Raw genomic sequence first — 57,865 nt, forward strand, 5'->3', positions numbered from 1 at the left:
TGGTTTATGATATCTGCTAAAATGCGGGCTAAGGGTTGCGGGCTTCTGGTTTCGGAATTATGGCTAGATGTCTAATATATGTAATATTGCATTTATTATAAGAAATAAAACCTTTTGAAGGTGTCTTTTATCAATAATCATGATCAGGTCTATCGTACACTATCTCTTTTCCTGCCAAGTCCATATTTATATTTCACCATCAGGTCAAGATGGTAAAAATTAATGAAACACAACATATTCCATATGGTGCATTTTAACATAATACTGTACATTTGAAGGCTGTTGAAAATATAAATGCTGTAAACTTGATTTTGTGGACTAAAGATGCTATAACAGACCAAACCAAGTGATTGAAAATACGTCATGTTTCCGAAAAAAATCAAAATCTGCTAAACTAAAAGCCTCGATTCCGAAGACCAATTTATTATTCCGAGCTGACTGGCCACTACAAATAAATTTCTTTCTTGTCATGGATGTGAGTGGGAAATAATACCAGACTGACAAAAAAATTCGCGCCTCAGAATTCGATATCGCCGGTTATCGCGGAATGAAAATTGTTACATTTCTAGTATCAGGCCATAGGAAGTAAATTCTTTGTAATGCATCCATTCACAATTCGGTTCTACGGTAACACATACACAAAATTAAACAAATGCCTACTTAGAAAAATAAAATGTGTAAGAAAAGTTTTGACTTAAAAAAGCGTAGAAGTGATGTGTATTTAAATGCCGTGTATTTTTCATGAAATCTTTAAAAAGAAAAAACGTACAACAAAGAACAAAGAACTTAGTATACTTTGCCGTTTCGGTTCACCCGAGTCGCGACCGCAGAGAACGACATTCTGCTAACACTTAACGCGAGAATTTCAGCGGGAAAAACACGCCGGTGCGGTGACTTATTTTGAGGTTTCGATCTAATAGGAACATTTTTGGATGAGTTTGTGTTCTGCAGCTCTCAATAATTGTGTATCTCCTAATATCATGCAGTATGATAGCCGCTCCATGCATTTGATCCAGCGTGACTATGAAAAGTTTCCTAGGACTATAGTCATGTTCACCACAATAAAATAATTTTAAACGGCATTGAAAACGATGTTAAAAATTGTGCTTTTATCGGCGGTTGAACTAATCTGAAGTGTGAGAAGAGCATGGCATTCTACGAAAAAGTAACAAATTTAGGCGTGTCGAGTTTCAACGAACTGAAGTTCATCTTCCAGTTCATCTGTGCTGTCAACAATCCAAAATTCAGCTTTAAACTATTCATCCTAATCATTACATATTTAAAAAGTTAAAATAGCGAATTGTTGTTAAATCTGTCTTGTGTTCATATTTACTCACCCGTGTTCAGTCATTTCGAAAGCTTCGATCGGCAGTGTATTCTGACGTTGGTGGCGCTTTACCAGATGTAAACTCAACTAACGGTATTATTCAAGAAGTTCACGGCTTTTATTCCATAAACAAATAAATAGATATTGTTTTAGCAGTCATTCTTCTTATAGCGAAAATGATACCAAAAAACCCACATTTTTACAGGCCCGCAGCCCGCAAAATATGCATCCGTCAGTTTGTGTACTAAATGTTACAGAAATCAAACATCGTACTGGCCAAGTGTTTGACTGGGAGGAGAACTCCACTAATGCGAGAACCCGGGATTGAAAATTACTGCTTTACTGTAATGACTACTGAATACCTTATGCTCCAACACTCAACAAACTTTCATGTATCTGACCTCTGGAGGGAGCTATAAACTCTGACAACCGAACCCTCTCTGACATGTAAATACACCAAGATAATATTTACTCTCTCATGTTGAAAATCATAAATAATAATCATTTCCCCTTCGTAACATAAGTGCACTGATCACAGTACAAAGTGTGTGCTCTGTATACTAAACTCAGAACTTGTAAACTCTGTGACATATGAACATTCGAAGCGCACTATCCAGTCAAATTATTCAAACAAAAAGTTCTCGACCTCACAGAAATTCTCTTCAGTCCTTGCAGTAACTGCAGGAAATTCCTTACAGTTCAGGTAACCTTAATCAATCGTTGTTCAGTCCCAGTGACATTCCTTTGACCTTTCTGTACCAAGAGACGATGACATCACACATGGAAAATTCTGGATCGCCCTTTCATGCAGATCCACACAAACAATGATCAGGGTGTCAAACTGACATACTCCCAGCAACTAAGTTTTGGAAGGGCTTCACATATATATATCATGAATAATTCAGGAAAAACTTAAGAAGAGTATAGTGGAGAAATGTTTTGTCACTTTGTATATGTGTGCTACATACCCTTACAAACGAGCCAAATATATTTTTTTCTACAATTTCTGTCTTCTCGGAGGTATGTTGAAATTCATATTATTGACAAATCAATCAGGCAAATAGATGACAGATTTAAAAAGCTAAGTGATAGATGTAGATATATCTGTGACAAATGTTTCAAGTTGGTGTATTTTTTGGTAAATAATTCTAGTTCCTTGTTCATACAACGTATGAAGTGTATATGTTGTCTATAGGAGCTATGAGAAAAAGCTTAACAGTACCAGTAATATTTTGTCATAATGTCCTGCGGGAATAGGAAAAATGCCGCCAAGGACGCTGTGCTCACATTCGGCTTGAATTGGTACATTCAAGAAATATTTAAACCAGAAAAACAAGAATGACAAAAACAAATAAGGTCTGCAACTTAGGTACTGGAGGTGGACTTTAGGAACATGCATATGAAAACACCTATTACCTGGTCATGAGGGCTATAGCATCTGTTTATTACCCTGAGGGGCCGTGTGTTACCAGAAACACATCGATATTACCCTAGGCCTACGGCCTCGAGGTATAGCAATGTGTTTCTTGTAACACACGGACACGAGGGGTAATAAATGACCAGTCCCTAAAGCCAGAATAAAGACCAATTTATGGGTGTTTTACAGCACACAACACACTAATGTTGCATTATGTTGTATGTATTATGTGGATCAAAATTTTACTCCCGAAAAATGATAGAGAAATGCACAACACAATATTAATATGGAATCTTGGCTTTGCTCCTTTACCCAGTATACAATTTTTGTAATGTATTTATATTTCTACTGTTGTCCATGAAATAGACATTCTAAAACATATAACAAAAATTTCAAGCTTTCGGCACTTTGTAAACAAGAAGAATGGAGATATTACCTGGCGGAACAACTATGTATCTACTTTCTGTTCACATTTTGTTGGCTTAAGATTTTGAGACATGTTAGTATAGTGCTATAGACTAGTACCTCACTACTTACGGGAGGGACTATGTACAGTGTACTACTATACTGTTTTACAAACACTGACGTACCTAAATTTGGCACGGAGTCGCTCACTTTAACACTTATAACGTCTGATCTTGCATCCACGTTGCCAAGGTGAAGATGAGGAGAATCTATGATCAATTCAAGGGTGATGGTCAGGAGGCCTGCAACTAGCGTCTTTTCATGATACAAATCAAACATTCTACAAGCTGATACAGAGACTTGAATATTTGAAATGAAACTGAATTTTTCTCCTTCCAAAGACACTTTAAAAGTATTTACACTGTGACAAAAATTTCAGCCTTGCGAGCATGCATGCTGAAGACAATCAATTCGTGATGAGTTAACTGAAGTTTATTTTTCCTCTACTGAAAAATTACTCTTTTTATATAAAAAATAGTTCATATCAATTTGAAACTATTGTAATTAATTATACATACACACCATCATTGCATATAAACATGAATCTTAAATCATAGAGTAAATAAATCATTGTCAAAATCGTCAAATTCAAAATTAAGCAGTGATTTGTTATCACAATAATTGCATTATCTCAACTTTCAACTGAAATTTCAGAGCACTTCAGCATCTAGTAGCCTCAGTGGTAAAAGATATGAATTAGGTGACTGAAGTTTACCTTTAGACTTCTTGGTCTGATTAACCCTCTGCATGTCAAAGTCAAATTTTGTTGCTTTTACAAAATCTAACCCAGACAATCATTTTTGCCAATTCGGACAGTTTTTTCAGATTTTCCCCTAAAATTTTGATTGAAAACTGTAGCCAAAGAAAAGTTATACAATTTTGGCCCAAAACTATTTAGAAAATTACTAAAAATTTAACAAAAGTTGATAAAATGTTGCACTAAAATTTTGGCGGGAAAAATTACAGAACACAAAGGGTAAACAAAAGAAAAAATCATGTCAGTAAAGGTGAGCTTGTTTTAATATACACACCAGAACTGTTTTGTATGGCAACTCAGCAACCACCTCTGAAATAGACAGGAAGATACAGAGACATTCATACCATTGCTTTGAAGCAAGTTTAGTACCCGCATACATTCTCTTCCTAATGTCTACACCTATATCTAATTCATTGTGCATGTATGAGGACGCTTCTACTTTTTTTTAATTTAGGAAAACAAAAGGACACTTCTACCCTTGTACCAATGCGATGTTAGGGCCCTCACATGATGGATTTTCAAATTAATCCCTTCATTAGATATTTAATTGACAGACCATGGCTACTTTACTCTTAGTAACCCTTTGAGTGCTGTAATTTCCCGCCAAAATTTTACTGCAATATTTTACCATATTTATGAATTTTTTCTGCAATTTTTTGGATAATTTTGGACCAAATGACTATAACATTTCATTGGCTACAATTATTTTACTAAGATTTTGTCAAAAATCTGAAAAAATTGACCGAGGTATATTTTATAAAGGCGACAAAAATTGACTGTTGCGCTCAAAGGGTTAAGTTCTGATGATAATGGATTCAGAGATATCACTGAATGCCACAAGCTTTTTATCATTCAGCCTGCCGATAAAATTTATTTCAAATATTAAGATGCGCAGCATGATTTAAAATAAACATACAGGTGCCATGCAGACAAGATTGGTATCAGAAATACCATTGGAAGTGTTAACATATTTGACAAAAAATTATTACAGTATTTGAATAAAAGGGTGCTGTATCTGTATATACACAGGACATAAATTATTAGTAAATAGAGAGAGACTGATGATATATCATACAAAAATAATTTGACAGGATGACAGTTTCTTTAATCATTTCCTAACGCTGTACAGACCACAACACCGAAACTTGTAAAGGATCATGAAAGTTTCTCAGACAATTCACAGATTCAAATGATTTTGTCGATGTTTGTCTATACACAATAAATAAAGTGTTATTGTGCATAACCAATTCTAAGTTTCAAATATGATCTTTTCCTTCATGCATGTACAACACCCTGAAAGTTCACCTAGACTATCCATGCAACTATAAGCTAAACTTAAACATGTAATGCTTACATGTTTCCGGAAATATTTACTTTTCTTGGACTAGTTGACACTTAATCCTGCCTGAATCCCTTTTGAAAGATTCTCGACAGATTCCAAATAAATGAGCAATTCTCCGACCACCACTCTATATTAATGATCAAATGGATTTACAATGCATACAGACATCCACATAAATCTAGCAATGCACAATTCTAACAAAATGACATGCCTCAAGCCTGAAAAATGGATAAAAAAATATCCCACAATGCAATAAATGGTTTCCATAGCAACATTACCATGACATGGTAATGCATGTTTCTAAGCAACTGTTGGGAGATTTCTAAATTGAGCAAATTTTGTAAAGTAGATTGGTTTGATTTGCAGATTCTGCAGTGAGATTTAAAAGATAAATTGATTAATTATGAGCATAACTTTTACATGTTCACGGGATATGCATTTTTCTTGGCTCTAGAGCCCATATTGCTGTCATTGTAGGAGTATTTATGACTTCAAAGTCGGCTAGCCCTGAAGATGAGTTAAATGATTTTTGTTTACTGATCTCAGAAATTCTAATCTACGTCTCCATTGGTTCAGTTTTTGGGGTAAAATAAAAGTCCTTTGTCAACATTGATACAGTGCACGGAATTTGTTTCTTCTGGTGCATCTTGATATTGTAGGTACTTGATTCAAAACTATACGCCACCATCTTGCTGACTCTGGTCATCATACGAAGCACATCCATGCTTTGACCATGGCGATCAAAAACTTGACATATGGCTTGAACAAACCAGGATCCGTTTTTAGGATTTCGCCACGAGTAGTAACCTAAAAATGACAACAAAGTAAGATTTTCCAAACAGTCTTTAGTAAGTGTTAGTTGAAGTAAACAATCTTTATACTTATTAAAACTTCATTTTGCATCATTCATACAGGATATTATTTGCGTGCATGCATTTGCTTAACCGACCAAAATTTTAGTGAAACATTTTACCAATTTTTATGTATTTTCTGTAATTTTTTTGATAATCTTGGACCATATGGACATCACATTTTATTGACTATATTTTTTTATCAAAATTTTGGCAAAACTGAAAAAAAATTGACTACGTAACTGTACATTTTATAAAGATGACAAAGACTGACTTTGGTGCTCAAAGGGTTAACAAGAACTCTGCTAACATCAGCTGTACAAACAATAAATGTCAACTCGTGAAGCTGTAGGGCAAACAGCAATATATTCGTTTGATAATTTATTGTGGTTTTCTGCTGGTGATCATTAAAGTAGGTGAAAGTGGACAAAACATGTACATCCACATACCAGGCACTGTTGAATAACAGATGAGGAAATCAGCTTCCACAGGAAGGCGCTGGGCGACAGGAGCAGCATCTGTTTGGTCAGCGGCTTTCAACAAAACACCATCATCAAATTCATTACCCCGACATGCCTATGGTGAAAAATGGAGAATGCTAAACATACATTGCTTGACTCCAGTCAGCACACAAGTTTTTAATCCCTGCCTCTCATTAGAGCGCCCTCAACGGTTTGGCTACAAGAGTCCCTCTAGTTAGGCTGAACCGGGCTACACTATAAAGTTACCGGGACATAGCCCCATCAACAGTAAGCTGTGAGAAATTGTAGTACACCAACTGCCCTGCGGTTTGCTAAATATTTCATTATGAAAGGAAAAAAACATGCATCAATTTCAATCTTTCATTTACCATTTTCATGTGAATTTTGTGAGGGGAGAACAAAATGCATTTAACTTGGGTTTTTTTGTTTGATTGGAGATTTAGTAGGAGACCATTTTGTTCAGAAGAATGAAAATATTTTAAGCAACTGCACTGCCTCTGTATGCATGAAAACTAAAGTCCACAACAAGTAATCATACAGTATAAGAACAAATTTTAAAGTACATGTTTTGCATTACATGCTTTATTTGGAATGCACAAGCAATTTTCCAATAATATTGCACTTACCTGAAGGAAGAAAAGTTTTGGTTTTCCAACTAGTGCTTCACACCTGTCTCCACGGAAGTACTTGGTGAGTTCTTCAACCGGTGTCGTACCGTCTATTCCATAGATGATGCCGTCATCTCCATGGCTAAGGATAGCCACCGCTACACAATCAGAATCTGAGTGATTTTCACGTGCGACTGGTCACAAGGAGAGAGAAACACAAGCTATGAACTTTTGGGCCAGTATAAAAATCTGTAGATGATTTACATGATCTAATTTTTTCTTGCCTCACAAAATTATTTCAATATGAATCATGAAATTATCAAAATTTTGGCTTTCAATACTGTGTATAAATCAAAACGAAACAACTAAATTTGTAAAATATTCTAATTAATTTTTTTATCAAAATCCTTAGAATTTTGTGTTTGATCTAGGTCCTGAGTAGGCATATTGCAGACAATTCAGTGGTACCCTTTATTTCTCTACTGTTACACTGCCATGTGTGTGTATTGTATGCATGTGTGTGTGTGCGTATGTGCCAGATATAGCCACTGTACCAGATGCCTTATAAAACTTAACTGAACTTAATCTCATCAGATTACATAATAATTATGATCATAAGTGGCCTGAACCGAAATGTCAATTACAATAGTACTTACGCAGTTTTAATACAGCATGCATTTTACCGACACTTAAGTTATCATATGCTTTGACCTCAAAGCCAAGTCTGTTGAAAGTCCTATTCAAATTATCTCTGTCTAGGTCCGTCCCATTCCGTACATTCATCCCAGTTTTGGGGTCAAAGTTCTTGTTATTGATGATGAGTGCCCGTCCTCTTTTAGGATATGTCTTGTACACATATTCCGCATCATGTGCTGCACTCTCCACAGCAGTCTCAGCCTTGACTGGTTCACTGGGTTTTGCTTCTCTGTAAAGGAAGAAGGTGAGTATTATCATAATCTTTGCTAAATACAGCTGATGTCTTGTTGGACAATTTTTCAACTTATCTGTAAAAGTATATGGTGCATTGTTGGTGACCAAATGAGAGTGAATGATCTGCTGCATGACAACATAATGCCAAAGGTCTGCACACTATATTTGATAATGTAAACAGCTTTCTTATTTCGATGGCCCAGCGCAAAAGGGGTGTATCCCCTGTGTTAAAGCATAGGAGAATGCTTCTTGCACTGGGCCATCAATTTGACACTTGGTAACTGTTCAAGAATTTCATTTTTCTAGTGATTATTAATTTACATGCAGGTTACAATGTCACGGCTCCTGATAATTTGACAGTAGCAGTGCTGTGATTGACTATCTACTGTCAATACACCATTGCTCAAAACATTTAAATTTGGGTACGCTGATTGAGCAAATGAGTGTACGGCAATCGTTGTATTGTAAGAAAGAGGTTGTTTCATTTTGATAACAGAGGTCCCCTTGGAAAGAATACACCAAAATGCACACGAGATTGATTTTGATGCAAGGAAGATAGCAGGTACGAATTGGGAGATGCATTGGAAGCCATCGATGCTGGTTTATTGAATAAATTGTGCCTTTTTTGTGAGGGAACTTTCTCTCTGAACTCAGCAATATATGTGTATCATGGACATTTTGTTTTCCCGTCTTTCTAATACGTACAGCAGCCTTTGCTGCGTACCAAACTACAAGTGACTCTAATGTCACAGATATTATTTGAGTTTATGGAGAATACTGGTGGCATAGAAAATAGTTACTACTAACACTTATTAATTATCATTTTTTGTCAAATACTGGTTTATTTCATTCACTATTTTCAATCATGTTTTGAAAGGAGCTTCGAGTCAAGATAAGGTAATTGATTGCATAATGTATCACAGCTGAAAAATTAAATAAGACATAAAAGTGTTAAAATTTTTTCTCCAGACTAACCGTGAAAAAATAGCATCAGTTTCTTCCGACGGTGACTCTGCCTTGTCTTGTGACCCATCAGTACTGGTTTCTTGCAAGTTGCGAGGTTTACGTCTTGTAGGAGCAGCGTCTACAGTTTCTTCTTCGCTATCACTGTCGTCTTCATCTCCAGGAGTTGCTAGCATGACCTTTTCTCCATCATTGACCTCTTCATTGTCTTTGATCTTTAGTTCATCGACGGAACTGGTGACATCTGCCGAAAGAAATCAAACATGCCATGTGATGATTGACTTTCTCTGTACACTGTACAAGCGTACAAAAAATTTGCTGGCTACCTGTAGCAAAGCATGTATATGTACAGTAGCTTTCTTTGCTTGAGTATCACTAGACTGGAAGTTCCGTCGCTAGAGGGCGCTCTCTACGCCCCTTCATCCATTCATGGCTTACCACAAATAATTCAACATTCAAAACGTAATTCTTCAAAGTCACCTACAAATCTACATCTGTCTTTAAGAACCATAGCCAGCAACCTAATTACCACTGGATGGTGTAGTGCATGTTTGGATTTTGATTAGCCTGTTTCCCTAGTATTCCACATGCTGTACTTTTTGATGGATTTTCCTGTAGTTTTTGTTGTTTATAGAAAGTAGATTTCGTTTTACTCACAAAACACGTCTGGTGTTCAACTTGGCAACATAGCCTGTACATGTGTAATGCCCACTGGTATTAGCCAAACTGAATTGTATTCTGTTGTCAAGGCAAGCATTCATTTGTCAACAATGGTGTATATTATGTACATGTACAGGGTTTTGTGTTGGCAAGGCATTCACTTTGTGTTTCAATATAGTTTATACGGAGAGGAATCAGAAAATGTGTTCTTGTTTAGAGAACAAAAATAATGAAAATATTATCAACACTTTAATACAGCACTTGTATCTTCAAGGAGATAAATACTGTCTTTCAGTGATATATCCTATCTGAATAAGGATTTAAGGTAGTATGTGCCTCAAAAATGAAAGACAACCTTTTGCTCAAACTTTCCTCAAGCAAACTTTCAATTGACCATTCTCTTTCAAAATCAAGAATAAAAATCGGGGTCACTGTGCAAATTTTAGTACTTGAGAAACAAATGACCCAATATTTACCGATATTTGAAATTCAAAATGGCCATCATACCTGTATAACCTCTATGGGGGAAATAAAATTCCTGATTTTCACAGCACTAACCTGGTGAAAACTTTTTTAATACATACGTATGCCTCAAAATGAGCCCCCACAAGTGGTAGACCAAAAGAACATTGTAAAAATTTGAGTCCAAACATTTGTCTCAAAGGTACCTTCTACCTTAATATCTTTCCATTAAAAGGCCCCATTAAACAGCTACTTTAAACAGTGCACCTCTTTAGCTCAGTGTTCAAATGCGAAGACAGGTACTCGGACTCTTTGAAAGAAGACCTGGAAGACAATTGTTCTCTGGTTCATTGATGTAGAGCTGTTTTCCCGAAGCACATTCATTTCTTAAGTTGCGATTTCAGTATGCAATGCATGTCCCACACTTTGTAAAATGCTTAGTTAAAAATAGCAAACACTACGTGAACAGCAAGTAAAGAAGAAAACACATACAATTTACTTCTACCCAGCTTTGTCAATTTTTGTTGTAAATCTTCATGAGTTTTTCCTAGGTTAGAGAGTGAATTTCACTGGCATTCATTAGGTTTTATTAAGGTAGAATGCGCCTCGCAGACAGATATTTAGACTCAAAATTCTACAATTGTTTTCTGATTTACCACATGTGGGGGCTCATTTTAAAGCTCTTGGAGAAAGAAAAACTTTCACATTCTTAGTTTTTCGAAAATCCAAAATTTAATTTTTCCCCTGTAGAGTTTACACAGGGATGTCGGCCATTTTGAATTTCAAATATCACAAAATGTTGGTTAATTTGTTTCTCTAGTTCAAACTTTGCACGATGATTTATTGTTGATTTGGTAAGAGAATGGTTGAAAGTTTCATTTGGGGAAAATTTCAGCAAAAGTTTAAGTTGTTCACTTTGAGGCGCATACTACCTTTACATTGCTAATTGTGCTAAAAAGAAGTATAAAAATAAAAGCGATAGTAATGAAAGTAACTTTAAAATATTTTTTTGTCTGTGTTGGTAATGTTTACAGTAACCACTTTGTCAATATGAGAGATTGCCAGATATTCAGTGTTTAGACACTTGTGAGTGATTTAGCAATTTATGTCTCAGCACAAAAAGACGGATCATTTCTCCTTTTGGTGAATTTACTGCTGTATCTAAAGGTACTCATGAAAACAATCGATCACATATTGTATAAAAAGTATGTTCTAGGATAAATATTAAATCAAAGTACAGCATTTTTTATGAATACAGAATATGGCATCAGTTTTAAAAATGTAAACTTCATCTTGGCGGCTATCAAGGGTGGCAAACAAACTGTACATACAAACACAAAATTTGAAATTCACCATGTTTTGAAAGTAGAACTACAACATCCCTAAATACCACAAAACCAGTGAAAAGCATCACAACCTTTATCTTGCTTTGATTTTCATGTTTAACTGAGAAAAGTTTCCTGAGTCCTTAAGGTTTGAAGAATGAAGTTTGAACATATATAGACCATCTTGAACCCTTCACTCCCCAACAACCCAGTATGGAAGTCCACCCACCTAGTGTATTGAAAATAATGAGAACATGTTGAAGTCTGGAATCCACGGGACAAAGCCTATAACAATTGACCAGTGTGGAAAGAATAGTTCTAACACATATTCATTTCACTTTCCTTTTAACACAAAGATTCCTTTGTTGGATCCAAAGACTCCGGACGTCATACTGTAGGTGTAGAATGAAGATGGTGATGCTAAATGGAAGATCACCATATTATCAGAGCTCTACTGAGGTTTCAATGTATACCATTCTGGTCAATAAAATAAATATCAATGGCAGTAATCAAGCCATTTTGATATTTCAATAAATTTCACTCAGTTTTGGTATCAGTACTGATATCATACAAAATATTTGGAAGAAACAATATCTTTGAGTCAACCTGCAACTTTGTAATTGTGACATGCACGCATACAAATTGGTAAGACTAAATCCTGAATAATATTTTTCAAATGCTGGTAATTTATAATTTTCCTATTTCATGAGAAGAGTCTCTTGTTGGCAACAGTGAACTTAATTTCTAACCTTGAAAGAAAGTATTTTTTATGGACTGGAGATTATTACGTGCTATTTTACAAGCAACTCTTTATAATATACATGTAAGTCCAGTTTGGTTTTTATAATCTCTGACAGTTGTGAAAGGTGTGGTTTGACCTATGGACAGAGAATGGTTCAACAGGATAACAAAGTATGGTTTTGAAGGGAAAAAAAATTAGTGTTCTAATAAAATGATCGCATGAAACAAAAATATGTGATGACCTTTGGTTGTTGTGAGCATTGTTAGCAAAGTCCCATATCATCCGCATTTGTGTTGTCACTTCTCTACACTTCAGTACTGGATCACAGCTGTGATGGCAGATTACCAAACTAAATTATTTAGCAGCAGGAAGCAACTTGACAGCCTGTCTTTTCTATTATGTGCCTTGAAGAGATTCTAAATTCTGTTGATTATTTCCAACGATGTGACATTAGTGATATCAGTTTAAGATGGCACTAATGACATGAAGGACAACTCTAAGACAGCATGAAAAATATTATTATCAATGTGGTAGTCTGGCTTTTGTTGATATTCTGATCCAGTGAAGTTGAATCACAGGTGTGGCCAAGCATGGGGCCTGGTTGCAGTAACTAATCTGCAGCATTCCCTTGGGCTAAGGTATTTCACTATTGTGTGAATGGGAAAGATATCTTGCCCCTCCATACCAACACCAAGGAAACAAGCTGGCTACATCCATCACTACAGCTAGGTTTTACCAATTTACATAGGTAAGGAGTAAAACGACAAATGCCTAAGTTATATCCCTGTTCTCTTTATCCAATTACCACTACAGACTTATCAATGACTTTCTGGCTTTTTATGTGAGTCACAGTTATTTTGACCCTATCCTGCCAAGTTCATATTTCACCATCATGTCAAGTGAGTTAGAACTAGTGAAGCAAAGCATATGTCACATACAGTCCCATACAGTGCATTTTAACAAGAAATTGAACATTTGAAGGCCCCTAAAATCATAGGGTAGAATCTCCTACTGTAAATATGCTTTCCATGGACAATGGCTGCTATAACATACCAAGCCAAGTGAGTGAAAATACAAATGGTTTTGGCTAAATACCGCTTTTTACTGACTTGGCAGAGGGGGAAGTGATGCTGTCTTGCAGGGTTAGGGTCACCGTATTTACATGTAACTTCTCTTGTAAATGCTCCTTATGTTGAGAAATGAATACTCTAGGTTAAATCACAGCTCTCAATTATCACTATTAAACACATCGTAAAAAACTTAAGAGCTATCATAGTAAGTGGATCTGCTATCATTTTGCACAGATAATTTGTCATAGAGATGGCTAGAAGATATCAATCATGGTACTGCACCGGTTGTGCACATGTTGCAGTCTTGTCAAGAAGGCATATACATGTTTTTGAAATTGGGAGAAAACTTTTCCAGTGAGTGAGTGCTGAATTGATGTGCCCCTGCCTCAAGAATGTTGTCTCTGGCACAAGATATTTTTTTCCCATTAGGTCAGAAAAAAATTATTGTTCCTCAGGTTTTTTTGCAAAGCTTTCCAAGTGACAAGCAAAATTTTTATCATCCGCATTTGTGTAGTCACTTCTCTACACTTCAGTACTGGATCACAGCTGTGATGGCAGATTACCAAACTAAATTATTTAGCAGCAGGAAGCAACTTGACAGTCTGTCTTTTCTATCATGTGCCTTGAAGAGATTCTAAATTCTGTTGATTATTTCCAACGATGTGACATTAGTGATATCAGTTTAAGATGGCACTAATGACATGAAGGACAACTCTAAGACAGCATGAAAAATATTATTATCAATGTGGTAGTCTGGCTTTTGTTGATATTCTGATCCAGTGAAGTTGAATCACAGGTGTGGCCAAGCATGGGGCCTGGTTGCAGTAAATAATCTGCAGCATTCCCTTGGGCTAAGGTATTTCACTATTTGTGTGAATGGGAAAGATGTCTTGCCCCTCCATACCAACACATCAAGGAAACAGCTGGCTACATCCATCACTACAGCTAGGTTTTATCAATTTACATAGATAAGAAGTAAAATGACAAATGCCTTTGTTATATCCCTATTCTCTTTATCCAATTACCACTGCAGACTTATCCATGACTTTTGGGCTTTTCATGTGAGTCACAGCTATCTTGACCCCTATCCTGCCAAGTTCATATTTCACCATCATGTCAAGTTAGTTAGAACTAGTGAAGCAAAGCATCTGTCACATACAGTCCCATACAGTGCATTTTAACAAGAAATTGAACATTTGAAGGCCCCTAAAAACATAGGGTAGAATCTCCTACTGTAAATATGATTTCCATGGACAATGGCTGCTATAACATACCAAGCCAAGTGAGTGAAAATACAAATGGTTTTGGCTAAATACCGCTTTTTACTGACTTGGCAGATGGGGAAGTGATACTGTCTTGCAGGGTTAAGGGTCACCGTATTTACAAGTAACTTCTCTTGTAAATGCTCCTTAAATATGTTGAGAAATGAATACTCTAGGTTAAATCACAGCTCTCAATTATCACTATTAAACACATCGTAAAAAACTTAAGAGCTATCACAGTAAGTGGATCTGCTATCATTTTGCAAAGATTATTTGTCATAGAGATGGGTTGAACATATCGATTATGGTACTGCACTGGTTGTGCACATGTTGCAGTCTTGTCAAGAAGGCATATACATGTTTTTGAAATTGGGAGAAAAACTTATGATCAGTGAGTGCTGAATTGATGTGCCCCTGCCTCAAGAATGTTGTCTCTGGCACAAGATTTTTTTTCCAATTAGGCCAGAAAAAAAAATGTTGTTCCTCAGATTTTTTTGCAAAGCTTTCCAGGTGACGAGCAAAATTTTTATTATTCATTTTTTTATGAACCAGCAAAATCTCTCTTTAGTTATATTGTTACTGATTAATGACTTGGAGTCTAGATTTTACAAACTGTCCACAATAATAGAGGCACATGTACAGACAGTTTTGATGTAAGAAATTCTGAGCATTTCCACATGCTCCAACAAGAAGAAAAAAAAAACTAAAAATATGCACAACAAAAGTGCCCTCAAAGTTGCAATATGGAAGTATACATTTGCAGCAATTTAAAAAATAAAAATTGGTTAAAGTGGAAGCGGCAATTTGGAAAAACAAATTTAATGATTCTTTCTGGCCTTACACATACTAGTATGGAGCTGACATGAGATTTCCAGAATTATAAAACTGACTGAGAGAATTTATTAGTCAGCAGGTGCATTTCTCATGATGTCAAAGCTTTACTTGTTCATACACAAACACACATGACAAACTAAAATTTACCGCTTTGTCGCATATTGTTTGAAGGAGTATTTCGTACAAAGTCGGCCATTTTTCATGAATTTTGTTTGATGCAAGATATTACTTATATTGTTTGACATGTTGAAAGATACTGAATAAATGGGAGACCATGCATATATTCGACCCCGGTTTTAGACAAATTAAATGAAACCATGGCGAAAATGAATTAATGGTCATGACCATTAATTCATTTTCACAATGGTTTCATGCATCGAGTCTGAAACCGGGGTTGAATATATGCATGGTCACCCATTCATTCACATCTTTCAACATGTCAAACAATATGCGTAGTATCTCGTTACAAAATTCATGAAAAATGGCCGACTTTGTCCCTTTAAATTAATACAAGGCCCACTGACTGACACGCCATCATCATTCTATTTGCACATTCACATGTTACTTATTAACTCTTGACATAAATTACTGCATTTATCCAGGAAATTGAGCATTACATGAAAGCTGGATTTTCTCAACCAATAAAGTATTTCAAAACCCATTTCCTTGCTGACAACATTACATACACACAGTTACTGTCAACTGCTATTTTTCATACTGTCTAAATTTCCATTGGTAAAGATACTGAGTACAAGTACCAGTATATTATACCAATTCAAGTGTTTTTCAATTCAAGTGTTTTTCACCATTCAAGATTAGGTCAAATTTTTAACCATCATATATAACATGTTCTTATTAAACTTGGAGAATTGCAAGTATTGTGATATTTTGCAACTACTAGTAGTTGAACAGCTAACCTGAAAAACCGAAAAGAAACCTTTCCATAATTCAAAAATGTTTATTGTATAACCATGTATGACCCCTGTACCATAACTGTAGTTTCGATAGTGCAATTTTATGAGGGTTATAAAAGTTTTCCAACGTAAACATGCTCTATGTTGTATGTCATGTACAGTGACTGATATGTTTCTAGGTTCTATCTGAAAGAAACATACTTTAACAACACAGATACCGGTATTTTTGTTTACCAGAATGACCTCCGAACGTGAATATTCATATGAATGTGCAGACTTAAGTCTGCTGCTGGAGTGAAAATCTCAAGTACTCCTTGGAAAATCAGCCGACGTAAATGAAACCTAGATTTTGTTCAAAAAAGAAGTAGGGAATGAGCAATAATCAGAGTTCAGGCAGGTATAGGTCATTTTACTGAATTACACTCACTTTGATTTATTTTGTCATTCAAAGTTCTGACCCAAGTTGGGTCGTAGTAATTTACCCATTTTCCCTACAAGGTGGCCCGCAGTTATCCCATGAAGGCGCGACATAGGCTTTTTCTTCATTATTGGATAATATCGTTTAAAATGTCTAAGTTAGAGAGTTCCAGGAACATGAGACCAAAGTGATCTAATAGGGATAATATTATCGACATTATCCGTTAAGTTAGATGATATTATCGATTTTATTGGATATTATCCGATAAAACTGCATATCGAGCATCTGCCTCTTCCCCACTCGTCTAATATTAGACTCTAACTTAGATTTTAGACGATATTATCGATTTTATCTGACATTATCCGATAAAACAGCATGTCGGGCATCTGCCTCTTCTCCACTCATCTATTATTAGATTCTAACTTAGAATTTAGACAATATTATCGATTTTATTGGATATTATCTGATAAAACAGCATGTCGGGCATCTGCCTCTTCCTCACTCGTCTAATATTAGACTCTAACTTAGATTTTAGATGATATTATCGATTTTATTGGATATTATCCGATAAAACAGCATGTCGGGCATCTGCCTCTTCCCCACTTGTCTAATATTAGACTCTAACTTAGATAACTTAGATAATATTATCCCATAATGCCTATAGTGCCAATGTCGCGGTATCCTCAGTTATCCATGGTGGGGTTGACCTGTTGATGACCCAAATACTAGACAAAGCCTACCCTACCACAGATAGCTGCGTTTCCACAGCTAAGCTGGGCCCAAACCCATTGTTACAAATGGTGGGCATGCCTGGACCTGTTAATGGTTAACTTGGATGAATAGATTATTAAAAGGAAAGGGCATTCTTGCCTTGGTATTCCTATACTGTTCTATGTTAGCTTAAAGTACCAATCTTATTCACACTTTTATATTTCATTGAATTATAAGTCAGTGAAATTAATTTGCTATCTGTTTAATATGCATCTTTTATTATTATACATAATTCTAGATACATCGAAAATGTTGATTTCAAAAGTTTGCAAAAAGGCAGAATATTATGTAGCTTTGTGTGCTACGTGGTAATTGGCATCATATAATTATTGTGAAAAATCTGACATATTTGACCGTCAGGAAACAGAAAATGTTGCTGATGCCCTAAAAACCCTCCCTTTTTTGGAGGGTCTATGTGATGTCTAGATGTGGACATTAAAAAAAGGGGGTTTGAAATCATTTTCTGCTCTATCCTGTATTTTGGGAAACAGTCATGGGTAGGAAGGAGGCTTATTAGCCAACTACAATAATACCTTGGGTTGAAGTTCTTTCTTTGAAGGGTCTGTTGCTCAAATTTTCATTAGACAACATGTTTATTAAATCAGGTAAACAGGGTAGTTACTGTAAAGTATAGCCACAAGAAATAAAGCTTGTGAGAAAGTTTTGACCTGACAGGCACATATGTCATTGCAACCATAGAGCCTGGAGTCCTGACCCTGTGCTCTCGCTGTCACTCGTAACTTTCGTAAATTACGAACAAAAATGAAAATTTACGAAAAAAATGAATGCCCGATCGGCCATTTACGAACGATTTTGTTATTTTTGAAGCCTGATTTTCGGTCAAGATTGTGAATTCTGGGGAAATACTGTCATATCTCGTCTTTCAAACCCTACGCTGCCCCTATCATCGGCGCATCGACACATGGTGATAGCTGGCTTTGGACTTTGACCTGTGATAACATGAGCATGCGCGAAAAGGTTTCAAGATCCCCGGTCTTGTAATCTCATAGTGGTGTGTCATACATTACCACCCCATTACGGTAGTTTTGAGACACCCAAACACTCACATGCTGTCAACTTTCCGAATGGACTGTTGAAGCGGATCGAGGGAAGCGGGCAGTTACAAATACTTTGGATTGATAGTATCCAGTTGGGAAAGAAAGTTGGGCATAAAAACGGCAACTGATATGAAAAAAATACGAAACAATGAAACCGCCGAGCTAGAAGACATCAAGAACAGTCAGCCTGAAAGACAGTCGAACTACAGCAGAACTGCAGTCCGGACCGCACATTGTTGAACATGTACTGCAAAGTGTTTTTCTGTGCATGGAGGTGGAAGCGAGCCGGAAATCTTAGATGTCATAGATTTGTCATTTGACGATCTGAAAATTGAATTTTTCAGTCAGCGTGCCAATTTTAATAGGTTTCCTTCAAAATATTTTACAAGAAACTGTCTCAGCAAATGTTATGAATGCTGATAGTTTTCTATGATCCAGAGAAATGCCTGTGCACAGTCCCATGACCAAAAAGTTTATCCAGACAAAAAAAATAAATGACGATCATCTGCAGCGTTTTAAAAGTGTAACTGTCTCTAAGAAAACATTAGCAGGATCACCAGTCTCAGTTTGCGTACTTAAATTTGATTGAGATGAGACAAAATTTGTGCGAAACCACAGACTGCCAAATGTTCTGATCAATGGTTGTTTAAAAAGAATTTTAGAGATGAACATGGCATAATGACTGCAGCTATAGAGCATGGATGTAAAAAATAGATCTATTTTTTACATCCATGCATAGAGGCACCACCTAGTACGTGGTCTATGGATGACGTGCATACTTTCAAAGTAACAGAGCTTTCCAAATATGAAAAACAGGGGACAGATTTCTAGCATCTAAAACTTGTGCAAACACTGATAATATTTGATAATATTAATGACCGCTTCATAAATTAATATATATAATCATCAACCACTGACTACACACACAAAGGGAGTTATGATTTGTGTCACAATATACTTGAACATGTTATGTTGTGTAATAAAGATAGAGTAATTGAATAACATTCATTGGCCGTTGACCAAAATTACACACTTTATTGAGAAAAGGAAGAAATTTCAATGTTACAAGCATTCATGACCCATGATGTACTGTGTTATTTAATAAATCTTTTGAAAATGCGTATCAAAATATGAGTGTTCATTGTCAAAAAAACTAAAAAGGGATTTTTCATTTTCTTTTGTCTATAATGAAATCATTCATCATTTCTATCCCCTTAAAATCATGCACCTATTGAGTACCAGAAGTGCTTGTTGAAAGTTGGTGGGTTCGGAATAACATAATTTGTGCTTACTAATATTTCTTGAACCCAATTCGTAAATTTACTAACAATTTCGAAAGGCCAGGGAGAGCACAGTCCTGACCGTGAAGTGAGTCTCAATCCAGGCTTTATATGTTGCAAACCGCAATCCCTTGAAATACACATCAGTTGAAAATAACATTTTAAAATGGAAAGTGATGAAGACTTACCAATATTATTCTATGGGAAATAAGTCGGCCAAAAACACAACCCTTACAAGAGAGTTCGCATGCCAACACAGCCTACACATACTAAGTTGTTCAAAAATTAAATGAAAAATTTCACAAAGCAAATTCCATTTAGGTTCAACATTGTCGAGAAAAAAAACGTATGTCCTAAACAATTACCAAGTTCATAACACTAAATACACCTCACTAAATACCCACAGCACCTGTGACCTAACCTTTGGTTCGCCAGCTGTTCTGACAGCACCTGCGCCTCCAACAAGTACATGGCATAACCGTTGCCGTGCCGTGCGTGACAAGCGGTTGTGGATTGTGTGATATTGCACTTACGTGTTTATTATTCACATCCATTACATGTAATACCATGACTAGCTGCAGCGCAGTTCGAGGTTTTGCCTGGGTATTTGGGTTGGACGGCAGAACATGAAAACCTCGAGCTACTGTACAGCAGCTATATCATGACAAGTATCAGTTAAAAAATCTCACATGCAATGCAAATATTTGATGTTAGTTGTTACATACCTGCGACGTCAGACATGTCAAAGCTGTATCAGATAAGACTAAGATATGAGAGGACGCTTCCTTCGGGTTTTCTTTTGTAATTTCGTGTAAACTAGTAAATGTCGGATTGTCGGTGAGTGTTGTCTGGTCTAGCCAGTCACACAGCCGATCCTCAATTTTCCGTTACCTCGGTGCTTATAGAGACGACAACTTCCCTCCTTTCTCTGTTTTGCGCTATTAATAACGGTAATACAGTACACTGTTCTTATCAAAATGATGCCATCGGATCCCTTGTACAACAATACTAAAGAACGGAAGAATGGAGTATGTTCCCAGAAATGCTGTCTGTACAGGGGCAGGCCGGGTCACGCACTGGATGACGTCATCGGATTTGTACTTCCGGGTATGACGTGTACGTGAACTTGGCCTAAAAACACACAGAAAAAAATATTTCCCGCGGTCTATATAGAAGAAGCACACTGATAGAAATCATACCAACAAGTTTCTGGTTCGTCATTCGGGAGATTAATTCCATGCCACCAGTAATCACGATTGACACTTGAGGGCGCTACCAACTACGTAGTAGGGCAGCAATGGTCAGCAATCTTTCATTGTTTAGGGTCTGGAGAACCACTTTGATCATTTGATGGGGGTGGAGAAAAAGGGTATGTCAACAAATTTCTTCTTCCCGTCACTGTAACAGCATATACATAAATATATTGAGAGAATGATAAATTACTTTTTAAAGCTAGTTAATTGAATCCTGTCATTTGTTTTGAAATTTTCACTATTTACAGAATGAGTCAAATAGTCACCTTTTAATATGTATCAGTGCTTATTGCAAAAAAGTCAAAAACATGTTTCCTAGGGTCTGTCATTGCAACGAAAACATTTAAGACAAAAATTTGAATAAGAACCTGAAGTGTCATAACTGCTGGTAAAAACATAGGACTTGATGACAAATATTGACATATTAGTGCCACCGCCTCCAGAGAATATTAGGAACCAGATTTCCCATTTTGCTTATTTTAGCACACTGCTGACAATTTCTTGTTTTACTTCTGTTTGAACATTTTTTTTCTTCTTAAGCCATTAATCATTACAGGATCAAATTATTTTTCTCCTTCACCTGCCAACAATTCTTTTTCCAAAGCAATCCTTCACCGCCCCCACCCCAACCCCCAATCAAGTGGTGTTCCCCTTACATTGTCAATGCTGCAGTCTTTGAACAATCTGCCTATCTACAGGCATAGTTCTGCTCAGTCCAGCAGTGTCCTTTTTTCCTCAGACTTATTCTTCTACACCCGTTAAATCTTGATTTTCACCATTTTGCCAAATACCATAGAGAACCTCAAGTATTTGATACAGCTTGAAATTTTGCTCAAAACCTTTTTGATATACCATATTTCATCCCTTGCCATAGTATTTCTAATGCGACAAAGACAAACATGAATGAGGGAAATCTTATTTTAATTGCAAAACATGTGTTGAACATCAGCAATCTAATGTGAGAATAATCCAAAGATATAAACATCACCTACATAAACTCCTTGTAATTCTTCTAAAGTGACTTGTATGTTGATCTGATTTGATTATTTTAAAGGAGGGACGTAGTAAACATTCAGCTGAAAATCTGTCCAACTCTTTCATTCACTTTATTTTCTAAACTCAGCACAAAAATCAACCAAACAAAAAAAAAACTTAGTACTGAATACAATAAAAATATCTCACAAACATTACATAATAATAATAATAATAATAAAGGATATTTATTGTGTGCCTAATCTCGCAGAGCTCTAGGCGCATGGCTACAAAAGAACTCTCATCAGGTGTGAGATTTAAAAAAGGTGTGTTTTAAGAGTAGAACAAATGATGCTAAAGATTGAGTATGACGGAGATTTGCAGGTAAACTATTCCAAGTCGTAGGACCAGTATAGGAAAATGATCTTTCGCCGAAGCTTTTCGTGACAGCACGAGGTACTTTGAGTACACGAGTATCAAAGGAAGAACGCAACTGTCTTGAGGGACAGTACTGTTGAAGAAGGTCTGTAAGGTATTGCGGCCCAGATCCAATAAATGAATTGAAACAGATTACTGAAAGTTTGTATTGTATGCGAGATGTAATTGGTAACCAATGTAGCGAACACAAAAGAGGTTGGACGGAGTCCGATTTCTTGACCTTATACACTAGTCGTGCAGCAGCATTTTGCACTCTCTGCAACTTTTGGAGTAAATATTTGGGACAACCAGCTAAAAGAGAGTTACAATAGTCCAGGCGCGAAAGTACAAGTACGCAGATTAAAGTTTTGGTGGCTTCCACAGTGAGTAAGTGACGAATTGAACTAATATGTCGGAGGTGGATGTAGGCGACTCTACAAATATTTTGAACATGAAGCGACATATTCAAGTGACAGTCAAGTGTGACACCAAGGTTTTTCACATTTCTAACAAATTGAATATCAGAATTCCCGACATGAGGGTAAAACCTTGTTGTGAGTTAATGTTTTCAAAGTGGATTGAAATTTAATACTTGAATAACAAGGGAAGTGTTAATCACGTATTGTTTGAAAGCAAAACAACATCTGGCAATAATTACCAGTACACATCACACAAAACAAATTAATTTATCTCAATAATAAATTTTACTTAAAAATATGGTTGTAACAACCTTTGTTTTCAAACAAATGAATGTCCATTATACTTTAATATTCTAAACACCTTACAATTTCTTACATGTGTGTATGCATGCCTGTTTCAAAAATCCCCTACTGTACATGATTTTCAAATGGACAGTCACAACGGCAATGCTATTAGTTTAATAAAGAAAGATAATATCAACTTAATTAAAAAATAAAACCTGACATTTCTAATCACAAACTTGTTGACAGAAATAAACAATATACATGTGTTGGCTGTCACCATGCATTAGAGTATGCCATTCTGCTATACATTTTGAAATTATATGTTAAATTCCAACTGCTTTCTCTATTATCTCATTTGTAAAGAAGCAAGTTTGAACACAACTTACAAAAAGAGCAGCTTTCAGCCAAAGAAATGGTGATTCAAACAGATATACATGGAGAACAGTGCTTCGAAAAGACCATTGGAAAAGTATACAGATCCGTGAGAGCGACTTCCATGGAAAAATGTCTAGAAACTATCTTGACTGGAGAAAGAAAAGGACAGAATAGCTGGTGTGTTGAAACAGTGTGCTAATTAGACTGCTGTATTATGCAGAATGTCACAGGTTACAGTGATGTTAAAAAAAAACACAATAAGGCATCTAAGTTTCCAAGTTGTTTAAACAGTTGTACTGCAGTGAGTTATATATTAAGCTGGTGTTGACAAAGAACAGCAAAGTTTTCAAAGCAATCAAATTTTGAACTGTTGCAGACTTAATTCTTATCACTTTTGAAATGACCTTGATCACAAAATACTGATTGATATAAACATTATTTCTCTCTGTTTTTAAATATTCAATGAAAATACACTTTGTCATGCATGAATTCTTTAGAAACAGCTTAGAAATGAGATTTCTATTGTAGGCAGTACTTACAAAATGACTTACTTCAAAAATGACAGATAGTATTAATCATATCTTTGTCTTAGATGTGGTAAAACTTACGTCAATCATACATGCATGGTTTTCTTGCTTAAATTCCTGATTTGAAATATCTGGGTTTTTTCAGTCACTGAGAAAATGGGTAGTAACAGTGTTTAATTTCTTGCACATCTGACATTTGATTTGAATATAAAATGGTTCACTTCATTTTGAAGGATGAAATATATACAACATGTGTGAAACTTCACTAATAATAAAATAATGCTGCTTTGCAACTTTTATTTTGATAGTGACATTGAACTTACAAAATTTTGACAAACTTGCAGAAGATACATGCAGTCTTGCAAATAAAATTCATGCTACAGTATTTTAAAGTACAGTTGTGTCTCTCTGGCAACGGCAAGGATTCAATTTTGTTCAACTCTGTAGTGCACTGTAATTCATTTATATATTTCAATATGCAAGACCATATCGCATCACCCAGTACAGAAAAAACAAAATTTTGAAACAAGTGTTAAAAAAAATAAATGTTCTTTGAAATACTTTAGCAAAAGGTGTATTTTATTGGTCTTGCTTTATCAAATCATGAAATGTAGACACAAAAGTAATTTTGTGACAGATAATTAGGCCAAAGTAATTAAATTCTTTGTTTTACGTCCCCACCCGCGTAGGTTTTTAAGGTTTTCATGAAAAACACACACAATGTATTTGAATAGGAAATGTTAGGACATGACCGCTTTAACTTTTCTGAACTAAAATTTTGTTACAATTTTTATTTGCTGCAATCAAATTACATTGTGTTAATTTTCTTGTGTGTGTGTTTTAGGCGCGTACCTATTCCCATTTTGAGTGGACGCAAAACAAAGAATTTAATTGCTTTGGCCTTATCAAGATTTTAACTTTTGATAACATTTTTCACCCATTTGCATATTCATGTCATTGTCATGTTATCTGAATGCCTAATTTCAGAGTCATTATGTATAAATTATCCATGACCTTTGCTCTTTTGTACAGACTGAAAGATACATATACTGTAAAATAATTAATTTTCAAAGGGATTTAATTTTTTATGTTGATGTTTTAGACATTTCACCAGATTTAACTTCACTAGTTTTGCCAGTAAAACGATAGATTCTATTGTTATTTAACATTTTCACTGGGATTTAATTTTGTGGATTTATAATTCAGCACAAATAGCAAAATTAAATCCCAGTGAATAATTAATGCTATTACAGTATTGAGATACATACACTTGATGAATATCAATAGGCCCTCAGAGATCCTATCAAAGCATGCACACATGGCAAACGGAGCTAAAAATGATTACTAAAACTCATACATTAAATTTGAGTAAAGATGAGTCACATGAGCAATGATATTACCAGGATCTATAAATATGGATATTCCAGTCTGTTGAAAAACACACTTTAAAAGCATTGAAGGCTTGGCAAATATTGAGATCACAATAGACATGATAGAAACTAAAAACAATTTCCAATATTGGCCATTTGAACTGAGTTGTGAATTTCAGACAAAATTTTCTCGTGGATGATCATGGAAATCTGTGTTATTCTAGTTTTCAGCAAAATATTTCATTACAGCTGACTTTAAAATAACAACAAGTAGCCCTTAAGGATACATGTAAATATGGCTACACATACAGGAAACCAGTGTGCCTGCAACTTTTAAATTTACAAATCATGTCTTTGTTACAAACTTGGATCCAACCTTTGGCTCGGTTACGAGTGATAATGATACAGATATCCAAAAGGTGTGATTTTTGGTCCTGTGTATGGGGAGAATTTTGAGATTTTCAATTCTCAAACAAGAAATTACAAATCAACTTTCAAAAATGATCTCAAATCCCCCATCGAATTTTGGTCAATAAAACTGAGTGCAATAAATGGAAATTGGTACTTAATCATCACATTCAGATTAATTTTCTCTACTATTTTTCACATATTTATGTAGCACAGATTCTTTTTCAAAATGTTTTATTTGAGTCATCAAAATTAAAGAGATATATGGAGTCTGGATAAACAATTTTAAAAAAAAAATCATTTCGATCAACATGAGATTCCTTACAACATTTTATGGGCCAACAGCATGCAGACAGTTGCCCCACTTCTTCACATGGGTGTCGTACGTGATACACAATTTTGTCAAAAAACATATCTTTATTTTCCATATTTATGAGAAAATCAACACCATAAATCATCAGTTATCAGAAACATTGAGAAATAACACAGCATAGTACTGCTTGTTTGTTGGGTAACTTATACAGTCCAAGGCAGTGAATATCTGCACTTTGGATTTTAAACATAAAGGACTAAAAGTACTGTTTGCTCTTTGCTAAGCAAAAAACAACAGAAATAAAAGACAATCTTTTGAATGATGCTGGCAAAAAAATAAGTATTATACACAAAGTAAAGGTACAACTTAAATTTTAATACTGAAAAATTGGGAAAACATGGAAAATGGATATATACAATAGGATGACGTATACATCTGGTTTTTAGAAATCCTATCTATTATCGTTATCTACAAAACTCTGAGTCTATATTTAGTTGAAAATAAAATTTCACATGCCATGAAAACAGAGGTTTTGAGGTAGGAATGTCATAATAAGTCAAAATAAATATGGCAGTTATCTTATTTCTACTGTCTAAAATGTATCTAGGTATGACCTGAACAGCCCCTTGTGTGAATAGATCTCTCCCATGTAAAACTACACAGAACAAAAACCTATGAGAGATACAATAATCTTGGAATTAATCATCCAGTGTTGACTTTGTCAAATCAATAAATCTATGGTTCAAAAAGGTCACATTTACATCACTGAGATGGCTTAAAGTATTTTCAATTCTATCAGTTTTAACTGACGCTTACATTAATATATCAAATAGCTTTAATAGTTAATACTTTACGACTGCTGATATAATGCTTGGTTTACAAATTTTGAACAAATATTTGGATCTCAAAATATTTAATAGAAACACAAACATTTGATTTCAGAAAAAACAGAGACTTTCGTTCATGCATGACATATGAATTATGCATTTTCTGTTTATTAAAAGGTTAAAAATCCACTCATTTTTGGTATGACAATTCAGATTTCATGGTTATTAAAAACCCAGGTGTTCCGTTTGATAATTTATATCTGATAACTCTGCTTAGATTAGAAACAGGTCAAACCACGGTGTTTGGTCCTTCACTATGGACAAACGCAGATGACTGGTTTCACATCATTGCAAAGGTGACAGCGAGAACTGTGCGCTGCAAAGTAGAGATGGAAAATTCAGTTTTTACTGTTTGACTGAACTTGATTACGTATGGGAATGAAACTACTGTATCAAGCAACCACTGTAACCCTAGAGTTCCCAGGACAATTTTTGTCATCTTTATAAAATATCATCCATCCAATTTTGTTCAGGTTTTTCCGAAAATTTTGATCCAAAACTGTAGCCAATGAAAAGTGATGTCCATTTGGTCTAAAATTATCAAAATAGTCACAGAAAATATCATAAAAATTTGCGAAATGTTGCACTAAAATTTTGGCAGGACAAATTACCGCACTCAAAGGGTCAATAAGGGAAGAACTTTACGGTATTTCTTGATGCTATCTGTCATCAAAGATAAACATTCCTTTTTTTGTGCAGACTACAACTTACACACAAAATGTCTAGAGTTCAATTGTGATCCCTTACAGGGACCACAGCTGTGACTTCTGATATTTTCAGCATTTTTTTCTGTGAAACAATTACATTTTTGTATTATTCTCCCTGCTGTCTGTTGGAATGCAAGGTAGAAGCCTTGCAAACACAATACAATATATACAATATGCGGTGTTATTGTTGAAAAATGAATTGTAATCCACACTAAAATTCAGTTGTTTATGCATACTTTGGCCGCTAGACACCTACTGGTTGTATAGACACTTCAAACACTCGGAATTTCAACATGATTTTGGGACTAGATCAAGAAAGTGTATTTCACAAACAGAACTAAAATCTGGAAAACACATCAAAAGCAACAGATACTGGAACTTTTTTAGCATTGCATAGCAATGAGAGGCAAAGCACGGCCATAGACAGTTATCAGTATGACTTCAAACACTTACATATTTGACATACACATTGTATTTTCAACTGTAATGGAAATACAGAGTTCCATAATCTTTGGGTGATTCAATTCAGGGTACATTCAGTATATTGCGTGAAGTGCTGAAGTTAACACTGTATCTATACTTCAATGATGGAATGATTGTAAGTTTACAGCCAAACAATCTATGAATAACACACAAGGCACAATATTCAGTACCAGTTTCAGTCGTTGAAATCACACTGTTACAAATCTTTTCAAAAATATCCCTTATATTGTTCAGTTGTGTCAATCTTTATCACCTTTTCAACCAAAACATGATGTCCTGCCTATAATTGCTGATATCTTCATTTGTCTCTGAGCATTATTTTGGTATACTCTTTGGTAGTCCAAAAATCCGATTGGTCGCTGAAAACCACTTCATTTTTGTCCAGCTTGGTATCCCATGACTTGATCCATTTTCATCAGCCTTGGTATACTGTTTGGTGAAGCACGACTTGTTTGGTTGTCCTTTTATTTGTGGGCCATACATTGATTGGTCCCATTCATTCTCACAGCAAAATGTATCCATTTAGATTTCCAGACGCATTACTTACATTTCATGTCATATTAGGTCATGCATATATCCTAATATAAGTCTCTTCACTATTATTGTATAGAACATTTGAGTCTGTTTCAATAAATTTACTTTTTGTAAAACATTACCATCAATACAAATTATCCTGCTTATCAGCAGTATCTGGTTTGTCTTTGAGCTGGATTATTTTTTGTCTTCTAAATATCTAAATAAATATTTTAATTATTCTCTAGTACTTTTACTTTTGTTTTCACTGATTTGGCTCTTCCAGAACCAGTAACCCTTTGAACTCTGACCCCTAGTAACCTATGACATCATACAAAGATTTTCACCAGAGCAGCTTGTAAAAGATTAATGCCCTTTTCCCCACTTTTCAGCAACATCCAGTTGTCTAAAAGTTGACATTAAAGTCCTCAGTACTCATTTAAACTGGTTGTCTGTAGTACTGTCTGTAACAATATGGTGGACTGTGATGTTTACATCAAGATTTTTGGTTGTCAAGAAGTTTATTTGTGTCTTAGATAGTTGTCAGCATATGTTCAAGTAGTCACCAGTGCTAATATTGGTTCTTGGTGATGTTACCAACATCTAAACTGGCTTGCCTAAATGTTGTCCCAAAGTCTGTAGTGATTTTTTTCTTTTACTTCTTTCCTAATGTACATGTACTTTATTCACCAGCATCCTTTTCTTGTTGTCAGGGTTACAATCTTACACCCTGACGACCACTTTGCTCTCATTTGTCTTCCCTGAGTTTAAATTTGTTACTGCGGCAACAACTTGACTTTGAAGCTATGGGATAAGAAAAGACAAGTTGGTGTTGGTTTACAGTCAGATTGTAGACATACATACCATTACAACATAAACTCACTAATTCCGACTAAAAATTCCACAACTTCACTTTCACAGCAGCCTTGAAAAGCTTACTGTGATGAAAAGATCGGGGAAAATATTTACCAATCCTCATATGGAAGTCTTCAAACCTTTCACCATATTAGTTTGGCCCAAACCCACTGTTTACAATCGCAATGTGGACATTTTATTTTGAATTCAGGCGAAAACAGGTCAATGTCAGATAATGCATGAGCGCCCTCTATCTTAGGAATTTCTGAAAATTTTTCCCAAGTCAGCCATCTTACAGTACATGTGATATGCAACATTTTCTATTGTCAGGTACAATTTGCTTTAGACAGGGCGGTGTCAATTTAGAGGGCACACTGTAAACACAAATTGAAGATTGAATTCACAGAAAATGCTTACTTTGAGAAGCGTCCAGACATCACGTTGTCGTTGTGTGTGCATCTCCGACAGTTTCTGACAGTCTCTTTGCAAATTCTTCTCTGTACTCTTCATCTTGTTCAGCAAGCTGAGGATTTCATGTCTCAGCTTTAATGTGTCACTGTGAAATAAATACCAAAAATATTAAAAGATGTTCACTGAAAATAACACTAGTCTATTGCACAAAATTACTTATAAAACAGTTCCCTTCAATGAGTATTAACTTTAATAAAGTATTCAAGAGTTCTGATCTTTGGTTAACTGTCGACTGTGACTGTTGATATGAAAAGTCAAAGTACCGTTACTTTATGAATTCTTACACAAATGCTGCATACAAGAACACAGAGAGGGATGTGGTTCTGATGAATCGCTTTTGGTGAAGCAAAGTTACTTGTCCTATTCGGATATTGCTGATCACAAATGACGTCACTGTTCTCTCTCATTAATATGCATAAATAAACATTTGTTGGCATTTTCCACATAAACGACGAAAAAAAAACCTGCGAGTGTTAGAAAGGCTATTTAGCGTCACACTTATTCGTATGAATTGATGACTGAGACTACAAGCTGCAACAACAGCTGCGCATACAACGACAAAATTTGTCCGAATTTCAGCTTATTTGTCCGAAAGTCGCGCATGTGCAGCTTTATTTAGTAACAAACCCGAAATCGCAATCAACGCTATTCAGAGATTGTTTATCAGACTTTCTGACACAGAAAACTCACCTAATTTGTGCTGCTATCATTTTGTGGAATCTCTCCCAAGCAATGATGGATTTGTCAATGACTTTGGACATCTCTAAGCAGCTGTACATCCTATCACGTTCACCTGACAAGCAGAAAGACAGAAAGAGTTGTCATGAATCACTGACATAATACTCGTCTGTTCTGATAACAAACTCCAATATGAAGAATGAAGCTGACCAAGTTTGACTTTAAACATCATAAGAACCAATATTTTCAAGATCAGTTTTCCATACCAGTCACATTATTCTGGGTATATATGCTTCTTTGATTGCATAGTTGTTGATAAACATAGAGAAACTGTCACTATCTGCAAACATTTAGTACAAATGTTCTTTATCATCCAGCTCAGCTGTATACTTGCAATTGTATGTTTTACTCTAATACTTTTAAGGAAGGAAACTTCAAACTAAAGTGCGGCATCTTTTTATCAACTCACCTTTTGGAGTTTGTATCACACCCAGAAAGAGTTTCTCTGCTTCCCTTTTCCTGTAGACAGGACAATCAAAAATGAATATTCCTGCAAAGTTTTTGTGCTTTACAGAAGAACGATATCAAAACTTAGGAAATCATATTGACATTGACCATAAACATACCCAGATTTGGTAGAAAGTTTTTTTAAAACCCTGCAGGAATGAGTCAGTTGTCTAGTCAAGGTTGTGTCAACATCAAAAAAAATAATCATATTTTAAATAGCTACACCTTGTACATATTTACAACAAAAAAGCTATATGCCTTCCCAACTATTAGTCACCTGTACGATGTTGGGCCTACAATGTCCTGTATTATGTTTTATAGCATATCCTTAACACAGTATTAAACACAAACCAGACACACACCATTAGTAAAGATCCAGACATACCTCATTAATAAGAAGCTAATTTTAATTACTAGTAAGATTGTTTTTGAAAAAACTTACAGGTTTTCAATTTCCAAAGGTCGGTGTTCATCTTGATTTTTGTCTGGATTCAATTTCTCTGAGATTTTTTGTTGGAGTCTTGAAGCCCTCCTTTCAATATCATGCATAAAATTATCCTGTGAAAGAAAACAAGATGATAATTGCTAATGCAAATTTCCATGAGCTGATTGGTCAGTTTGTGTCACATGATGCTGTCTCATATCAAAACAAATACAAATGCTTGCAAGGAAGTCTATTATTGGCAAATGATAAGTTCTATTTTGCTTTAAATATTCATTCTGTTCATTGAATGTCTGCATTTAAAAATGTTTCCCTGTTCACCAGTCACCATTGATATCAATGGGTTTGGGTCAAAGCATTGCAGTGAAAGGGTTAAAATATATCATTCACAAACAGGCAATTACAGCCTTAGAACAAAGTTCTAAGCAATCATCAACTTTACTGTTTCAAAGATGTGCCTCAATATGGCAGTTTTGTTTGGCTAATTCACAGTTGTTATTTCAAAACATTCTTAGTAAACACACAGTCAGCAAATGATCTCTGCTGTCACTTTTCTTCACTTTGACAAAATAAGTCAGATTGAGAACTTCCAATTTGATTAGTACGTAGGTATTCAACTTATCATTTCATCTCAATGTCAATATGCAGCATTTTTGGTGTCTGCAATACACCAGTTATTGTTACCACAGCTAATCCTTGGGGTTCCCTTGGTATATCAACAGTAATACAACCACTCTTCATAGATCTCGGCAAACAAGCTGAGCTGACTCAGCGTCAAAAAGTGATGTCAATGTCATGGGATTGTATCAAAATTTTGATATCTACAGCTAAACACATACCTGACAAAACATGTCTAGTTTTTCAAATTCCAACTTCGACTCTTCCCAAGACTCAATTATCTTGTCAGATTCTGGAAATTTGAATAGGAATGAATTGACAATCAATGGATAACACAAAATCAGTCCTTCTTCATCAACATGGCTTTAAACTCTGTACTTCGCATCTTTCAATTTCCTGAGATCTAAGAAGTCAATCTTTTTACAGCTTTGTTTATTAATAAGGTTACGTATGTTAGGTATTCTAATTTGCATATATTACACATTCATGACTTGAAATGAATAATTTGCATATATTACACATTCATGACTGGAATTGAATAATTTGCATATATTACACATTTATTCTATAACTATGATTTTATCTTCACATGACATAATACATCAACAATCACCCATTGGGGATGACACTCTTTCATAGAGAGAATCATTGGCAAAGCTTACTGTATAGAAACTACATCTAAACAATCAAGTATTTGTTTCATTTGTTTCAACTCATGTAATTGATAAATACATTACCTATTCCAGTGGCAGTCTGTTCTTTGTAGCTTTCAAGGTCAAGTTCTAGACTGTAATGACACAATGCAATAATACAAAGTCAGTTTCTCACCATAAATTTCAATGTTCAATATAAGAATTAACTAAGATTTCATAACAGTTGTAGGAAAATTAAAATTATCATAATTCATTAAAAGAACTCTTGATATCTTTATATTTTTTTTGTACCAGTTCTGTTCTGGACAATAGAGACTGGGTTATCGGCATTTTCAGTATTTATTAAAATACAATCAGAAAATGCAAGAACTTGACAGCAGTTCACTAATAATTATTATGTGACACAACTTTAAATTCGAAAAGAAATTACCTTTCTCTGAAGAAGTCAACTTTTCCAAGGAATTTATGAAACACTGCCATCAATAGAAATGTCTGCTTGGACAAAGATAGGTTTAATTCAAGAACATGGTGTCTGAAAGAAAAAAATTTCCTGTGTTACTATACTTATTAGAATGATGATATGCCAGTATCATGCAATTTATAGCATCAGTAAGTTCATGTATCATAGGGACGTACAGAAAAATTTTGCTCATAATTCATGGTTTCAAATTTATGGAGACATACATTTGCTTTCCATAAGTATAAGCCAATGTGGATATTGATGGGTGTGAATGAGGAGAAACGCAGCCATCATGCTAGACTCTCTACAGTCGCTGTGCCTTGTTTTGTGCGCGCCCACAGTGGGCCTGCATTCGAAGGCTACGCTGTGCAGCTGTGAGCACGCGCTGCCAGACACAGCGACTGTCAGTTCTTGCAAGTATATGAATATTCATAAGGGTAGTGACGTCAAAAGAAACACCTATCTAACTGGGCGGAGAGAATATATACTAGTAGCTGGTAGACTTATATACGCGGTATGTTTTTATTTTTCATTTTTCATTTTATTTGGCTATGGTACCTACCAATTTTTTTGATTAACGGATGTGTGGTGTTCTATAAAGTACCCGGATCAGGCAGAAATCCGACCGGTCGCTTGCAAGAACGTCCAGACCCTGGGATTCGCGTCGCGTCTCTGAAGGGCGCGCGCGTGTTCAAACAGGGAAGAACGCGAATCGCAGGGTCTCTGCCAGACTACCATCATGCTACAAGGACTTTGTTTGGAATATGAACACTGAGGGCGCTCAATGCTTTTCCAGCCACAGAGTTCTGGCTAGAAAAGAACTACTTTACAATTTTGACATTGCCGTGTTTTTAAGACCATGTGAATCATGAAAGAATGGTCAGAAAATTGCTTTGCTACAAGTTTGAAGAAGCTGGTTCACAATTTCAGTCTTTGACCTTGAATGTTGCTTTCAAATGCTTTTAGCATACTGTTTCTATCTTTGGTGACAATTTCAGCAGAAATTATCACCTCATGTCTAATGGATGTCAACTAGATCAGAAAATGTATTCAATTACTGTTTTGACCTGTTCATTCAGTTTCTGAGCAACCTATATTTTCATGTTTCCAATTTAACCAATCTAGCCAAAGCAGCTATAAATCCTACTCCGGAGAATATTTTTCTCTCAGTTTCTCATCAACTGTATTTGCATGAGGAAAACACTACAGTGAAAACTGAACCAAAGTCTTAAAGTACACGCTGACACAATGTGTCAACCAACAGGTCATGCTAAAACTGAACTACTGAGGGCAATATAACAATGACAGCATGAAGTTGTAAAGCCTTGAACTATCAGATACAACTTACAAAAAGCATTTGTATCCCTCTTCCAACCTTGTCTGATGTCTGACTAATTGTTGACAGAAATACACGGCATGTCTGTATGTCTTCCTCAGCTGTGGGTATGGAACTTGAATAGCTGAATCTACATAATAGTATGATAAAAGGAAAAAATATGACAAATTGTAACAGTCTGAGTAGCAACAATTTACGAAAGTCTGGACAAACATAGGACAGTCTTCTAGTAACCAGCCAGGAGTTGTCAAAAGATATTTCCTACCTTTGCACTGAATTATTCATCCTAGTTTATCAAAATAACAGAATAAAAAGAAATTTAAAGTCTATTACTGTAACTGCTGTCTAATCATTACATGGACAGTTTTGGTGATATATTTATGAACTCCAAGGACACTTGCATGTCAGCTGTCACTGAAATCCATAATACAGACCATATTGTACGTACCGATTGTGTGAACTAGTTGAGGTAGTGTTCTGTCAATAAATTCAGCTTCATTGTGGTGAACTGATTCACTGGTGAGGCTTGTGTCGAAGACTGTCACAAAATAGTCTTGTGGTTCCTGAAGAGTAATAGCAAATGGTTTGTCAGTAAATATGTGTCAGCAATATCTTCTATATCGATGCGAAAAAAGTTAAAATGTCAAGAAGAAATAATCATTTTATAATATTCCTGAATGGTTCTTATTGCATTTTTAACTTTTGATGGTTTCACTTCTGATATAAAAACTGGGTTTATAGGAGAATGTAAAAACTAAGCTGTAGGAAAAAGTCTGTACACAGAGAGGAAGTGTCATACAGCTTGGGTACACGTTTTCATTTTTTGGCTCAAACTACAGATGAATTGAACATTTTTGATCAATTCTTGTCCCAATATTTTACCCAATGATCATGACAACAACTTACTGATGATGACCAACACTGCTTGATCCAATTTGCCTCATCTGGTGATGAACCTTTGGGAAGAAGCAGTAGTTGATCTTTGACCTCAATCCCACATTGCACTGCAATTTCCTCTTGTAACTTGTACAGCGTTTCCACTTCTCCAAGCAGTGGATACGATATAAACTTCTTGTCTTGGCAACTGTAAATGTTTACGACCTAAAACAACGGCGAATTTACAGATGAATTAAAAAAACTGAAAGTGCACTTTCAAAATTTTGAATGATGAAATGTTTACATAAAGCCAAATAAAACAAAATATGTGTGTTTCCAGTATCATGCCTCCAAAAATAAGGGCAGGTTGGTCAATGGAAAGTTTCCCTAAAATTATCCCCTGATCTAAATCTTTCTAACAATGTCCAGCTTTTTTGTAAATGCCTCACTGAGATGTTAATATTTTGGTACAATTTAACAGGGGCTGATGTGCAGGGTCTTGGAAGCCTTTTGTCTATTGGTCTCCTGAAACTCATTGTTCTTAATATTGAATTTATTTCCAAACAGCCAGTCAGGTAGAGAACAGCCCTGGTTTCAGACTCCTTAAGTTGTTGTGAATAATGAAAATCTACACATCAGATTTAGCCCTCTGAGTGGTTGGAGATTATCATTTTTCCATCAAAGAAATAATGTCTATCAAGTATTCAACTCACTGCAATTCAGTCCTAACATAAATGTTTGCATGAATTGTTTCTTCCTTTCTTTATTTACAGTTTTTTATATGGAATTACACCAGGCAGATAATTTAACGCAACCACATAGAGAACTATACTGAAAGATTCATTCCTCAAGAGCGCCCTCAAACGACGGATCTTTCAGAGTAATAAAGAACATTAATATTAGTTTTAGATGATCTAAATACTAACCTTGGCAGCAAGGATATCATCCAAGGCATTGAAACAGTGTATTCTGTCATCAGCCTGCAATGGGCCACCTCTGAGACTGGGTTCCAACAGTAGCATCCACATCAACCACCTTTCCATGTTAATTTTCATGTATCTAAAATATGTCAAAAATTAATCGTACAGAGATAAATTGAATTAGGAAGGAAATTACAGGTGAAAGATTCTTTTCGACCACGTTTCAGATTACATGGTGAATATTTGTAATATATATACTGTATCCTGCATTATGTATACAATTGCAACTTGCCCACTGTATCACCTACAAATATAAAATGTAAGAAATCTGATAATACACAATTATCCTTTGAATGAAATAAAGCAAACTTTATCAATGGACAGTTAAATGTCTGTGTTAATTAAGTGATGAATATTTAACACTGTGTTCTTGATATGATAAATAAATTTGACAAACATGATTTCATTTCAGTACTATTTGTGTCACAAAACAAGCCAATTCTATTTGCATAATCATGGTGTATACATATGTCAGTTGAAATTTGTAAAGGATGAAATTCTGCAATACTTTGCTACATCAATAACAGTAATGATGCATAGTTTTGCTGTGGCACCAAATTTTATAATGTTTAGGTAGTGTGTGCCTTGAAACTGAATGCTTAAAAACTTTTACTTAAAGTCTTTAAAACTTTAAAACATTTTCTTTGATGACCATGAATATAAATCAGGTGTCATAACACAAATTTTGTTATTAGAGAAAAAGATTATCAAATATTTACCAATATATACAATTCAAAATGGTAGCTATAGTCTATGTTGACTGTATGGAGAAAACTTATACCGGTAGCTTTGATTTTCACAAAGACAAGATGGTAAAAATTTCATTCTCTCCATGCATTTCAGAATGAGTCTAAACAAGTATGAGACAGTGAAGAATTTCAAAAATTCAAAAGTACAAAAATTTGTTCCGGAGAGGCACCTTCCCTTGAAGAATGAACAAAGAAAATACATTTTGACTTACTGTGAGAGATTATTTGGTGTGGGAAGTTCATTTGAATACTGCACTTCACCTGAAAGATAAATCACATTGATCATACTAAAGACGAACTGTACTTTCTAATAGTCTACAATGATTGGTTTAGAAAACATCACATGACCACACAAACTGATCAACCAAATTCATGATATCACAATATATGCAGCTGTGATTGTTCCCTCAGAATACATTCTTTCCACCTAGAGTTGTGGTACAGCTAAATTGTGATCTACATACAAAATATGCAAAAAAAAACACTGTCAATGCACAGCAGCTCAGAAGGTAATATCTGATTGGTAGATTGTCATTACTTACAGCAACTTAAGGAGTATGAAAGTAGGGCTATTCTCTACCAGATTGGCTATTTAGAAATAATTCAATAAGAATGAGTTTCAGCCAACAAACTGGCTAGAAGCTTCTGAGATGCTGCACAACAGCCAAAAAAATACTTCAAGTCATTGAAAAGAAACAACTACATTATTTTTGGCATCTTTTAAACCAAAAAATGTTGAAAATCTTCTTACCTGTAGTCTTTCTGAAGGCACAAATGTGATCTGACTGTTTCTTATTTACAATATTCAGCCTGAAAAATAGAAAGAATTGCGAGGAATTTCCAGAGTTATCATGAAAACAGAATTAAACCTTTCCTGGGATTTTCTCTTGAAAAAATAAGATAAATCAATAAATGAGCTGTCTGACTTGGGAGTGTCATTGAAGTCCAATGACAGATGGTTTGATAATACATGTAAATGGATATTCTATTTGTCCAGTCATTTGTGATTAAATTAAAATAATTAAATTCATGTGAATGGCATGGAATTATATGCTGTTTCTGAAACTATTGAAATTGTAATTTACAGCCTATTTGCTTTAATGTGTTATTTTACAATGGGGAAGAAAATGACCTGATCCCGTTTTGTACTGAATGATTCAAAGAAAATCCAAAATAAAGTTACCAGTGTTCATAACAAAATAAAAGTTTGATGCAGAATGAGTCATCCAATGAGTAACTGAAATAAGATCATGCACAAGACACCTTAACAAAAAATTGAATTCAAAGCTGTTAAAGGAGATTTCTGTGAGGCATTCTATTTAGTCTGGATGATCTATTCAGTTCTGCTGGGATGTTCTATTCAGTCTGGCTGGGATGTTCTATTCAGTCTGGCTGGGATGTTCTATTCAGTCTGGCTGGGATGTTCTATTCAGTCTGGCTGGGATGTTCTATTCAGTCTGACTGGGATGTTCTATTCAGTCTGGCTGGGATGTTCTATTTAGTCTGACTGGGATGTTCTATTCAGTCTGAATTGGATGTTGTATTTTGGCCGGCAGGAATATTCTATTCAGTCTGGCCAGTACTGTTACATTTGACCTGTACTATTGCTAGAAATCTGACTACATTGTGTAGACTGTAGATATCATATACATACACAGGACTTGGATTATATAATTTGCATACTAATATGGGACAAGGGCCTTTGAAAGCAACAGAGTATTATATTATGCACGTTTTTGTTAAAGGAGGGGTCGTTGGAACTGCACATGTGAGACTTCTTGTTTACAAACAATGTATTTATGCATGATATCTAGATGAATCACATCAACATAGCTGAAACATTTAAATTTTACAATATTCATTGTAAACAACATGTTTTGACTTTCATCACTCGCCAACGTACCCTAGATACAGTGTCTATATCGTCGTAGGGATCCCCAGCAACCTTTGAGTAGAGTTCCGATGACCCTCTCCCTTTAAGTGTAGTGTTTTGATGTGCCGTGCTGACCTTAAAACACTATACCAGAGTTATGTTAGGTATGCCAAAAAGATTGCATTGCAATCAAATCAAATACATGTACCTTCATAATGAAATCTTAGCAAAAACACTGATTGTATTATAAACTTACTCACCACTCTGGATATGAACACTGGGGTGCAAAGGGACGCTGTCCGATAATGGACTCAAATATGACAGTTCCAAATGACCAATAGTCTACAGCATGTGAGTAATCCTTGCTGCCGTGCATTTCAGGTGCCTAGATTGAGATGATAACAGATGATATGTTGTAAATGTAAACACGTGAACTAACCCAATATGTAATTATGCTTGTTGGGGTTTAATAGAAGACCAGTTTGTTTTTGCAGAGAATTCAAGTCATAAGCTGAGTAATGTGGATGTTGAATCTAAGCATACACAGAAGGCATGGCCAGGATACCAATATCATAGTGGGTTACCAAACCATGTTTTTATATATGGAAGGCAAGATGACATACAGGTCTTGTCTATGTTTTCTGTGCTAAGCGCTGATGCTGTAGACCTGGGTTCAACTCCAGGTGAAACCACATATTCTTTGGAAGTGCTCAGTATTTATATTCATATGTAATAATGCTTAATCCATTCTGTAATTTACATATTGGATCAAGCGTTATTACACACTGCCACGGTATTACATATTGGGTTAGATGATATTACGCATTAGGTTATTATTACGTATTGGGTCAATTATGGCATATTGGGACTGCAGACAAGTTACCAGTATTTCCTTTTGCCAAAGATAATGCAGGTTTAAATTAATTGAATTATTAATGACAATGTCCTGCTGCGGTTTTGCTGTTTCTTACAGACACCTATCTTTTATAATTTCAAGCCTATTAGACATATACCATGATATCTACTAATGGGTTTCACTCAATTACTGGTATTGAGGAAGAAGAGAGAGGAACACTAATTTGTCACTAAAATCATGTTTCAACTACATTTCCCCTTTGTTTCATGATTTTGTTCACTTGTGTCTGAGGTATAATGAAACTATTTTTTTCCTGCATTTTATCATCGGTTGGCAACATATTACCTTCTGTTTTACATGGCTAAAAATACTGAAATATCTGCCTGTCTGTCTGTTTGTTTGAAAGCCATGTAGGGTGAACTTGACAGTGAGCTCGGAGGTACAAGCAAACTTCACTTTCAAATGAGCAAACACAAAACTCACCAGGTACTGTATTGTACCGACTAGCTCCCTTGATGTTGGTTCTTCTGACCACCTAACAGCATAACCAAAATCTGTCAGCTTGTATACAACCTGTGTCGGGAAACAAAAGTGTGATCATTTGTGCAAAGAACTTACAAGCTGTAAAGTCATGGAAATTTACACAAAGCTAGAGATCTTCAATAAGCAACATCATTCCAGCTATTTCATTAAGAAATCAGATAACTGAAGTACTCTAACTTTGCACCTATTTCGCAGCTTTTCATCTTAAAGTTCATCTAGAATTGTATGTCAAAATGATAAAACAGGTGGGGTAATTAGTACAGTTACTTTGGCGACAGTTGATCATACAAGAAAACTATTTGTCACCTCTCTTCAACTCATGGTATTTTTATCTCCAAATACATGAATTGTTGATATATGAAAGCATTAAAAATCTCTTCAGCAGCCTGAATTACAGAGAACATTACTGTACAAGTAGACTAATGGTGTACATCATCAAAGATACATTTAATGAGTAGCTGTTAAGTTTGCAGGTGTAGAAAATTGCTTTGTTTGCAAGTTCAATCAGCTTTAAGTACATCACACATACTCTAATTACAAGAAATTTAAAGACTGGTTCTTAATACACTTTTAACCCTTACCCTATCAAGTTCATTTGTCAACATCAGGTCAAGTTGGTTAAAACCAGTCAGGCATAACATGTCTGGGCCTATATGTTGCACATTAACAAAGACTTGAACATTTGAAGGCCTACTGAATACATAATGATTTTTACTAACCCCACCTGCTATAACATGCGAAGCAAAGTGGGTGAAAATACATATAGATTTGGCTCAATATGCCTGTTAACAGACTTGGCAGATGGGGAAGCGAGACTGACTGGCAGGATTAGGGTTCAATATCAAGTATATTTTTGCACTCATGTGATCATACAATGTAAGTTCTTGTACAAAAACAGAAAGCGTACGCTTAGCATGATTCCATCAAGTCTGGTTCCCTGCCTCCTTTCTAACGAAAAGTGTCAGGTATGTGCCATTCTATCCACAGCTGTGATTGGACGACAGTATTGAACATGTTGATTGGCTAATAAAGTTTCATGGGTGTTGTCTGCCCCAGTGTACAGGTGTCTGCTGCACTGTCATTATGTTGTTCAACAAAAACTCAATTGTTATCATTTCTGATGAATAACGCACTTTCAGAAGTCAATTGCCAATATACTTCACCTCATACAGTTTCATACTGAAAGAGATTGTTTTTTGAAGGCTTGTGTTGATGGTGACTGCCTTGCCTTGTTGCTGAGTGACTGTCAAGGGCACATTCATTTCGAACATTCCAGCCTGATATCAGGCACCACGCCCATTCACCATTTTGCCCAAAATCTATGCAAAATGGCTGGTGCATACCTTTTCATTAGCACAGCGCAGCCAGCGGTAGAAAGGGGCAGGGAACCAGACTAGATTCCATCAAGAGCGCCCTCTATGTACGTAAAACTCAGCGTAATTAGAACAAGTTCATACCTTGTTGTCTTCTGCATAATGTAAAGTGATATTTTCTGGTTTGATATCCCGATGCATAATTTTATTGTTATGTAAATATTCTATAGCAGCAGCTAACTGACTGACCAAGTCCCTGATGGTTGGTTCCTGGAGTCCACAGCAATTCTCTGGTTTCCGCAAGACCTGCCAACGTTATGCAGAAAAAGTATTTATAATGAAATTCACCATTTATTCTGAAGTACAGGAATTCACAGATACTTCCATCAGGTACTTCATGACACAATGTATTTTAATTATGGTTGCTAAGTATATCTCCTAGCAATGTTGAAACAGCATGCCTATATTTATTACCAAGCATTCATATACAATGAATGTACACATTGTATATAAATGAAATTATAATTTCAGTTTCTCGGACAGTAGAAAATTACATTACACAATAATCTTTATGAGTTTTCTGTCAGAAGAGACAGGGCAATATAGGTATCTGTATAAATCACACAGCTGGAAAATATTACAATCATTATAGGAAAAAATGTTAACAACACACAAACTATAATAATTTATCAAGCGAATTCTTTAAAAGGATGTACCTCCACCAGGGGACAGAAAAAATATTTATGAAATTTTCATCGTGAAAACATGTTACATATTTGGTGTTGAGTATTTTTTTGTACAAAAATGGAATTGATCAGGATATTTGTTTTAGAATCAATCATCAATTCAATGCATGTACAGGAAGAAAAATTCATCAACATTCTGAATTATTCTGCTTCTTTTAATAAATCAAAATATATCACTTCGATGACATTTCAAATCTCCCTAGTATGCATCAAAAATTGACCTTTTCCTACCTTCCTCAGGTCACCACCATTGCAATATTCTAGTGGAAGTTTTGAAACCTCGCCATCTTCAGACTTCTCCAGGAGTTCAACAACATGCAACGCCTTGACAACATTCTCATGTTCAAGTGTTTGTACAATTTCCACTTCTCTTCTCCAGTGCACCATTGTTTTATCGTTTACTGCTTTGCTTCGTTCCTTCAGGGCTACTTTGTAACCAAATTGCTGAATAGAAACGACACAACTTACTTGATTAAACATGAATACTAGAAAAGCTAGGAATAATGTTGAATCATAACAGGACTATACAAAGATCTAAAACTTGGGACAAAAATAAACCACTTCATATTAAACATAAATCTGTTGTATTTCAATATGATGATCTATACTTTTAGTGTGTCATTGTCATACCTGGTATGCATTTGAACTATTTGTGAGAAATAATATATGCAACTCAATCAAGCTCTGTGTAATGATTTTAAAATCCTTCATGCAAAGTGGAATGCATCTTTAATGTGTTAAACCTGGAATTCCATTGGACAAAGGTACATACAAAACCATGTACACAAACAGCCACAGAAATACATGTATTTCTATACGCATTTGTACATGTGGGTTTGTTTGTACCGCCGTCACATAATCTTTCGGGCGTATCGAGTCGTAGAACACTGCTTGTCTTTTTAAACTTCAGAGTAGAATCATTGAGTCTAAACCCATGAACAGACATCGGTACCTATATCAAATCTTACCATAGAGGGCGCTGCTGTAACAAATGTTGCATTTTAATATTTTTTATCTATTTATCTACCACTATATATTTATTTCAAAACCTATTTTGAACTAAAAAAAGATCACTTCATCTGGTGGTAAGACAGTTTTAAGAATAGTGGAATCTCTGCAGTGTATTTTTAATGGAAAGTACAGCAAACATGTTTTTTAACGTGTATAATCTATCTACCAGTACAACGCAAACTGTAACACACCTCATCCGCAGTCTGTGTTCTAATTCGCCAATTGACAGTCACGTGGGATGCGTTCTTTTTGTGCTGATCCACGTAAACGACGTCATCAGGCATCATTTGTCGGAACTGTTGCCTGCCAGGCATCAGTTCCGAAAAATGATGCCCGCTGACGTCAAAAAAACATTGGCGCATGCGCGAACTGGAATGTAAACAAAGATGCCGTCTGCGGACGAGCGAAACGATAGTCGAGAAATTTCTCGGTTTATCCTACTTTCTGAAGAAGAACTGAATGCTCTGGTTTCAAACAAGAACTCGAAACGAACGAAGACGATAATCAAAGGCGCATTGAACGTTTTGCAGAGGTATTGCGACCCTGTCGGCAAAACCTTTTTCTCCAACATATTACATCATATAGCTTACATGCGACAACTTTTGTGTATGGTACGTTCGGATGAGGTGTGTTACAAAACACATATTGACTGGCCATTAGGGCAACAGCATACGTCTTTAACCCCTCGGGCCTGTGAGTCACCCCCAAAAACAGACTGTTTCCCAAGGCCGTAGGCCTTGGGAAACAGTCTGTTTTTGGGGGTGACTCACAGTCCCTCGGGGTACAGACGTATGCTGTTGCCCTCATGGCCAGTCAATATGTGCAAACTGTAAACCTCTGAGCAATACAATTTTAAAATATGAAAGTAAATATAGTAATATTTTTATGACATTCCAATGATTGATAGAAATTAAAAGATTTGTTCTGTTTAAGGTAGAATGCACCTCAGGGCAAATACTTGGCCTCTCAAATATTTACAATTCTTTCTTGGTTTATTAAGCTTGTGGGGCTAATTTTGAAGCTCTTGGAGTAAGGAAAGATTTCATCATCTGAGTTTTGTGAAAATCAAAAATGTAATTTCCCCCACACATGTAGAGTAAACACAGGGATGGCAGCCATCTTGAATTTTAAATATTGGTAAATAGCGGGTAATTTGGTCGTGTGGAAACCCTTGATTTTTATTCTTGATTTGTTAAAATAATGTTTGAACGCTCTGTTGAGGAAATTTTGAGCCAAATTTTTAGTCTTTTCAATTTTGAGACACACACATACTACATTTACATGTAGAACAGAAATGTTCTAAATAATTTATAAAAACCTTACTTGTTATTTAATAACAAATATATGCTGCATGGCTACAGTTATTCAATTCCATTGGTGAACTTTTATCACATCCATTTTTTCACAGAAATCACTTTATTTTCTGTGCATACATTTCTAACGGTAACAAAGGATATTTGCATTCCTACCTATGAAAGCAGCATGAGCAAATACTGCTTAGCATTTATAAGATCAATTTATAAATCAGTCTTTGGTGTTATGACAACACCGCAAAATTAATCAATAAATTTCCAGATAATTTTTAGTAAGCCTTTCAGCAAATGATTCCATTACTGTTAACTCACTCACCAGGAAGTAATTGAATGTAATCGATCAATTACTTCACTGCATGTACGATATTTATCAGTTTTATTCCATCTTGCTCACTTCTGCAAATTTTTCAATCCACATTTTTGACCAAAGGGAATTAGTCAGATTAAGATATTTATCTATAAGCAGAAGCAAAACAGGAAGAGGGAGATAAAATCAACCTAACTTAGGGCATAGCCCTTTTTTCACAATGGTTTAGCCAAATCCTATTGTTTTCTAGGACAATTTTAGACTGCTACACAAGAAAATGGGTATTCAGCTGGTTCTTTTAAAGGGCTAGTAATGCTAACTTTTGATCATTTTTTCACAATTATTGTTTTTAATGTCAACCATAATTTCTTGTTCTACTCCCCAAAGCATGTTGATAACACACAGTATTCAGCTTGTCAACTCGGCCAATGGATGTGTAACTGTGTTGTTTTTGTTGACAGGTGAATTGTGGTTGGACTAGAATTCAAATGTGAACAATAACAGTGCATTTTACACATATACCAGTACAGAGGCTAAATTGACAAGCAATATAGTGGGTTTTTCAACATCCTTTGGGAGTGAATAAGATCATCAAAAGTTACAATTACTGGTCCTTCAACAGGCCACCTAAAAAGTTATATCTTCACCTCACTTACAAATATGCACATGAATAACAAGACATATGAAAGATTCTCACCCTGTGTTTCAGCAATGACACAGTGCCATATCTGCCAGTGCCGAGGACTTCCACAAATCTCCATTTTTTAACCTTGGGCAGTTCCATATCATCCGAATCATAGTTGCTATGGTTACTAGTGTTGTCAAGGCCATTGTTTCTCAGGTGACCATAGTCAACATCATTGTTCATGATGTATGGCACCTGTGTGCAGAAAAAAAAAATGAATTTTAACAATGAAACTTTTCCAAACAAAAAGTTGCATCATCCCCCTTTGAAATATGAAACAAGTACATTGGGTTTCTGAGTTCACGCTGTAGTTAGATTTTCCGGTAACTAAAAAGGAAGCATTAAAAACTATTTTTAGAGAAAAGGAAAATGTATGCTGCAGGTAGCTGGGAACAGAGGTCAATGGATTGTCCTTCAGACTTCATAGAGTTTGACATGCTTTTCTGTGTTATGAATTGTTCTGCATGTTTTCCTGACTACATCGTAATCTTATGAATTCAGTTCAATAAAAAAATTTATTTAATGCTGGGTCAAATTTTCTGAATTCTAAACCTGAATGTCACATTTGTTTATTAACAAGTCATCGTTGATGACACAGTCCCCACTTGTTAATAAGTGCTTTGATTACAGGTCCTCAGAGAGGATAGAGTCCTCTTCATTAGGTCTGTGATAAAAATACTTGTGAATAAATTCGCTTGATACATGTCTGAGTTGAGTTCAGGAGATGAAAAAATCGTAATAAAATGGCCACATGGTGGCCATATTGGATCGAATCACAAAACAAATTGATGTGCATAGCTATGACATTGGTCAATGTCCTTGTACCAAGTTTGAATAAAATTGATTGAGATATGCCTGAGTTATGGCTCTGTACATGAAAAAATCGTAACAAAATGGCCGCACGGCGGCCATATTGGATCGTATCACAAAAAAAATTGATGTGCATAGCTATGACATTGGTCAATGTCCTTGTACCAACTTTGAATAAAATCTGTAGAAACATGCCTGAGTTATGGCTCTGTACATGAAAAAATCGTAATAAAATGGCCGCCTGGCGGCCATATTGGATCGTATCACAAAAAAAATTGACGTGCATATGTATGACATAGGTCAATGTCCTTGTACCAATTTTGAATGAAATTGGTTGAGATATGCCTGAGTTATGGCTCTGTACATGAAAAAATCGTAACAAAATGGCCGCACGACGGCCATATTGGATCGTATCACAAAACAAATTGATGTGCATAGCTATGACATTGGTCAATGTCCTTGTACCAACTTTGAATAAAATCTGTAGAAACATGCCTGAGTTATGGCTCTGTACATGAAAAAATCGTAATAAAATGGCCGCCTGGCGGCCATATTGGATCGTATCACAAAACAAATTCACGTGCATATGTATGACATAGGTCAATGTCCTTGTACCAATTTTGAATGAAATTGGTTGAGATATGCCTGAGTTATGGCTCTATACATGAAAAAATCGTAACAAAATGGCCGCACGGCGGCCATATTGGATCGTATCACAAAAAGAATCGATGTGCATATCTATGACATTGGTCAATGTCCTTGTACCAACTTTGAATAAAATCAGTTGAAACATGCCTGAATTATGGCTCTGTACATGAAAAAATTGTAATAAAATGGCCGCCTGGCAGCCATATTGGATCGTATCACAAAACGAATTGACGTGCATCTGTATGACATATGAAGTAATCCTTGTACCAAGTTTGAATGAAATCGCTTCAGGCATCTCTGAGATATCTGCGTGAACGGACGGACGCACACACGCACGCACGCACGCACAGACGCACACACGCACGGACATGACCAAACCTATAAGTCCCCCCGGACGGTGTCCGTGGGGACTAAAAATAGATTTGCATAACTGATATAAAATAACCACACAGAGATAAATTGTGAGGTGATCATTTCTAGGAAAATTTTTGAAACATGTTTTTGGGAAGTAGGGTTTTCAGTCATTATTTTGTACCATCGTGCATTCATGAGAATAATCTTATCATTTTTTAACCTGCTTGCAAATTTTGCAGTTTCTCACTAAATGGTATGCAAACGTCAGTCCAATACAGGCATGTAAATGTACACAAAATATCTAACAAACTTAATAATGTGTAATGGCTGGTACGATCACAAACACACTGTGATCCCGGTGATAGAGAAAGTCCAGCCACCTGGTTCTCACATCAGGGACTACTTCCACTCAACCAAAGTTAAATTTTGCTGAGCAGTTACCGATGAACAGACTGCAAGCCTTGATACCCACACATTGGTCAAAATTTTTAGCCCCTGTAACTGGCAACATGTGTTGACAGTGTTGATATTTTTAGTATTATACATGTACCATATAACAATGGATGCTCCTCTCTTCCCCTCTCTCCCCCTCCCTCCCCTTGCAATTTTATATTTCTTTAACCCCCATCAATAAATTATCTACAACTGTCAATTTGACATTTCTTGGTCCAAGCACGGTGGATGAAGGGACTGTGATCCGAGTAATAGCAGGTCACATGACACATCATAATTCAGAAACCAATTATTCTGTTTGCAGATCTGTGAGTTCCCTATATATATCTTTTTATCATCACTTGATATCTGTACTGCTAAAAATAGTTTGCTGGATGTTTACAACTACACGTTTATCTTTTGATAACAGGTGTACCACTTTACTGGGTACTTGATGCCATGTGGACAGTGATACTTGGCAAAAAATGGCAATGCACTCACCCACTTAAAGTAAACTACACAGCTATCACAAGAGCATAAATCAACGAAAGCACAAAAGAACTGAACTGATATATGACCGACTGTCCAAGGTATGGCTGAATACACAGACAAAGAATTCTAGGGCTGCAAGGGCAGAAAATTTGCATTTTAATCGAACAAGCATTACTAAGTGTCAGGCATGACTGTCAAAGGAAAATGAAAAATGGCTGATTACCCAGACACAGAATTCTAGGGTAAGGGAAGAAAATTTGCACTTGAATCGAACAATCATTACTAGTGTCAGGCATTCATACACACACACACACACACACACACACACACACACACACACACACACACACACACATACATACACATACACACAGATGAACATACAGCACATTGTTACAAATGTCAATAATGGTACAAATACATAATATGTAGTTTATTCTAAGCCATGTACAGATATAGATAAATTTGACGTAGAAAGCATAACATGGACCCTGGGTATACAAATTAAGTCTGACAGGGCATATTATTTCCATAACATTTTGAAGGGCTTAATAAATGATTTTGTTATTTGGTTCCAAGGCGACTGCACCATTAATATAATTACATGTTAATAATACATGACAAAACTTCCATCACTTAATTGTCCAAGTGTACCTGAGCTGGTCTTTGAAATAAATACTTCACTAACAACATTACTTTTTTAAAAAAAATTCAGGATAGAAATACATGCTAAATACATACTACAGACAACAGATGACATTCAAGAAATCAACACCTCGAGATCATTCTGTTGCTTAAGGCAATCATCTCCATGTTAACAATGGATAATCTTATTTATTCAGCCTTTGGCAAAATCTAATTAATCAAAATGGCTTTAGAAACAAGGTATGTGTAACCCTTAATACATGTATCCATAAATACTTGAGACCTAATCATCTTGAACGCAACAGGCTCTATATCAGGGATGTAGAAAATTGTGGTTACCATTGGCAAAAATAAAAGTATAGGCAGTTACAAGTAGTGTGTAAGCACAGTAAAATTGTGCAAAATGTCCTTGATTTTTTATTAAACTAATAATTTTCACAGCCGGTAAATTTTAGCTGACAGCCGGTTGTTTTTGCTGGTTGCAGGCAATTTTCTACATTCCTGTCTATAATGAATTTTTTTGCAATAAATAGAAGGAAAATATTGATAAAAATTTGCAATGTTTCTTCCCTATTTTCATATGCTTGCCTTGAATCGATATACTTCTTTAGTTCCAGAACTTTTCATACTTCTTTAATTCCAGCGGAACTCTTCAGTCGTACATGTATAATGTCTGCCTACAACCCTTGAACAATAAAGCTCATACTGGGTTGAAAAGGGAACATCTGTTAGCCTTAGGATCTCGTAAAGCTTGCAATAAACACCGCAGTTAAATTTCAAAGCTCTATTATGCCTGGTCTTGCAAAGCACTCTGTAAATATTTTGTTACATCATTGATGACACAGTGAATACCCTATCCAGGTTCATAAAAGTTGCTTTGATTCTGTAAAATCTTTTCAAGATAATTTACGCAGCTTGAATTTCAAAGAGGTTTACGAACAAACATACAGGACTATTAACACAAGAGACACTGTCTTCAAGATGATAAACTAAAACTTCCCAAAGTAAAGCTTTGAAATATGTCGGCTGTTGATGGCAGAAGTTTTATTGACAGTAAGCGGTACACCTGGTTAACTTTCCCACATACCAATACACAGAAAACAACTTTGGGGCAAGATGCTTTACTAATTTTTAACTAATTTTTGTTCCATGTTTGTGGAGATATTATTTCTATTCACTGCAGTCCATGCAATGGGAGACATCAGAGCTGAACTTTGACCTCTTTGCAGCATTAATGTCAAAGTGTTGACAGTTTTAAACACGTAACTTCCATCATGATATTTTTTACAGGCAACAGTACACCTCAATGAAACTGCATCAATATATGGTTATTTATCTTACATTGTAAATTCAACACTGAAAGAGAAAATAGTTTGAGTTCTTTATTCAAAAGTCCATGTATTATCATTCAATATTAAAATCACATGCATCAATTTGATGACACCTTTCCAAAATTGTTGTAAAATCCATAATTTAGAAACTTTACAAACACTAAAGTTGATTGGCATGAATCATCCAACCTTTCATTGTGAAGATATGTTGCCTAGCAACACGTAATATTCAAATATAGTCTGTCCTAGTGTTACATGTATACTCTGATAATGATGAGCTTGTTTTTCTTTATTTGAAAACCTAAATCCACATAGACATGTCAATAGTAAGAGAAACAGCAACAAGCCACTTATTATCTACAGCTAGACTGTACCAGCAAACAAGAATTCCTGGCAAATGGAGACATCTGTATCAACCCATACATGTAGATACTATGCCAAAGGGACACAATATTTCAGATTCAGTAAATTCTCAGTTGCATGAAAAGTATTTTGCAAATAAATTGAAACATTTGTCCATTCCGGAAATATGCTCTCCTAGGCAGTAAAAGACATCGATGTCAGCAAAGAGTGATGCTTGCATTCCAAAACTCAGACATCTGCTTGCAGGAATGACTGTGCATAGCACAGTTGCTAAGCAACTTGCTCATCTACTGATACAGATGAAAATCCATCTTGACCACACAGTCACAGAGTAAACCTTACAAACTTAAATACTTGTGGCTTACACTTCCTTATAGTTTATACAGATGGGGAATGCCGCATGATAACCTTTAAAGTGTGGCGTATTGAGGCAAGAAGTTGTCATACAGAACTGAGGTACACATAAACCTTTCTGCAAATATCCCTTATCATGTACAATGGATGTAACATTTGCCTATACACATTATCTGTGTATGACATTGATCAGACAGAATTCAGCAACACATCTCAAGAACAGTGAGTGATCAAAGTATAGCTGGAGAACTTACAGGGACTTCAAGAAGTGACTATGGCAAAATATCTAACAGAGCACCAAGTCATTTATAGCAAGATTACAAGTATCATACTGTACTTGTTGCCTGACAATACGGTTACTGTTAAGTTAGTTAATAATAAGCAAATATCAGTAAATCACCAAATTACGTCAGACTCGCCAATATTTTCCCCTTAAAGGTAGAAGGCCCCTCTGAGACAGATATTGGGACTCTAAAAATTTTACAATTCCTATTTAGGCTACCACTTGTAGGGATCATTTTGAAGCTTGTGGAGTGAATACAGTTTTCATTGGATTATTTTTGTGAATCAAAGATTTTATTTTTCCCCCATAGAGTTAATACAGGGTGGCAGCCATTTTGAATTTCAAGTGCCAGTAAATATTGGGTAATTTGTTTTCTCTGGGATCAAATTTTGCATGTTGACCCTTGATATTCTGCATTTCCCAAAGAACTGTTTTAATGTCTCTTTATGGCAAGTTTGAGCAAGAGTTCAAGACTAAATCAATTTTGAGGCGCATTTTACCTTAAAGGTGCCCTTCTCAATCCAAGGTTCTCACATTAGCGAATGTTTCAACAGCCCATTAACAGTTTGTCAGTCTTTTGTTTTCAATTGAATATTTTATCAAGTAAATAATATTTGTATTAGATAAATCTGATAATTGAGTGGGGGATTTAAATTCTTGAAGACTCTGTTAACAGAATATCTAAAAGAATATTCCAACTGTAACCCAGATTCCCTAGATTAACAATTACATCAAACCAGATCCACTGTCCTTGATGCCTGCTGACTCTACAATGATATTAAACACATACAAGTCTGTCAACAGATATTCTTAAACAAGTTTTGAACACTGAAGAAATATCACATAAATTTCTGATTCTGGAAATGTGTTCAGTCAAAATGAAGCCTTCTGGTACAAGAAGGACAATGACTTGCACATAAGTATGACTCATAGCCGACACAGGATTCACATCGTACAGCAAATATGATACCAAATCTAATTGAACATTTTTTGTTAGAAAAAAGCTTGTCTGACATCATGAGAAATCCTCAATGTTCAAAGCCTTCATCAGGTGATCATTAAGTAATATTTTTCATCTACTTTGGAAAGTGTAATGTACATACTTACAATTAATATGTACCTTTTTATACTTTATTTTATAGCTCAACAACACATTTGGGGAGTGCGGTAAAGCAAAAATTACAAGACAGGACAAATTCACAACAAACGTGGGTATACTCACTATTAGCAACTTCTATCTTTCATCTAAAACTATCAAATAAAGCTCTTATAATTTCATTGTAGTGACTATATATACATGACTCATAAAAAGCCAACAGCTGTCGTAAAATTTGTACAATCCAAAATTGATGTTTTATACCATTTTGTGAATTTTTGAGGAGATCATGCATGTCTTTTAATGCAATAATTAAACTATGATAAACTCATTAGATTTGTGAAATTTGAAAGGAAAATGGCCCAACTATGGGTAGAGTGTCAGAGATCGCATTTTATATGAATGGATCAATTTCCTGTTCTCTGAAAACAATCGTGCACTAAATGAAAATATGTCACTGGACTTCCACGTTGGTATTGTTCCTGTTTTTTATTTTTAATCTCAAATCTTACACAACAAATCTTTGCCACTGCAATCTCCTACATCAACTTCAAAGAATTATGTATTTTGGAGTTTTGATTTAAATGTGGATTATGATTTCTTTTATTGTTTGTAGGTTTCTGAATATGAATTATTTCACTCTCTAGAGAGAATTGTTCATTTTCATACAGATGTAAACTGGAGATGAAGGCACTACAAATATAAATCTTACAAAATTAACATATGTGAACCAAGAGTGTAATATGAGGCACTTTGTGCATCAAACATCTACACTGCACTGGTGACTGGTCTGTTTTATTTATGATAATTTTTTTTTCTATTTCTGCCAGTGTATCTGTTACCTAGGAGCTAAATTGATGTTAACATACATTTGACAGAAAACATTGCGCAACACATTATTAAACCCTGAAATAACCAAAATATTTGTTGTTGAATTTACAGTAATTGTGGTGAAACTACAAAATTGGTTAACCAGTACAGTGAATGTTTTATGTCAAATATGTTTGGATGATATGAAATTTGACTGGTCCTTTTGTTATAACTTGGTTCAATCATAACCTCTTCTGTTGGCACAAAAGTTGGTTTATCAACCTCTATATTAATTGGAAATAACTTTCAATTTCAGAGTATGTTCCTCGTCAGTTGACCACACCTCCTAAAGGAATGGTGTGCGAACACAACTAATACATTTGTCTCGGAAAGAACGGATTCTCTGATGACCGGGGGTGGGGGTGCGCAGGTACCAGTAACGTACAACTTGTCAGGAAAAAGATGAAAGCGATGTTATTGTTTCTGTATGAAAAGACAGTAGTTGCAGAAATCCAAGAATATATGCTGGTCATACAGCATGCGTGCAACTACGTTGAGTAATAGTATTAAAGTTACAAGTACGGGGTCATAAGAAATACACACTGGCTACATTCAACAGTTCACGATTTTTACATCACGCGGCATGCAGCCACTGACAGGAAGCAGTAGCAGCATGCATCCTATCGAGGACAACCCAGAACAAAAAAAAACTCCGGTCACTTGACCAGAGGGTCCTTGGGTTCACCAGTTCCATGGAAAGTCAACGTTGTGTAGACTCTGGTACACAAGTACCTGACACAAGGCTGTTCGAGTTTTGTTCACTGACCATGAAGGTCACTTAAGGTGGACAGGAAGGGGGTAATACACGACACAACTCACATTCCAAGACATTCCCAACAATCACCCCTTTCTTGTTTACTGCCGACAGGAAACAGTTCGCGAACACTTACCTGTTTTCACCAACACCAGAAGCTTCCGACAGATACCTAGTCGTACCCTCGAGCCTACATCCGCTGTGAAGAACGAGGATTCCCCTAGTACAAACCGCATACAGCACAAGGCGTCCTACTTGTATCATTGATGAGGATGACTGAACTCTTCGGGCTGGTGTGCATATATTGCATTGTGTGACCTTTCACGTTTTGAACTGAAGCGCCCTCAAACATATACAACTGAAATTTTCGTTATTTTCTGCAGCTGCGATGTACATAGTAGTTTTTTCGATTACAACAAAGCTATTATTATAAGAAGCACACACACTGTATCAAGCATGTTCCACATTTTTCTAAAACAAAGGCAGGGATCTTTTTCACAATGCAAAAAAAAAAGATAAGATCATTTGTTCGGTGTGTTTTACAATTTTTAGGGGGTGATTTTACCACGGCCCCTCCACAAACCGTGATTTTGCACAACAATGTCATAGAAGGCATACCCGGGTACCCGAAAACGACGTCACTTTTTGAATGTGGTTTGATGAGAGCAATGCTTGAAATGAGTCCCAAAATCTAAGTAGCCACCCGAATACCACAGCTGTATCTTATCACGAGGCTCTCCAATACTTTTGGCAACATACGATCACGGTTACTCTACATTGTTTGTACAAAAGCAAGATTTTATTATTCTGTAACATTCATATTAATAATTTATCAATATTCATAATTAATTTTTGATCATAACTGGAAAAATCAACACAAATGATGTCTAATTAGCCTGTGATGGCGGAAGGGCATTTAATTTTATTCTATGAGGGACGGACCATTAGATCTTGGGAGGTGGGGTGGTAACAATCAGATTGTTAATATTTTTTTGTAACAATTGTAAATTTTTAATTTTTTTTTCCAAGTGAGACATGATATGCTATTTTTTTCTGAGTAAACTGTCAGATTTATAATATTTTACGTTCTTACTTTTTTATTTTGCGAACTAGTCTGAAGATTTTTTCCCTCACTTTTTTGCTTTGAATTTTTTTTCTGTTTTGACCACCCCCTCCCAAGATCTAATAGTCCGTCCCTAAGGGTGGAGCAGGTGGTATCGCTTTTATCTCATCGGAGGGGGTATTTTTATTTTAAACACCCTCTAGCGGGAAGGATAAAACCATATCTTGACGGGCCAGAGGGGAACTTTTGTTTAGGACACCGCTGGGGAGTTTTTCAATGGAGGATTGTGGATTGGATGGGAAGTATTCAAACCGTCATGGGAGGGCATTTGCGAACAGCTTTTACTTTCCCACTATTTTTGCCCCAATTCCTTGAAATGCTATACTTACTCTTAAATACACTGAAAACACATTTGATTTCAATATCTTGAAATACTAGCCTAGACCCTATTCTCCGCTTTTGGCCTTCAGCGCCATTGTGGACGAAGGCCAAAAGCGAAGAATAGGGTCTGGGCTATTGAAATTCTAGTATGCTAATAAGCTTATTGTAAGAAGGTACAGTAGTATATTTGTCGGAAGAATTCGATGTAAAAATTTCACCGACTTCTTTGACACGCGCGCCGCTTCTTCGTGTCCACCGTATCGATTTTTTCACTGCACCTACAGAAGTGAATGGCCTCTTCGTGTACTGAAGTCTATAGAAGACCATTTCGTCATAAAACTGATAAACAAGTTCATACCGACAGATGTGCACTATGGTGCTTTCAAACTTACACGTCTTCTGTGGTAATGTTGCCAGCTAAAAAAGTTGAATGGTCAAGAGCATATTGGAATAATTTGGAAATTAATTAATTAATTGATATAGGGGAAAATATGTACTGGAATAGTAAATTTTTTAACCTTGTACTTCAGACACGGTTGGCACCAATCTGAGTAAAATCCGATGTAGAGATGGGTCGGTCTTTTACGTTGTCATATTACTGTCGTCTTTTGTCGTATAGGAGGACTAAATATGGTTTGTTTGAAACACGTCAAGTAGTGAGGGGAGGACCGCAAAAAGAGACCGTAATACGATAACTAAAAGACCGCGACCCATCTCTACATCGGATTTTAATCAGATTTGGTTTTCTCAACCTTGTGTTAATGAGCTTCTGATAACGTAAAAGTCAAAACCAGCCCGTAAAAGGCAGAAATCCCGTCCGAAAACACCACAGCTATGGACCCTCAGTTACTGATAAATTCGGACAGACTTTCCTCCCACATGTAACAATATGCCAACTAAGCTTATTTAGATAGTTATTTGCTGTGGAGTTCTAAAAAAACAGTTTTTCTTATTTCCGACTGAGCATGAAGGGTGGGTGGTCCGTTTGTTATTTGTGACATAACATAAAGTTTATCACTTTGTATCGGTAAATATCTATCATTATCTGTGATATTTTAAATACAATCTTAAAAAGGGTACACAGAACTAAAATAATCCACTGAACTACTGCAAAATACATCGATGTTACCAAGGTGACAAAGCTTACGATACGAACTAGTCCGGGATGTGATCCTGGGCTGTAATAAGGGAAGAATACCTTCAGCTAATATGATTCAAACATTCGTGTAAAAGTTAGTTGTGAATAATAAACACCTGCTCATCTATTATGAGTTTAGCCAGTCAGTTTTGCTCATTTGGAAAAAGTGCAGTATGAAAAGTGTTTTTTACGCAGTTAATACTGTCATTTTGAATCAGTAAGAGGGCATGAAAAATATATTTTTCGACAATATTTGAAATAATATATTGAACTTCAAGAAATTAGATAATTTTCTAATTTAAATGATATTTTATTCAGACTTGAAGAGGTTGTAAAGACGAGAGGGAATCTGATTACAAAGCTAAACAAAGTGGATCATTGGAAGTACTTCTGGGATCTTCGGAAAAAAACTTGACCGAGTTAATATAATTTTAAAAGACATTTCAACGATTAAATACTATGCTTTGCAAGAATTACGTATTTTCATGGCTACATGGCATGCTGCACTTCCAATATTATGGAATATGATTTTGGTATAACAGGTAGGATACTATTTCAGTAGGTTTTAGGGCGCCCTCAACGGGTTCATGAGATTTTGCTTACGAAACAGCTGTGAGCAGGCCAGGAACAGATTGCATGGACTTCAGCTGGGACTTGGAGTCGAGACGTGGTTTGCGAGAAAGAACTCGTAGCACAAAATATACATGTGTGT

General features: G+C 35.6%; 2 protein-coding genes across 2 annotated transcripts; both read right to left on the reverse strand.

The window, feature by feature from the left end:
- Positions 1-5,049: 5,049 nt before the first annotated feature.
- LOC139122685 (caspase-7-like) lies at positions 5,050-21,186 on the reverse strand. The gene is made up of 6 exons (XM_070688300.1): positions 20,664-21,186; positions 9,155-9,386; positions 7,906-8,174; positions 7,268-7,443; positions 6,609-6,735; positions 5,050-6,115 (listed from the first exon to the last, which is right to left on the reverse strand). Exons 1-6 carry the CDS (start codon positions 20,677-20,679, stop codon positions 5,865-5,867), a joined length of 1,071 nt encoding a protein of 356 aa, XP_070544401.1. The 5' UTR covers positions 20,680-21,186; the 3' UTR covers positions 5,050-5,864.
- Positions 21,187-26,188: 5,002 nt separating this feature from the next.
- Positions 26,189-54,893, reverse strand: LOC139122686 (inhibitor of nuclear factor kappa-B kinase subunit alpha-like). The gene is made up of 20 exons (XM_070688302.1): positions 54,708-54,893; positions 46,152-46,334; positions 43,055-43,267; positions 42,222-42,383; positions 40,705-40,794; positions 39,626-39,750; positions 38,244-38,302; positions 37,705-37,753; positions 36,690-36,822; positions 35,794-35,988; positions 35,336-35,450; positions 34,900-35,017; positions 33,522-33,623; positions 33,176-33,225; positions 32,660-32,730; positions 31,821-31,936; positions 31,341-31,390; positions 30,884-30,986; positions 30,140-30,278; positions 26,189-29,671 (listed from the first exon to the last, which is right to left on the reverse strand). The coding sequence occupies exons 2-20, from the start codon at positions 46,320-46,322 to the stop codon at positions 29,591-29,593; spliced, it is 2,142 nt and encodes a 713-aa protein (XP_070544403.1). The 5' UTR covers positions 46,323-46,334; positions 54,708-54,893; the 3' UTR covers positions 26,189-29,590.
- Positions 54,894-57,865: the final 2,972 nt, after the last annotated feature.

The sequence above is a fragment of the Ptychodera flava genome, chromosome 22 (assembly GCF_041260155.1).
Source record: "Ptychodera flava strain L36383 chromosome 22, AS_Pfla_20210202, whole genome shotgun sequence".
NCBI lineage: Eukaryota > Metazoa > Hemichordata > Enteropneusta > Ptychoderidae > Ptychodera > Ptychodera flava.

Excerpts from the sequence above, each read along its gene's own strand:
- LOC139122685 (XM_070688300.1), bottom strand. Across the intron at positions 6,736-7,267 it reads CAAAACTTTTCTTCCTTCAG|GCATGTCGGGGTAATGAATT; the intron begins GTAAGTGCAATA and ends TTTTCACCATAG. Across the intron at positions 6,116-6,608 it reads CTGTTATTCAACAGTGCCTG|GTTACTACTCGTGGCGAAAT; the intron begins GTATGTGGATGT and ends TGTCATTTTTAG.
- LOC139122686 (XM_070688302.1), bottom strand. The coding sequence starts at position 46,322 with ATGAACAATGATGTTGACTATGGTCACCTGAGAAACAATGGCCTTGAC. Across the intron at positions 33,624-34,899 it reads GAGGGATACAAATGCTTTTT|ACACCATGTTCTTGAATTAA; the intron begins GTAAGTTGTATC and ends TTTTTCTTTCAG. Across the intron at positions 29,672-30,139 it reads ATGTCTGGACGCTTCTCAAA|CTTCAAAGTCAAGTTGTTGC; the intron begins GTAAGCATTTTC and ends CTTATCCCATAG.